General features: G+C 39.6%; 1 long non-coding RNA gene and 1 other non-coding gene across 2 annotated transcripts; both read right to left on the bottom strand.

Moving 5' to 3' along the window:
* Positions 1–26,911: 26,911 nt before the first annotated feature.
* On the bottom strand, positions 26,912–48,001 carry LOC130743318 (uncharacterized). Its single transcript, XR_009021437.1, has 5 exons — positions 47,697–48,001; positions 46,840–46,906; positions 46,161–46,253; positions 45,747–45,814; positions 26,912–27,158 (listed from the first exon to the last, which is right to left on the bottom strand). It is a non-coding gene; the product is annotated as an uncharacterized LOC130743318 (long non-coding RNA).
* On the bottom strand, positions 35,060–35,166 carry LOC130709726 (small nucleolar RNA R71). The gene has a single exon (XR_009010196.1). It is a non-coding gene; the product is annotated as a small nucleolar RNA R71 (small nucleolar RNA).
* Positions 48,002–60,948: the final 12,947 nt, after the last annotated feature.

A 60,948-nucleotide genomic window follows, 5' to 3' on the forward strand; every position in this document is an offset into this window, starting at 1 on the left:
GATTGGGCTCTTGACAAATCTGCCTTCATGTTGGGCCCAACCATCATTCTTAATTTGAAGGAAAAATCCTTGCAAAGCTTGATTCATTCCTTTAGGCTTGGACCTTGTAATTGGACATCCTATTCCTAGGAAAAGAGTCTATGAATGGGCTGGTCCGATCTCTATCATGATCTCTTTCATTACTCCCATAGCGCTAAAATCAAGGTTCGGGAACAAATGTTGGGCCTGGTCTTTGGCGAGGTAGAAGCCGCGCTCGCGATTGTCATAGGCAATGTCAGCAGCTTGTTCCCTCGCCTCAGCGGCTTTGGCTTTCTCCATCGCCAGCTCGCCCTCTAGCCCATAGATCTTCGCAAGATGGGAAGTAATCTCGGCATCTTTAGTGGCGAGGGCTTCCCCATGATCTTCGTTCGCCTTCTTGATCTCTTCGGACGTGGCTCGCATCACCGCCTCCATGTCAGACTTCGCCGAAGCCAAGGACTCAGCGGACTTTTTCTCTTGCTCCACCAGCGCCTTTTTCACTGATTCCAGCTCAGCGCGCAATGCTTCGAGCTCTGACTCCTTAGCAATCAGTGCCTCGTCCCTGGTGATCAAGTCCTTCTCAGCTTGGTCTTTTTCCTTTTTGCAAGCTTGGAGACTTGCATCGAGATCATCCGCTTCTTCCTTCATCAGCGCCAGTTGATCCTCCAGTTCGCCGATTTTAATTCCCGCCGTGCCAATCAACTTGTCGGCCTGGACTTTTTCTTTGCCCGCTTGATCTAGCAGTTTGTCGAAGCGTTTCTTCCAAGCGGCGGCGTCCTCCTGGTGCTTGGTGTTCTCAGTCCTCAACCGTTCAGTTTCAGCAGCGGCGGCGTTGAAATTGTCAAACGCATGGGCAAAAATACACCCAGCGCGTAGAAGACAAGCAAGGGTTTCCTCCTTGGTTTCATTAATACCCCGGCTCAAAACTTCTTTCTCTATGGCGTCACGGTTGAGGCCGGTAAGCAAGAACTCTGAAGGTTCAATGGCGTTGGGAAGCATGTTGTAGTAGCTGGAGGAGCCGCCCTCATTACCAAGAGCTTGCTCGATCCGGGTCGCTTCAAGGGTAGCGGCGGCATCAGGAGAAGGTCTCTCTTCGCGGCGAGGCGGGGAAGACGCGGAGCGCCCATCATCTGTCGGGGGCGGGCTAGGAGGTGCGTCTTGGCGAGGGGGAGACCTGGGGGTTTCATTTTCTTTTTCTTTCTCCCCAGCAAGAGCATCGGAGGACGCGGCAACTTTTGTGGCATTGACGGCGACAAGTTTCTCAACAGCTGAGGGTTGAGAAATGTTGGTGGCTGTGTCAGCGGCTGGTGACTGGTCAACAGAGGTTGTTGTGGCACCGGCGGAGGCGGCTGTGGCGCCTACAGTAGTGGACTTGGCGGCGGCTGCGGTGACCGCGCCCGCGGTAGCGGAATTGGGAGCTGGGATAGTGGCGGACTCGGTGGCCGTGGCGGCGGAGGCTTTAGCAACTTTTTTGCCTTTAGACGCAGCGGTAGTAGTGGGCTGAGCGCCGGGGTTGGAGGAGCCGGCGGCGGAGGAGACTTTGACCAATTTCCTCCTTTTGGGGGCTTGGGCGCCCTCAGCTTGGTTCTCAGCACCGCCCCGCTTTTTCCCATCGCCCTCGTTGTTGAACTTTGGAGAAAAACGGGCCATTCTCCTCTCACGAGCTTTCAAGAGCTCGGCGTTGGTGAAATTCATATCTTCTGCAACAATAAATAAGGAAAAAGGGGGGTCAGTAGCAACATAAGGGATAGGAAAGAAAATAGAAATGATAAAAGTAAACTATAAGTGACCTAGATATTTGGGTGTCCTTGAGAGGCGAGCACCCTCAAGGACTGTTGAGCAGTCAAGAACAGGAAGTGGGGCGAGGAGATTCAAAAGGGCTTTGTCGTTGGCAGACAAAGATTCTTCCGAGGGATCGGTAATCCCATTAGGCTTCTCCGTCCAGTAAAGGGGAAAAAGGGCAGTCCCGTCCCTAAGGGTGAAGGCCTCTAGATAGGCGGGGTGAACCGCCACGCGGAAGTATCTTCGGGCAAAAGAGGACTTGGCGTTGCTTTTATGAGGATTCAAGCATTTACGGCCAGCCCAGGCCTTTAAAGAAATCCACCCTTTATTTTTGATGGACTTGGGGTCAACATCGTAGAGGTAAAAGAAGTTGGTGGGAGATGGGGCGGTGCCAACAGCGGCGCACAAGATCTCAAAGCACCGGATGAAGGCCCTGGCATTGGGGTGAAGTTGGCAAGGAGCCGCGTTGATATCGCGGAGAACGGTCTGAATGAAGGGCGAAAAAGGAAGTCTGACTCCAAGTTCGCCGAACATATACTCATTGTAACACCCCGATTTCGGTGGCGTCACTTTAGTAACCAAAAAGAAACTTAATGCGGAAAACGTTAATATATATTTTTTTTTATAATAACTAAGACAAGACTGAATTAGATAAAACCCAATTGCGAAAAGCAATAAAACTAATATGCAATATATATGACAGCCCCCGCTGTAAATAGCTAGCCACGTCACGAGTAAACCTCCAGTGACGGGTAAGAAAGTGTAACGCCCGTAGGCAATATATATAAACCAAATGAAAAGGGTGAAGTGTCCGCAACACCATCCCTCAAAACTGAGAATGAGCTGGCCCATCGGCCTGAAACAAGATCTCATATGTCCAACCAACTCTCTGTGATTCCCGTAAAGAAACCACACAAAAAGCTATAGGTGGGAAACTAACCTGTCCCAAAGAAAACAAATGATGTTCAGAGCTAAGACTCTACTCCTACACTAATCCCATCTCGAGGAGCTCACACTAACACTAAAACCTACATGCTAGCATGATCGTCGTCCGAATCTGAATCCAGAACGACCTAGTCTATGTTCACTATCCGTCCCCCTCTCGCTACCGCGATGCGCTCCTGTTCCAACATCTCAACTCTAGTTCCCCCCGAAGGGTGAACTGTCATGATCTAGTCCGCCAAAGACATCTGACAAAGGGCGTTTGTCCGCCAAAGCACACACAGAAGACGCGAGGGTCAACTCCAAAGAATTACGTAAATAATAGCACCAATAGTTATAGATAAGAGAATAGCCACTTAGGCTTATAGCTAGGGATAACATCCTAGGGTAGCATATTCCATAATGAACTTAACAGCAATAATAACAATTAACATGTTCCAAATAGGATTAACAAATAACAATCACATTCGACAACTAAATTAGTATGCATGTTGCATGATATGCAATGCAGGTTAACCCAGTCAACCAATATGCATTCCGGAACGGATGGACATCAAACGGATCAATCCTAGCACCAGCAACGGTGGGACCATTCTGCCCGCGTGCCTCTTACACCAATCATAGGTATGGACATCAACCGAGTCAATCCTAGCACCAGCAACGGTGGGACCATTCTGCTCGCGTGCCTTTGGGATGGACATCAACCGGATCAATCCTAGCACCAGCAACGGTGGGACCATTCTGCCCGCGTGTCTCTTACACCAAACCAATGTAGCCAGATCAGCCGTAACCCGTAGGTCTGCCATTTCGGTCTGCTACAAGAGACGTCTACAGACGCTCTTACACGGAAATCCGGGTCTTATGACCATTTTGGAATCCGACGAGGTCCAGAGTACGTCCTGTGTTAATACCTCATTAATGTTGCATGAATGCAGGATGATTAGTCAAACAACGTCTCCGATCTCACACGACACGTCGCCACGTGTTCTAGCTACATTAAAGTCTCTAAAAGCTTACCCTAAGGTAAAGTCAATTCTGCGACAAAAGACACTTCTTCACAACAACACATAATCCACGATGATCTCCAATTCATCCGACTCATCTCAATCCGATGGTCACAACTGCTCAACGAGCACAGAGTATTACACTCTCGGAAACTAACGGTTTCCCGGACTTATCCCCAGGATAGCCCACAACACATAGCTACTCCAACAGCACAACAACAACAGCTGCTCCGACAGCACATAAGTATCAACATACTCAATACTTCTCAACTTCCTCAACACTTGGATCCGACGACACTTCTCGTTTTCCAAAAACTAAGATTTGCATCCTAAGCTTCCTTTCGAGTTTGTTATCATTATTTGAAGATTTAGAGGTTGTTTAATGTCTTATGAGTTTTCTTTACAAAATAATATCCTTTTAGTCTTATCGCAAAATCTTATAAGTTCTCGGGATCTCCTAATCCCCAACTGATACCAGAGAATGTCTCGATCCATGAAAACACCACCACAAGGTCCGAATCTCATTCGTCCTATCAAACTTTCTCAAAACTCTCAACATAAAATCGGCATGATCTACCCGCTATTCTCACTATACAGAATCTCAGATTTCATTGCAAAAGCATAATCACATCATCACAGTCAATCAACATGTCATATATAAACATATTAAGCAATAACCACATAGCACTTAGCATATAAGGCATGCACCACACATCCTAGATTACCCACATAGCACGTAGCATGTAAGTCAATCATAAAAAGCATTCAGTAGATGCATCATCTACATTGTCAGCCGAAGCCTCAGAAAACATTTTCCAATCACACACAATCCAGTGCATAAACAGTAAACAATGTCGAAAGTATCGACCCTAAGCATTAACTAGAGATTCAGTGAGATGCTCTCACCTGTAGATACTCCAGGACGATATCCTAACACTTGTTCACAATCAAAGGCTTGCTCCTCTGGGAATTCCTCAAAATCACCTTTAGAGCAAAACCACAGAAATACTATCAGAATCTATCGAAAACTAAGCTATCGATACTTACTAAGGTTACTCGAAGTAATCTATACTCTAAGGTACGATAATCTAGCGCGAAAGACAAGTTTTCGGAAAAGGAAATTTTCCTCCTCCTCCTCCTATAGGCTCGGCCACTTTTGGTAATTGTGGGACTCGATTTTTCTTCGATCAAACTTGGTTCCTATGCTATCATTAGCAGTAACTAAGGGTATTCTGAACTCGGAAAAATTATCGGATCAAAAACTGTCGCAGGGGTATTTTGGTCATGATTTTTAACTTAGGATTTTCAAAACTGAAATCCCAAAAACCAAATTTTGCAGGGACGTCACCAACGACGTTTATGACAACTAATCCTACTAGCACTAAGCTAAGGCGATAGTTTTCAGCCTAAAGGTTGAAGCTTTACTCCAAAAACTCCAAAAATGGGTATTTTAGGCTAAAATTGATTCCGGCGGAATTCCGGCGACATAACGGAAAATCTAATCCGGCAGAAGTGATCTTGGGCACATAAAGAAGAGGTTTAGAATCAGAAATGAAAGATTCGGGATAGTTTTGCAAAAACCCATAAACTATCAGCTCAGAAAAGTCTACAGAAAAGCTATGGAAAAAGCGATCAGAGGTAAGGATTAGCGACTATACCTCGAAACCTTGAAGCAGCAACTAACGGATCAACGATCAAGCAAGTAATGAAGAAAATTCTTCTTCCTTCTTCCTTGGTGAAGCTCGCGGCCTTGAGGAGAGAAAATGGAGGAGTTTTGTGTTTTTTTCTCACTTGTTTGCTATATATAGAAGATGGAAATTCGCAGGAAAATGAAAGTTTCACGAATCTGATTTTTCCGGCGTCATTCTCCGTGAATTCTAAGATATGTTTTGGCAAAAGAATTCCAAAACTAGAAAGATGTCTCCTTGTATTTTTGGCAACTAATGCATAGTCGGTGTAAAACTATTTTACCCGATAAGTTGCTTTTTGCATCGAATGTCGGAATGGAAAACTTCCTTCTGAAGAAAGATTGAAATCATCAAGAGAAATGGGTGTACGCGTGTAGAATATTCATTTGAAGCTCTGAATAGAAAAAGTCTTCATTGTCGAGAAATTCTAGGGTTTTGAAATACTAGGGTTTCGGTTTCGGCAAACTTCCGATGATTGGAATCGGACTTTCGTAGATCCTAGAGTTTCGCCCCGAAACGATTGTGATATATGGAAAAAGAGAAGTTCTAACATTTCTCTGAAGATTTTTGGAATTAACTTCCATCGTGCCTAAAAGTGAAAACTAGCTATATACTAGGGTTTTCTGACCTAGGTTTAAGCGTATAACGATCGTGCTATAACTTTTATCGTCTTCGATACGATTCTCAGACTTTTCCTGAACTTTCTCCTTCATAAATATACTTCATTTAAATAAACTTTTGTTCAGGTTTCCCTTCACATTACATCAACCCTAATCGTGAATAAGAAGTTTATTCACTTAGTATAAGTTTAAAAACTTGGGCCTTACATTACTACCCTCCAAAAAGAAAGTTTCGATCTCGAAACTTAAGGGTTAGTAAATAGTTCTGGATATTGTTCTTGAATCTTCTCCTTCAGCTCCCATGTCGCATCACCAGTGTCTTTGTTCCAAATGACCTTCACTAACTCGATCTCTTTCCCTCTCAACTGTTTTATCCTGGTGTCACCAATGCTAATTGGCGGTGTCTCGAAAGACAGATCATCCTTCAACTCAATGTCATCCAGCTCGATAACATGTGTCGGATCCGCAATATACTTCCTCAGTTGTGACACGTGGAATACATCATGAATGTTTGATAGAAATGGAGGTAGTGCAATCTGATAAGCGACTGGTCCAATTCGACGAGTGATCTGATACGGTCCAATGAACTTGGGCGTAAGCTTCTTTGACTTGATTGCTCGACCAACTCCCGTCGTCTGAGTAACTCTCAGAAATACATGGTCTCCTTCTTCGAATTCCAGAGTTCTGCGCCTCTGATCGGCATAACTCTTCTGTCTACTCTGAGAAGTCTTCATCTTCTCTCTGATCTGCTTGATCTTCTCAGTGGTCTGTTGCAGAAGTTCCGGTCCTACCAACAGATTTTCTCCGTTTTGGTACCAACACAAAGGTGTTCTACACTTGCGGCCATACAAAGCCTCATACGGTGCCATACCAATGCTCGTATGGAAACTGTTGTTGTATGTGAACTCAATCAATGGCAATAAGGCATCCCAACTGTCCTTGTTGTCTAACACGCAAGCGCGTAACAAATCCTCCAACGACTGAATAGTCGTCTCAGTCTGTCCATCAGTCTGCGGATGATAAGCAGAACTTAATCTCAGCCTCGTTCCCAAAGCCTCTTGAAGAGCTCCCCAAAAATGTGATGTAAACTTCGGGTCTCGATCGGATACAATACTTGTCGGTACTCCGTGAAGTCCTCTCAGTCTGTCCATCAGTCTGCGGATGATAAGCAGAACTTAATCTCAGCCTCGTTCCCAAAGCCTCTTGAAGAGCTCCCCAAAAATGTGATGTAAACTTCGGGTCTCGATCGGATACAATACTTGTCGGTACTCCGTGAAGTCGTACAATCTCCGCTATATATATCTCTGATAGTTTCTCCACGTTGTACGTAGTCCTCACCGGTACGAAATGAGCCGACTTTGTTAGTCGATCCACGATTACCCAAATAGAATCGTATCCCTTCTGAGTTCTTGGCAAAGCCACGACGAAATCCATTGATATGCTATCCCATTTCCATTCTGGCACATCCAAGCTTTGTAGCATACCTGAAGACTTCTGATGCTCCACCTTTGCCTTCTGACATGTCAGACATGCAGCTACATACTCAGCCACTTGTCTTTTCATTACTGGCCACCAAAAATTCACTTTCAAGTCCTGATACATCTTTTTCATTCCAGGATGAATGTTTAACTTGCTCTTGTGACCCTCATCCATAATCAATCTTCTCAAGTCTGGGTTGTTAGGTACACAAACCCTATCCTTGCACCGTAGGATGTTGTCACTTCCTACCTTGAATTCTGGGTCTTTACCTTGATTTACCAAATTCCTTTTCCCGAGCAGAAACTCATCTTGTAACTGTTGGTCTCGGATTTCTTCCATCAATCCATTTGTGATCCTGATCATTCCGAACTTCAGTTCCCCTTCGGACAAGCTCACATCCAAGCTCAAATCTCTAAATTGTTCCAGCAGTTTCAGCTCCTTCACCATCATCGACTAGATGTGCATCTTCCTGCTCAAGGCATCAGCAACTACGTTCGCCTTTCCAGGATGATATTGTAGAGTGAACTCGTAATCTTTGAGAAATTCCATCCACCGACGTTGCCTCATGTTCAGCTCCTTCTGCTCAAACAAGTACTTCAAGCTCTTATGATCACTGAATATGGTGAAATTGCATCCATATAAGTGATGTCTCCAAATCTTCAGCGCAAATACGATGGCAGCTAGCTCTAAGTCATGAGTTGGATAATTCTTTTCATGCACCTTCAGTTGTCTTGATGCATAAGCAACCACCTTCCGATGTTGCATCAGCACACATCCCAAACCTTGATGCGAAGCATCACAATAAACCTCATAAGGTTCCTCCGGTTGCGGTAAGACGAGTACAGGTGACGTCGTCAAACGTTCCTTCATCATCTGAAAACTAGTTTCGCACGCTTCAGTCCATGCAAAAGGTTGGTCCTTCCTCGTCAGTTGAGTCAAAGGTCCAACTATCTTCGCGAAATTCTCGATGAAACGGCGATAGTATCCCGCCAAACCGACAAAACTTCTGATCTCCGTCACTGTCTTCAGCCGTTCCCATGACAATACGGTCTCTACCTTTGCTGGGTCCACAGCTATTCCCTCCTTAGAGATCACATGGCCTAAGAATTTTACCTCTTCGAGCCAAAATTCGCACTTAGAAGGATTGGCGTACAACTCCTTCTCTCTCAGCACTTGTAAAACTTGACGCAAGTGCTCCTCATGGTCTTCAGCATTCTTTGAGTAGATCAGAATATCGTCGATAAACACCACGACGAATCGATCCAAAAATGTATGGAAAGTCATATTCATGTAAGCCATGAATATTGCCGGTGCATTTGTCACCCCAAATGGCATCACTAAGTACTCATAGTGTCCATAACGGGTTCTGAATGCCGTCTTCTGGATATCCTCGGTCTTGACTCTGATTTGATGATAACCCGACTTCAGATCGATCTTCGAGAATATTGTCGCTCCTCGCAGTTGATCCATCAAATCATCAATTCTAGGTAACGGATACCTATTCTTGACGGTTACTTTGTTCAGTTGTCGGTAGTCGACACATAATCTCGATTTCCCGTCCTTCTTCTTCACCAATAAGACTGGCGCTCCCCAAGGGGAAACACTTGGTCGAATGAATCCCTTCGACAAAAGATCTTCTAGTTGGGACTTCAATTCCACTAGCTCCGCAGGTGCCATACGATATGGTGCAATCGAAATCGGCCCTGTTCCCGGTATGATGTCTATAGCAAACTCAAGGTCGCGTACAGGCGGCAATCCAGGTACATCGCCAGGAAAAGCATCTGTGAATTCTTTCACCACTGGAATACTATCAACTCCCGGATTCCCTTTACTCTCCAAGCTCAGCAGAACGGAATACTCTTGAGATCCCTCGTTCAAAGAGACGCTAATGTGGTTAGCAGATAGATACTCGGAAAGATCCGAATCAGGAAATACCACTCTCTTTCGGTTGCAGTCCAAAAGACAATGATAGATGGACAACTAAACCATTCCTAGGATAACATCTAGGTTCTGTTAAGTCAATCAAACAGTTAGTACTCATCATGAGATAGCATCTTACATGCTATACAATATGATTAAGCACTAACTTCAATCAATTCTATGCGAAAAATCGCTTGCAGACAATCAATTTTCACTCTTTGCAGAGTCACACAACCTAGCACAGAAGACCTATTCCCCAACAACTCCCGAAAGACTCGACCGTGCTCTGATACCACAATGTAACACCCCGATTTCGGTGGCGTCACTTTAGTAACCAAAAAGAAACTTAATGCGGAAAACGTGAATATATTTTTTTTTTGATAATAACTAAGACAAGACTGAATTAGATAAAACCCAATTGCGAAAAGCAATAAAACTAATATGCAATATATATGACAGCCCCCGCTGTAAATAGCTAGCCACGTCACGAGTAAACCTCCAGTGACGGGTAAGAAAGTGTAACGCCCGTAGGCAATATATATAAACCAAATGAAAAGGGTGAAGTGTCCGCAACACCATCCCTCAAAACTGAGAATGAGCTGGCCCATCGGCCTGAAACAAGATCTCCTATGTCCAACCAACTCTCTGTGATTCCCGTAAAGAAACCACACAAAAAGCTATAGGTGGGAAACTACCCTGTCCCAAAGAAAACAAATGATGTTCAGAGCTAAGACTCTACTCCTACACTAATCCCATCTCGAGGAGCTCACACTAACACTAAAACCTACATGCTAGCATGATCGTCGTCCGAATCTGAATCCAGAACGACCTAGTCTATGTTCACCATCCGTCCTCCTCTCGCTACCGCGATGCGCTCCTGTTCCAGCATCTCAACTCTAGTTCCCCCCGAAGGGTGAACCGTCATGATCTAGTCCGCCAAAGACATCTGACAAAGGGCGTTTGTCCGCCAAAGCACACACAGAAGACGCGAGGGTCAACTCCAAAGAATTACGTAAATAATAGCACCAATAGTTATAGATAAGAGAATAGCCACTTAGGCTTATAGCTAGGGATAACATCCTAGGGTAGCATATTCCATAATGAACTTAACAGCAATAATAACAATTAACATGTTCCAAATAGGATTAACAAATAACAATCACATTCGACAACTAAATTAGTATGCATGTTGCATGATATGCAATGCAGGTTAACCCAGTCAACCAATATGCATTCCGGAACGGATGGACATCAAACGGATCAATCCTAGCACCAGCAACGGTGGGACCATTCTGCCCGCGTGCCTCTTACACCAAACATAGGTATGGACATCCACCGAGTCAATCCTAGCACCAGCAACGGTGAGACCATTCTGCTCGCGTGCCTCTGGGATGGACATCAACCGGATCAATCCTAGCACCAGCAACGGTGGGACCATTCTGCCCGCGTGTCTCTTACACCAAACCAAAGTAGCCAGATCAGCCGTAACCCGTAGGTCTGCCATTTCGGTCTGCTACAAGAGACGTCTACAGACGCTCTTACACGGAAATCCGGGTCTTATGACCATTTTGGAATCCGACGAGGTCCAGAGTACGTCCTGTGTTAATACCTCATTAATGTTGCATGAATGCAGGATGATTAGTCAAACAACGTCTCCGATCTCACTCGACACGTCGCCACGTGTTCTAGCTACATTAAAGTCTCTAAAAGCTTACCCTAAGGTAAAGTCGATTCTGCGACAAAAGACACTTCTTCACAACAACACATAATCCACGATGATCTCCAAATCATCCGACTCATCTCAATCCGATGGTCACAACTGCTCAACGAGCACAGAGTATTACACTCTCGGAAACTAACGGTTTCCCGGACTTATCCCCAGGATAGCCCAACAACACATAGCTGCTCCAACAGCACAACAACAACAGCTGCTCCGACAGCACATTAGCATCAACATACTCAATACTTCTCAACTTCCTCAACACTTGGATCCGACGACACTTCTCGTTTTCCAAAAACTAAGATTTGAATCCTAAGCTTCCTTTCGAGTTTGTTATCATTATTTGAAGATTTAGAGGTTGTTTAATGTCTTATGAGTTTTCTTTACAAAATAATATCCTTTTAGTCTTATCGCAAAATCTTATAAGTTCTCGGGATCTCCTAATCCCCAACTAAAACCAGAGAATGTCTCGATCCATGAAAACACCACCACAAGGTCCGAATCTCATTCGTCCTATCAAACTTTCTCAAAACTCTCAACATAAAATCGGCATGACCTGCCCGCTATTCTCACTATACAGAATCTCAGATTTCATTGCAAAAGCATAATCACATCATCACAGTCAATCAACATGTCATATATAAACATATTAAGCAATAACCACATAGCACTTAGCATATAAGGCATGCACCACACATCCTAGATTACCCACATAGCACGTAGCATGTAAGTCAATCATCAAAAACATTCAGTAGATGCATCATCTACATTGTCAGCCGAAGCCTCAGAAAACATTTTCCAATCACACACAATCCAGTGCATAAACAGTAAACAATGTCGAAAGTATCGACCATAAGCATTAACTAGAGATTCAGTGAGATGCCCTCACCTGTAGATTCTCCAGGACGATCTCCTAACACTTGTTCACAATCAAAGGCTTGCTCCTCTGGGAATTCCTCAAAATCACCTTTAGAGCAAAACCACAGAAATACTATCAGAATCTATCGAAAACTAAGCTATCGATACTTACTAAGGTTACTCGAAGTAATCTATACTCTAAGGTACGATAATCTAGCGCGAAAGACAAGTTTTCGGAAAAGGAAATTTTCCTCCTCCTCCTCCTATAGGCTCGGCCACTTTTGGTAATTGTGGGACTCGATTTTTCTTCGATCAAACTTGGTTCCTATGCTATCATTAGCAGTAACTAAGGGTATTCTGAACTCGGAAAAATTATCGGATCAAAAACTGTTGTAGGGGTATTTTGGTCATGATTTTTAACTTAGGATTTTCAAAACTGAAATCCCAAAAACCAAATTTTGCAGGGACGTCACCAACGACGTTTATGACAACTAATCCTACTAGCACTAAGCTAAGGCGATAGTTTTCAGCCTAAAGGTTGAAGCTTTACTCCAAAAACTCCAAAAATGGGTATTTTAGGCTAAAATTGATTCCGGCGGAATTCCGGCGACATAACGGAAAATCTAATCCGACAGAAGTGATCTTGGGCACATAAAGAAGAGGTTTAGAATCAGAAATGAAAGATTCGGGATAGTTTTGCAAAAACCCATAAACTATCAGCTCAGAAAAGTCTATAGAAAAGCTATGGAAAAAGCGATCAGAGGTAAGGATTAGCGACTATACCTCGAAACCTTGAAGCAGCAACTAACGGATCAACAATCAAGCAAGTAATGAAGAAAATTCTTCTTCCTTCTTCCTTGGTGAAGCTCGCGGCCTTGAGGAGAGAAAATGGAGGAGTTTTGTGTTTTTTTCTCACTTGTTTGCTATATATAGAAGATGGAAATTCGCGGGAAAATGAAAGTTTCGCGAATCTGATTTTTCCGGCGTCATTCTCTGTGAATTCTAAGATATGTTTTGGCAAAAGAATTCCAAAACTAAAAAGATGTCTCCTTGTATTTTTGGCAACTAATGCATAGTCGGTGTAAAACTATTTTACCCGATAAGTTGCTTTTTGCATCGAATGTCGGAATGGAAAACTTCCTTCTGAAGAAAGATTGAAATCATCAAGAGAAATGGGTGTACGCGTGTAGAATATTCATTTGAAGCTCTGAATAGAAAAAGTCTTCATTGTCGAGAAATTCTAGGGTTTTGAAATACCAGGGTTTCGGTTTCGGCAAACTTCCGATGATTGGAATTGGACGTTCGTAGATCCTAGAGTTTCGCCCCGAAACGATTGTGATATATGGAAAAAGAGAAGTTCTAACATTTCTCTGAAGATTTTTGGAATTAACTTCCATCGTGCCTAAAAGTGAAAACTAGCTATATACTAGGGTTTTCTGACCTAGGTTTAAGCGTATAACGATCGTGCTATAACTTTTATCGTCTTCGATATGATTCTCAGACTTTTCCTGAACTTTCTCCTTCATAAATATACTTCATATAAATAAACTTTTGTTCAGGTTTCCCTTCACATTACATCAACCCTAATCGTGAATAAGAAGTTTATTCACTTAGTATAAGTTTAAAAACTTGGGCCTTACACTCATAGGTAAAAAAGAAATGAGATCCCTTTACGTCGCCGTCGGCCCTGTGAAGCCAGGGGCGGTCTTCAGCACTGCAGGGCCAAATCCGGAGTTTGGCGTTTATTTCGTCATCATCAGATAAACCGCCGAGGCTACTTACGAATTCCACGATAGTCTCCCTATCCTGGAAAACGGAAGGTTGGTCAATGGCCTCGTGTGAGTGCGCTATTTGGACTGGAAGGGGCAGGGTTGTGAAAGTTTTTAATCGGTATTGAGGGACCTCCAGGACCTCTAAACGGAGGCCGCCGGCTGCGGTAGAGTCAGGATCACTCCCAGAAGAAGAGGAGGTGTGATTAGGGGAGTTAGGGTTTGAGGCCATCTTCTATAATCAAATGAGGAAAAGGGGAAAAAGATGAGTAGAGATATGATGCAGAGATAAGGGAAGGAGGACTCACCGGAGAAGGATGTGAAGAGTGGGTAGCGGAAAGGGTGATAGGCAACGGCGCCGGAGCGGAAGTGGGAAGAAGGAGCTTGGTAGGCAATAAGGGAGGTAAAAAGCGGTCTCGGAAATGAATGATTGTAGGGAAAAAGGGTTTTTATAGGCAGGGGGAGAAGTTGGAAAGGTGACGCGTGTTGGACACGTGTGGAAGATTGGAAGTCATGATGGTTTTTGGGGAAGTGGAATGCGTGTGATGGGGGTTACTGCGCACGATGGGACAGTTATGAAAAGTGAAGTGACGGTTCCGGAGAAAGAGGAAAACAAATGTAACTGACGCGTCACGTGGAGCAGTTAGGGATTTGAAAGGTTTTTAAAATAAGAGGAAGCGCGAAAGGCCTCGCCACCATAGAAACCAAACGCCATCGCCTGACAAGTAATACCAGCATTAAAGTTTAGTCACTCGCCAGGGACATTGCCAGCCAACATTTGGGTGATCAGTACATGATCAATGCCTGCCACCTTTCTCGCCGGCGAACGATTGCTCACCTACTCCAACCAATCGCCAGTACGGAGCGGTCGTTCTCGCCGCTTGTGGACTTGTGGACTTGCCGGTTTGGGTTGTTCGCCAAGATCAAAAATGCTTGTTTCTTTTTGCTTACGTCATGTTGGCAACGTAGTTTACTTATTTTTTCTCAAGCCATGTTGGCAGCTTAGATCCCAGTGTACTATAGGATACATGTAAAGGCATTTAAAAGACAAACTTAGCTCTCATACTTCGAGCTCGGTGTCTTGTGGACTAGTGGACTGGGCGAGCCCCTAGAGGGGCAACGCCCAGTGTGTAGCCCGCCCCGAGGCGAGGGCCTGGCCTTAAGTTGGGCCTCAGCTTCGTAGGCCCAATCGGCCCAATAGGTAGTGCCCAAACTCTATAAATAGGAGGTAGTTACCAATTGTAGAGGACTTTGGCCCATTTGACAAAATAACATATGAAATTCAGCATTCTCATTCTCATTCTCTCTAGCACAATTTTTCACTCTCTAGGTACTATCCCTATCCTCAATGTTCATTCCCATAACACAAATCTTGGTCTTAGAAAAATCAGTTATTACGTGAACTTGAAAAAGGTTCTTTACATTGAGATCAACCTCCAGCTTCGTTTGTTTTCCTTTTCTTTTGAGAAAATTGAGTAGGAAGAGATTTCTCAGATTGATCAGGAGCTGAATAATGATATAAATTAGATTCAGGACACTTGAACTAAAGAGCAAAATAAACTTAACGAAATCCACCGGTGAAACACTAACCGACAGTTCTAGATTGATTCCTTGAATAGGCCACATGAGCATTAGGCAAAGAAGATGGTGCCAAATTTTTTATATTGGATAAAGGCCTTCTTTTTAAGATAGAAGAAGACACAGATGGATTGATGGATCCAAGGGTTGCTGTAAAAAATTAAAAATATTGTAATACAGATAGATAGAACATGGCAAATGGAATGACAACGATAGTAGAGGAATAAAAATTGCTTTCAATAAAAAAACAGAGGGAGAAAAAAGGTTCTTACAGTTATTTTTGTTGGGAGTTGACTCCTTTCTATTGCTCCTTATCAATCTCCTCCTACCTCCAGCCTCTTTTGAACTTGGCACCGGAGTTAATCGGGGAGAATCCATGTATCAATTACTCAGAAGATAAAGGAACACTTGACAAAAAAAAAGGGATATAACACTGAGCAGAAGTTTAAAGAGCCTTTATAGAAGAAATCTTTAGGCATAGGGCAAACTCAGAAAGAGACATGAGAAGTGATGAAAACGTTTCAGATATCAAAAGGTGGAAAAACAACACATTAATGAGATGTTTCGTATTTCAATAGGGATTAATTTTTTTTTTTTGAAAAACAAATACTTAGTTTGGAAATAATAAATTATATTTCTAATTCTTTTGGGATATTTTTCAAAAAAAACTTAAATAAATGCATATTTGATTTAAATATAAAAACTATTTAAAAACTTAATTTGAAGTTGTCACTCTAATTTAAAATGCTCTATCGTTTTCCTCGTGCGCTGCACACAACATCTTCTACACAGCAAACACATTATTTCCCATAATTTTCATAACCTTCACTTGCAACAATTCCCCTAAAAGCAACTGAATTTTTTCACTTTACACCCTTCAACAACAACTTGCAGAGCAACAAAAAGACCACTTGTAATTTATGTAATTTAGTTTGCACCCAATATTCAAATAAATTTTTCACTTTACACCCAATTTTTTCCGTGAAAGTTTTTTAGTTTTATCTTTTAATTTATGATACTTTTTACATATTTTATTTTAAAATCATTCCTTGTGAAACAACGCTTTACATTTTTCTATCCTAGCAAAATACCACTTCTTTATGCTTCTCAATTGACATAGTATTCTTATTAAAGGGCTTGTGGGGGAAAATGAAAACATAGGCTCACCATAAGAGTTTTTTTTTTTTTTGGAAAAACCAAATTATATATTAATAATGGAAGAGGCAAAGAGCCTGAGGTACCATAAAAGTTTTTTTACCCTTAAATTAAACATAAATAAATATAGTCTATATATGCTAATATTTTCTACTCCGACGTATGACATACTTTTACCATCAAATTTTAATTATTTTATATATATATATATATATATATATACTCATAAATTGAATTTAATACTTTAATTCTATTTCCATTTAAATGTGATGATTTTCTATGAAGAATAAATAATGTAGTCAATATCAATTGTTTATTGTCCTACCTATTTATGTTTTTCAACCAAATCCCACTTTCGTGAGAATTTAGAGCGAATTTAATGTGTGAATTTAGTGCTAGGGTGCACATTGCAACAATATTGTTAAAATTTATTTTCTCTATCTCTTATATTGGTATTTGTTACTTAAAAAAAATGTATATATTGAGTATGACTAAGTTCACATAGTGTATCTAGGCAGTAGTTATGTAACTATCTATCTATCTATCTATCTATAATATATATAAAAGCAAAGTTTTGCAGCCTTAAGGGTAAAAATGTAATTCAAAAGATCATTGAACATAAATTAGGATTTCTCCATGGACAACTTAGTAAATCTCAATATAATTAGTTGGAGATCAAATCTTGCCGTCCGTAGCGTTCAATCTCAGCCATAGGATTTATTTTTCTTTTTCAGTTCAAAACTCCCAGCACGTTTGGTTTTCCATTTCACAACTCCCTTTTCAGTTTTCATTTTTCCACCCTTTTTATGGCGTTCTTCCGTTTTCGTTCTCCCAAGAGTCACGCTCATTGATATTGTAAACCCACCATTTTCGCTCTCCCCCTCTGCGTATCAGAGCAATGATATTGAAAAGTGAAAACCCCCATCGAAGTGAGCTCTAGCGAAACCGAGAAAAATCGTGGGAGAGGAGAGGGCGAGATCGCGAGGGAGAGAGAAAGAGATCGAAAATGGTGACCGGAGCAGAGGGAAAATCGTGAGAGGAACTGGGTGGAGCTCGATGCCGAGAAGATGGTGGCATCCCTGAAGCCCCATTGCCTCTCCCATTAATCAGTTTTTGAATATGTTCCGTTCACGGATCAATTCGTGCACGAGGGGCTCAGCAAGGAGAGGTACGGAGCAGGTGTGATGGATCTGGAGCATTACATGAACAGTCCCATCCCTGTAACCTAGAGGAAAGATGGGACCAAAATTCGTGCACCGAATCAGTCACGAATTGTGAATGAGGAAGAACCAATGCTCATGTTGTTGCAGGAATGGAACCTTTTCGGTTCAATGTTGTGTTCATCTTACATTGCTACGAAGCTGAAGCTAATGCTTGCGAGGATGTGTTTCTGAATCAAGTTTCATTGCAGCAAGCTGAATCTCAGCTCCTCTAATGTGATGATTTCTCCGTCGTTTTATTTGTGAGGCAGTGTGCCTATGATGAATCAATGAGGCTTGAAGAGCTCGAGGGCGATCTTCAGGTAACTGACTTTGATTGAACCTGTTTTATCTGGATTTTCATAGGATTATTTTGTGTTTCAGTTCTTCTCTATGGGGTTTCAAAATCTAATCAATTTTTGTTCATGCTCATGATTTGACAGGTAATTTTCCCATTTTTCCTCATGTCATTTCAATTTGTTACTGCCATTGATATATAAATAACGTAGTTGTGGTGGTTTTCCATCTCCCTTGCTTTTGAATATTCGGTTGATTTTAGAGGTGAGGTAGTGTACTACTTCTTTTTGTCCAGTCTGACAGGGTTTGTAGCTTCTCTTCTACTTTGAGTGATGCAGGCCTCCCATTTGAAACACAAATGAAATACTTGATTTTGCTGGCATTAGCCTACCATTTGATCTATTGTTGTTGTAATTGGAAACTCTTCTTTGCTGTTACTTTAACTCTTATTTGATGTTACTTTACTATGAGCATATAGTTAGCAGAACGACCATGATTCCTTGAGATAACTATTTTGATGCCCACTAGGAAGGGAGAGATATCATGTGGTATTGCTTTCCCAGTCTGATTACTTTTACCATTTTCCATGTATATTCAGTTCTGGCTGCATGGATGTCTTTGCCTTACTTTTTACATGGGAGCAAGGTAGTGTTAGTGGTCCTTGCTTTTTCCCCAGCTTTCTTATGGTTTGGGTGTTTTGTCATTTCTTAGTTCTCCATTTTTTCAGGTTTTACGTGCTTCTTAGCCTGATGAAGCAATGACACATTGGAGAGAATCGCAGAATACACCTCGGAACTTAAGTAGTGAAGGCAGGCGAGGTGAGTTACTCTACAGACAGTGGTTACTTGCTTGAATTGATTTCAAAGTTCAATAAAAAAGAACTGTAATTTGGTGTCAGCATCTTTCTTCATTCGATTATCCACACCCATTACTTTTAGTGAACTATTTAGCTTAGAATCGGTCTTTAGTGGCTGAGTTATCATCATATCTCATAGTTTTATAACATTTTAAAATGAGTGTTTAGCAGTGGAAGCTCATCTACATGTGACATCTGTGTTGAATTTTGACTACAATACTTCCTTCTCCCTGATTAGTTCTTATTTTTTGTCTGCCATGTTCATACTTTATATGCCATAATGTCTTGTTAGTTGTGTTATAATTTAGCTTTTATATTTGGCTATTTTTTCTCTCACTGTCAATCATTCTTGCTGTTGTGCTCCACCTAAATAATTGGTGTAGAATGAGAGGCAAATTGTATACATATTTTGGCAGCTTGGAGGGAAATTTAATAGATTTTATATAAGCATTCGTAATATTATTTCTCTGCGTTTTTTTCATTCTCTCTATGCTGCACATCAGTGACATCACCTTTTTTCATCGACTCAAATCTCGAACGTGTGTGTTTTTATCTTGGAGCCACTTCATCTATCTAATGTTTGTTCTTCCTTTCCGTTTTACATCCAGCGTCGTTTCGCAGCCCTAGGGTGGAAATTAAAGTTCTGCTTCTGAGAGACTGAATTTGAGGAACTTTGTGGTAAGCTACAAAACCTTTGCCATCCCTCTTCTCCAATTAATGCTGATCTGATCCTTCTTCATGTGGTTATAGTAAGATTTGACATGTTCTTCATCCCAAACTCATTTCAATTTATTTATTTATTTTTTGGTCATTTGAACTGATTCCGCAGGCTACCTTCTGTCTTCACACTGCGGCATCTTCTTCCCTTTTCTCGGAATCTCACCGGTCATGTTCTATTATGTTCCAAAGGTAAGCACTTGCACCACTTTTCTATTTGCTTTCCCTTTAAAGGAGTACTTTTTTCTTCATTTTTTTGCAGTTTCAAATCTTCGATTTGGTTACAAACATGCTGTACTTCTTGATAATCCATAATTTAGTTCAGCCTTCATTTTGAACTTTTTGAGTATCTCTTTCCCTCGTGAAAACTTTATTTTCTATCTTTTAACTGATCTGCATCCCTTTTCTACTTGGCAAATAAAAAGAATTATAGGTTCTTCTTTTTGTTTCCCCAATTTTATTGCTTCAATTTCTACCATTACTACATGATTTTTATGTGCAGGTTTATTGGCTTTCTTACACGATTTGTTGAGTGTGTCTATAAAAAAAGTAGTTTCATGTATTGTTATTTCTAATAATTAGCAGCTTTGGGCTTATGGATCTTTCACTCTGCAGTGATGAATTGATGCTGGCCAAATTGAAAAGTAATGAGCTCCAAATGCCGGATCCAGATTTTCAGGTAATATTTTTGTCTCAAAATTTTGCCTACTGAGGGAATGCTTGCATTCTTTAGTTTCGTGTATACAATAGAAGGAAGATCACACAGATTGAATGTAAAGCTGGCAATGTGACTGAAGTTATATTATTTAGGGGAAAAGCTAACTACAAAAGGGAATAGTCCTTCCACTGTAGACTGGCATGAGAAAGGCCCTTTTAGTTACCCAAGGAATGCTGAAAACTGGCTGATTTATGTTAGATATTTAGAGCACTGAAAAGTAATAGGTGTTAAATTTGTGTTTTGCGTAAGAAAGACAATGTTGAAGTGTTTCCACAAATTCTTTATATCCATGTGATCAAGTTCATATTGAAATAATGTCATAGTGGTTAATTTGTTAAAAAAATAATTAGCATTACTATTCAGTTTTAAGTGAAAATATGTCCGAAATGACTTGATCATTTAATCTGTACAGGGTCATAAAAATGGCTAGGTGCACTGCCATTTTCAATCTTAATTTTTTCCTCTCCCTTTTGATGTTAAAACCCATTTTCTTTTTATTTAGGAAGGATGACTTGCTACATCAAAATAGTTAGTGAGCAGTTTTTTAGCTCTTTATCATGTGCTGAAGTTATATAGCATTTACTGTGATTCTGAAAGTGAAGCCTACATGTCTATCTCTTTACCACTTTAAATTTCAATTTTTTTTGTGCTGCTGATGATTCTGTTATTGACTCTTCAACTTTTCTTTTCTCTCTATCTCTTTAAATTTCAATTATTTTCCTCATCTCTTTCCAGTTTCCTTGAGTACAAAACTCTTTGGTCAACTGGCCTCTTATTCCCTTATTCCCAAGTCTGTAGAACCATTGACCACATTTTGATTTGCTTATAAGTGAACTGGTGGGATCCTGGTGGTGTAGACAAATAAGTGAACTACAATCCAAAATTGAGGAGCTGGGTGACAAAGTGGAGGAATTCAATCAGTCCAAGTTCCTGCTTAAGATGATACATCAGGAGAAGTCTCTGGACAAAATCGAGCATCTCGATGATAGTTTGCAGTTTCTTCATTCAAGAGGTTTGACTTCTATGTCCTTTTCTTTTCCAGTTAAGTTTTAGCTTATAAGAAACGTTACTTGGATTGATTATGTCCAAATTTTGAAACTAAACATACACTAAGAAGCCATAGTTTAGTACCAGTTGTGACTATTTAGTTGGATGATTTTTCAGTTGGAGGGTTTAGTATATAATTTAGTGGTTACATATTAGTGCTTAGCAGCCATGGAATTTGAGTGAGACATGGAAGTGGATAATAAATAAACGTCAATTACCAAATTAAATTGTCTTCACTAATTGTATAATAGTTATAGAATTTGAATCCTTTAACTTGAAATTTAAATACAACTTCAAATTCCGTTACATTTGAATAACATCAGTTACCAAATTAAATTTGTCTTCAATAAATATATAGCAGTTAAAGAATTAGAATAAAGTGCCTTGAATAAATTTAAAACTACCATAGAATTTGATTGATGAATTCATCAGTTATGCAATTTAATTGTATTAAATAATTATGTAGCAGTTATAGAACTTGGACTATTTAACATGGAATTTACATACAACTTTAAAGTGGATAATAATGATAAAAAATTAACCAAAATATTAAGCTAAGCTTTATCTTGAATTTAATGGTCTAATGATAGAGAGATAGATGTGCATCACTAACGCATTTGATGTCATGTGGTCAAGTGGTATGATTTCAGATGAAACATACAAGCTTTTGAACCTGCTATGTGATTCTTAGTCACTCATGCACCCATCACACTCATGTGAAAATATTACTGAAATTGCTCATAAAGAACTTGGCAATATAGATCCATACATCATCTTTACTCCTGCTTGCCATGCTAATGTTAGCCAGTCAAGTCAAGTCAGCCAGTGAAAAGAAAGCATGTGAGTGGACACTTCTTGCCATACAGCATTGAATTTAATTTCTTATGGTCTTAAGGAGCACATTATTGCTGACTGTTGATGATTTTCTTATGTCTCATGGTGCAGTATATGTATATATATTTTCCAAAACATATGGTACTGTGAGTGAATGCTATAAATAGCCTATATTTGTTTCCTGTTGAAGCCAATGTTCTGTATCAAACTTCCTATATATCCTATTTGTGTCTGACTATGTTTATCATAAGACATTCGTTAGTTTTTTGGTTTAAATTCGGACATAAAAATCACGAAATTAAACCCAAAAATATAGATTGTGACATATTTCAAATGATAAGAATTTTTCGGCATGCTACAATGTGTCTGAATTTTGAGATATTTATAGTGCATATCTTTATTGATTTGTCATGTCATGTAACAGAGATTTGGTAGACTCGGTGCTGGGTATGATCCTTGCACAGCGGAGCACTCCACTATTACTATATACTTCAATCTACCTGAGGTCCAAAGGATTCTTCATGTTAGTCCAAATCATAAGCCTGCTAAATGGAAGGCCTGCAGGTAATGCTCAATATAGAAACGCTTGAAAGTATAGCTATTGCGATACATTCTTAATTCATTGCTGGAAAAGGTCAAACAACAAAAGTTTTGAAACTAAAATTTCGAGAATCCTTGCAACTAAATCATTTGATAATTGGTAGCATATTTAGAGATTGTAGTCACAACATTATAAAGTGAATTATTGTACTTCCTTCTATTTCTCTCCATGTTTGCATATGTTTCATTTCCTTCACCAAATTTGCAGAGATTAGAATCCACTTATTCATTACAGTGTAGTGAATAAGAATTCTTGATGAACCACTCTTAACAATTTTTGTTGGCTTGGCTGATTCTGGCAGGAGGAATATTCTAATGCTTTGGAAGTGATTTATCCATTAATATGGGCTATATGGAAGCGAGGCTGTAGGAAGGTGTTTCAGAACAAACACTGGAGGTGGCTCGGTCCAATATTTTTAGGCCGAATAGATTTGATTTTATATGGAGGGATTATCATGGTGAAGTACCTTGCTGCAATTCCTTATTCAACGCAAATGTGGGCTATCTGTTTAACGCTCTGGAGTAAAATATTATCCAGTTTAGTTTAAAAAATAAGTGTCCATGCATACATTAATTTTACCAAAGAATAATAATGTTTAAAATATAAACTTAAGTAATATGTTTCACAAGGATGTGTTAATAATTATTGAAATAAATTTAATAATACATTTCAAATATTTTCTTTACATTTATTGAAATCAACACCTTGACAACTATAATAATTTAATTTTTTTCTAAAATTTAAATTATAATTAATCCTTGACCGTGCAACGCACAAGTCAAATAAAATAAATGCAACATTTAGGGAAGCAAAGAAAAAAATACAAAAAATATATAATTATTACGCTTCTTCAACATAAAAACAAACACATTCATCGCAAAAAAAACTTTTTACGTAGTTTTAAAATTAATTTTATTTTTAAATTCTTAAACTTTCTTTACATGTTTTGAAAATTTTCACACAAAAAACTAAAAAGAATATCCATGTAGTGCACGGGTCCCAATCATTAAAGAAGGTGGGGTTATATTTTTCAAAAACAAGTGTTTTCACATGACCAATTATATGTACTATTCTCTAGAGTCGCGCACCGTAAAAGATTAAAAATCTTCATTTATGATAGTGATGACAATAATTCTTATAGTACTTCAAATGTAATTCGCAAATAAGTCTTTCATAATATCATATGAAGAAGATCTTTTTATAGGAAATGTGCAACAATACACTCTCAGTTTTATTCTCGATGTAATTATTCCAATTATAAGAAAAATATTGGGTAGCTATTTTTAGCACATACATATTACTTCAACTCCCTGTAATAAACTATTTAATAAATATAAAAAAATAGCAACTCAAATATAATAAAAACAATTACAAAAATAAAAGATAAAAACAAAATAGCAACTCATGAAAACAAAAACAAACATTAGCACAAAAAACATACACATTCATGATTTTAAATATCTAAAATAAAATAATTTATTTCAATCCATAAAATTTCTTTAAAAAAGATATATTTTAAAAAAATACACACACAAAACAAAAATGAATAACCCCCGTGCATCGCACGGGTAAAAGTACTAGTTCATCCATAAAAGATAAAGCACACAACAATTGTTTTTAAGAAATTCACAGACAACACATAAATTAAGCATAAAACCTTTTATCTTATATATTTTTATTATTAAAACATATACTAAAAGGTTAGAGAAAATAGAAAAGTTATTATATTAACTGATACGACAAAAAAAGAAGTCAAGACTTCAATAAAAAGCATGTCAGACTAATATTGGATGAAATTACATTAAAATGCATCATTGGTGTCATTTACATCTAATAACGGTAAGCTAGAAGCTCCATCAACGCTAAGGACAATGCATCTTCTTATCCATAGCCAAATGAAACATACTTGAGGGCGTGTGTACTTAGCCTTTAAAATTAAACTACACTTGCCATAATTCATTTCACTTGGCAATTCCATCAAACCTTGGCCATGCTTCTTCTTTTCCTTCCCCATGTTATGTGTTGAATTGTCTTCCTAGAAATCCCCCTTAATCATTAACTCCTGACCCTGCACAGAAAGTTTTTCAATTCCCACTGAAGTGAAACACTATAAAGGCTCCAATATTCTAGAACCCATTTGCATAGCCAATAGCTATAGTAGAAAGAAAATCTACTTTATTATATTGTGGCAAAAAAAATTCTAATAATACATTATCTAAGCTAACGACATCAGAAAACTTAAACAAAGATTCATCCTAACACTGCATGGCTTATGCTACTTGTATAAAAGATTTAAAGAAGCTCTTATTGGGAAAAAACATTTTTCCATAACTCATGTACCAAAAAACTTAGTCAATACAACTTGTTGAAAATGCTTTAACATAACCCTAGCACATACCTGCAACAATACATATTAAGGCAATGAACAGAGACACAAAGAAACCCATTACATAAGAACATTGATAAAAAAAATATGACCGTAAAATCCATGAAAATCTCCAATCATTTTCATAGAGCTTGGAAAAGTTACCTACTAAAAAAACCCAAATCAAAAGAGATGATATGAAAAAGCTAGTAATTAGAATGGTGGGAGAAACGAACTAAACCATGACAGGCGGTCAGTTACCTTGGAATCCAAGAAAACCATCTCCGTGGAGAAGGGCAGTTTAGATCCGCTGAAGCTAGGACTGACCCAGAGGCGGATTACTTTAACAACGCTATTCTAGGTGTCTTTGGAAGGGTTAACAGTTATGACGTCATCAACTCTGATAGCCATGGCAGAAAAGAGACAATTTGGAAGGCAAGGAGGATCAGGAAATAATGAAGCAAGAGTTGATACAGCAAGCTACATACCTAATGGACCTTAAATAGGAAAAAAGAGAGGGGGGAATGGCTCCATGTCTAAATTGAATTCAGGAGTCATCTCCATTAATGGTGGTTGATGTTTTCGATAACTCATCTCTAGTGGAGAGAGAGAGAGAGTTATGGATGAAAGCAGTTGAAAGGGGGAAAATATGAGTTTCTCTGGGCGGTTGCACATAGAAAGAGTGGGGAAAACCCAACGTTTTTTCGGCTCCATTAAATGGCAATTGAACCACACGCTTATCAAACAGACTGGGTAGAGAATTAGAAGGACTCAATCAATTACTCTCTTCGTTCCTATTTATCTGTCCACTTTGAGAAAAATAATTTGTTCATATTTAACTCTCTATTTAGTATTTCAAGAGAGCATTAAATGATGTTTTTACAACTAATACCAATATCAGAACAATAAATGAGGAGAGATAAAACACAGTTTAAAGGGTATAATAGTAAAAGGTTGATCAACTTTTCTAACATTCAACAAAATTAATTACACTCTTAATCCATGTGCCACCACCTAAAGTGGACAGATAAAAAGGAACGGAGGGAGTAGATTTTTTCGGTTGGAAAAAGAGTAGGAGATGAAACAGCAAAGGAAAACAGATAGAGGAGAACACCAGGTCAGGATAATTAATATTGGGTGAGAAGTTGTTGGTTTTAATTTAAATTAAAATTTGAAAATTCAAAAGGAGTGATTAAAGTGCTTTTCGGTTAGAGCACATGAGGTGGGGTTTAATGTGTGCCATTTAAATAGAAGGGAGATGAAGGAAACTTATGATTTGCATTAATGGTTAATTCTATTGTGGCATCAATTAGCATTTGGAGAGAGGAAAATAAAGGTTTAGATATATTAAGGAGAAAAAATAATAGGAGAAAGGGGAAGAATAGGAGTATAGAATTGCTAAGTAAATATATTGGAGAGAGAAAATGAATGAAATGAGAATTAATTGCACATAGAAAACAAGCAGCATTAAACACTCAGAATAAATAATTGAGGAGACCGAGTGAATGGGGGAGGAAAAAATGAAGTGGGTCGGGTAAGAGGGAGAAGGAAGAATAAATGAATAAATTTGAATAAAATAATACAAAGGAAACAGGTGGCATTTTGTGGTTCAAAGGTAGGGGAATAAAATATTCCTATTTATTCTAGAAGTGCCACCTCATTGTAATCACATCTTAGAAAGTTACTGCTTTAATATATACTAGTGTTTTTACTCGTGCGCTGCACGACGAAAATCGATTCTGAATTTCTTACGTTATTAACAGCATCGTTTCGACAATGAATATAAAAACTTAAGATTTGAACTACAACATATATGTTTTGTTGAACAGAAAATTCAATTGAACCAAACTGAAGCAAACAATTTAAATAATATCTCAATTGAATCCGACAAAAGACCAATATTACAGCAATATAATTCAGCAATAAGAAGGCTCAATTACAGTATCCCAGTTGTTGCTTGTTCTCCCTCATTGAATTAAAATCCATTGTACCTACAACAATTTGGAAAATGATTAATAAAGATAAAGAAAAAAACAGGATGCTAATTACGATGCGTAAGATACAAAGAATTCTAAAATCTAAGTTATCAAATCTAACCATTCATATGTTCTGAAATACTTCTTTGTCATCCACAATAAGTATCTTCAACCTTTTTCTAGATTTAACTCTCGATAGGGTTACATATAGTCGACCGTGCGTGAAAACAGGTCTAGGAAGATATAATCTAACATGGGATAAAGATTGGACTGGGCTCTTATTTATAGTCATAGCAAAACACACAGTTATAGGGAACTGCCTTCTTGAGAATTTGAATGGAAGGTCAGTGTCAGACAGAGCGGTAGCAACAATAATATACGACGTCAAATCAGTAACCATCAATCTAGTGTCATTACCCAATCCAGCAGACTGGTCTAAATTCAGAATCAGCATGATAGGAACCCCAATTTTTTATACAATTTGGTGGTTTAGAATACGAAAACATTTAACATCATTTAGGAATTCATAAGTGAACCATTCTGCATCTATATCAGTGTTCCGTGCTAGAACATAGAGAGGGAAGGTAGAACCCAAAGTGTGAGGAAAGTGATGTGAATGCTTAGAGAGAGAAACTCTAACCGCTTAGAAAGAGAAAATATAACTGAATTTCAATGCTATTATTTCTCAAATGAGCTAAGAGTCCTTAACAATTGGTATTCCCTTCCTATTTATAGAGGTGGAGTTGGGCTTTGGCGCCTCTATCCTATCCAAACGGGCCAATGGGGCCTCGGTAAGGGAGGCCCAAGGTCATGGCGCGTCCCCCGCCCAAGGTCAGGTCTCCTGGGTGAGGGACCCTGGGGTCTCGCCCAGTCCACAAGTCCACAAGACACCGAGCTCGAAGCATGAGAGCTAAGTGTGTTTTTAAGTAAGAAATAAGGCGAGATCTCTTAAGGAAACTGACTAAAACTTAAAAACTTAAAATCTAGAAGTGAAAAACAATGGTCAACATGGCCTGATAAATAGAGCCTTTTGCAATCAACACTTTTGGACCTCCAGCCGCGCCCTCTTCTTCCGGGCGACCCAAATCCACAAGCAGGCTTGTGGCGACGGCTTTTAGTTTGCCCGCCTCAGCATAGTTATGCACGTGCCTTGAATCGTGACACTCTGTCGCGTGTTGTGTTCATCCCACGCGTCGAGCCTTGAAGTGACGCCAGGGTCAATGAATCCACAGAATCTCAACCGCTACCTTTGACGTGTCCCTTCCAGTCACGTCACAACTTTGACAATTTGAATTTCAATCAACCGGCAGCAACCGTTGCAGCTTTCACTCAATGCGGCATCCCCATTTTTCATGTCCCTTCCAGTCACGTCCCCTGAGGCAATCATTCCACCTTTGTCATGATGGGGCACGATTTCCCAACCGTTTCTTATCCTAACTCTTAAATTCAACTTCTTTCTCTCACTTGCCCCCTTTGAAACCCTCCATAGCCTTGCAAAGTTACCCAAGCTATTACCCCAGCATCTTCTCCTCTTCCGTCTCAGTTCCTTTCTGCAAAAGATGACTCTCAACGCCGCACCAAAGGACCCTCTCGACTCCAGAGCCCCTCAAACATCCCGCGCCCCGGCCATTCCTCCCCCGGCCGGGGGACTTCCCCTTAAAGAAAATGAGAAAAATGCCTTCTAGCACCAAGTCCTTTCCACCCTCCCTCCGTCTGCCACCCGGGAACCCACTCTGAAAGCTATCTGCCAACCCTCTAAGTTGTCCATCGACAAATCCATCGCCGAGTTGGCCCGCCGGGTCGGAGGGTTATGCCACGAAAAGTCCCTCGAAGATGTCCTTATCACCAGCCGGGGCTTGAGCATCTGTCGCCCTTGGAAGTGCCGCACACTCGAACAAGGCGCGGAAGAGCCCCACTTCTTCTATGTTTATGAGTACTTCTTTCTTGATCTGGGGATCAAACTACCCTTCTCCCCTTTCCTTTGCCAACTTCATCTGAACGCCTGGGCTTTCATTCGATGCTACGAGATTCTGTGTAACGCCGTCAACCTTGAAGCCAAAACCTCCCATTTCTTCTATTTCTATGGCGCGGAGCCAAGATCCTTGGAAGCCGAGACTCCCGGGTGGGTCTCCCTGAAGTCCCGAACGGGTCGGCAGCGTCTCCAACCTTATAAGAGCAATATCAAGATGGGGCCCAAGCGCCGATATTTTCGCATAATCGTGCACCCCTCCTACCCTGAAGCTTTCACACGCTGGGATGGGACTACTTCCCGCGACGTTCCTCTGCCACCCGACGCATCACTGAATAATGAAGATAAAGCCATCCTCAACTTCCTCGCCGGGTTCCCCATCCTTGAATGCTCCCAACTGCTCGAAGCCGCTCGTGAAAGCACACTCCACACCCTCCTAGAAGGAATTGACTTTACTTTGGCCGCGCTACAGCGCGCCTTAACTGCTGATTCGCTCGAGTTTCTTCCTGTTTTCAATACTCAGGTGAGCAAGAGGAAACGTGTCGTCGCCGATTCTAACGCCGAGACTGTCGTTCTTCAGTCGAAGAAGGTCAAAAGATCTTCTTCCATTGACCCTGCTCCAGGTGTCGCTGGGTCTGATGAGGCTACACCGGGTGTCGTCCCATTGCCCACAACTGACGTTCCCAGATCCCATGATGATGCCGCTCCGCCTTCCCCCCGAAGAGGTCCCAGAAATCCAAAAAGGTTAACCCAAATCCAGAGGGAAAATCTGGGGTCGAGACTTCCTTGCCTCGGAAGTTGAAAAAGAAGAAAAAGAAGGGTAAGAAACCTCCAGCTGGCGAAGCATCTGCCCCACACCTGGCGGGCGATGAGACTTCGAAACTCTTGGTCAACAACCTCTTGAAGATTCTCCCCAAATAGTTCCTTCCTCTGGTCAAGTCAGAGTGGACCCAACTGGAGTATCTTTCGCCCAACCGGTGAGCCCTCAGGACGGAGGTGCAAACCCCCAAGCGTCGCCAGTCCTTTGGCCCCCAGTCCAGAAATCAACCATGCTACTACTGGCGACCAAACGGGATCTTCACCAAGCCAACAACCTTCCACCATCGACTTCATGTTGTCCAACGCCTTTCTCGGCAATATGAGAGCAGCTGAGATTCCTGACCTTGACATTAAAGCGCAGGAAGCCCTCAACCACCTCTTGCGGGCGGGGTGTCTCTTCGCCCAACTATCCCAAAACTCAGCTTCTTCCACAGAAAAGGAGAAACTTCAACAAGATGCTAAATGTTACCGCGCAGCCACGCAGGAGGCTCATGATGAATGGGACAAGTTACTGACCTAGGTGGTAGCTCAAACGAGGAAACTGACTAACGTAGGCGTTGATATGAGCTACCACGAGGAAGACCTGGCTGCTTGCAAGGAACGGACGGATGATTTGGAGTTGGATTGTCAATCAATGCCGGCAGGGCCGCTTGCATTGTCCAAGGAAAGGAGATCGCGTTCCTTCAAAGCGAGTTAGGTGCGACGAACGAGGCCCTGGCTGATGTGAGGTCACAACTTGAGGTAGAAAACCAGGCCCTCGCGGATATGGACTCCAAAATCAAAACCTCTCAAGCCCGGTTGGTGGCTGACGTTGCTGCTGAGGTCGTGGAAGAACGTGGCCGCGGCTTCTTTCTCGCCAAGGCTCAGGTTCAACATCTCTACCCAGGAATTAACCTTGATGGAATGGGAGATTTCAAGAAGATTACCTCGCATGGGCTCGTTGGCCTTGACGATCCTCCGGGCTTCATCGCCGAGCGTTTCGCCGCTGCTGAAATTGAGAGGGAGAAATTGTCAATGTAAAAATAGCTATTTTTTTTTTTTGATTCTCTTTATCATCTTTTGTAATTGATTAATGTTCTTATATTTTCCTTAGTTTGAATTCATCTCGCGTTGCGCTCGCCCGTCGCCATTTAGGTACCTTTTTAGGAATTTTCGCCTTGCGCTCGTGTAGCGATTTTGAAGGTGTGCCGAAGAAACTAGGACTTTTGCTGATTTTGAGGCTTTTATTCACACCAATATTTCCCGTAAGAGCAGGTGTGGCCTTGGCGGTTTCATCCCGCCAAGGGCTTACACTGTTGGGGGCCCAATGGCCATATGGGTTTACCTAGACTTATGCCTAGTTTATTTTCTCGTCCATATTTCGGGGAGGCCTCGTATTCCCAGATTTCGGGGAGACTAAGGGGATAAGGACCCACCCTATTTTGGGGATAAGTCGCTTTCCCGCACACATCGCCAACGAGAGGTCAGCGCTTCGCGTCAGACTTTCCCGGAGCAATCCCCAGACATCAAGTTCGTGTTGGGATTGCCACCTTCGGGGAATTTTTCCCACCGAGCGAACGTGACATGTTAGTTGAGCTGCTATTTGGATAGCACCGGTTCGCGCCTGACTTTCCCGGAGCAATCCCCAGACATCAAGGTCGTGTTGGGATTGCCACCTTCGGAGAATTTTTCCCACCGGGCGACCGCATCTTTTGAATTAGGAGTATTCCTGGTGAATATCCTTTTTGTATTTCATCTGTAAAATATTTTTTGTACATTAAGGGATGCCTCATTAAAAAACTCCCGAGATGGAGAAAAAGAGTGCATCTTTATTTTTGTCCTATTCCTCCCAATGTTGTTCCTTAGCTGTATCCTCGCCCCGGTCGCCAAACTCCCAAATCAAAGTATTATGCCCAGCAACTCGCCTTTAGTGTCTGACGTACTCGCCACCCACTCCCTCTCGTCGCGGAATTTCCTTTCTTGCCAGCTTGCCTCTAATTCACTTTCTCGTTCATTCCACTTGGCTTTTTTGTTCCCGAAGGTCAATGTTCTGTCCGATTTCCCTTGCTATGCCTTAGCCTTTCGCTTGTTCTTGTTGCGGTACGTCAGGCCTCTCTTCCCCGCCTTTTGCTTTTCCTGGGTCCGCCCGAGCAATTCCTTTCCCTTTTGCTCGTAACCTTGGCGCTGAAAAACCTCTGAGTCCATTTCCTAGCTTATCGCCGCTTTCCCTTCCTGCTCGTTCGGTCCCTTGCTCGAAAGAGCTTGTGTCCTGAACCGCGGAAGTTCCCATAGTGTCGCATCTTTCGGACTCCAGCTGAAGAGGTCGAAATTATCCTCTACCAACTTCTCCAACCGCCGCTCCTGACCTGGCGTGAGCCTAGGCTCTATTGCCAGCACTCCCCTACTAAACTTATACCTTTCCAAGTCATCAATAATCCCAGCCCAACGTTCCTCTTCCCGGGTATCTATGAATTGCTCATTTCGGCGTGTCTTACCTTCTTGCTTAACCCGGCTCTGACTGTCCCGTTGCCTCTTTACCTTCCTGTCGAGAATCTGTTCTGTCTCCTGTTTCCTCCTGCTCAACCTGTCTTGTTTGCCTTCCAGAATCTCTACCTCGTGGCACTGGTGTCCCTCGCAAGCTCCTTTTTTGCCATACATGCTGAGGCAGTTGTTGTAACATTCTCTAGCTCGCCTTTGGTCGACTGCAATCTTTCCCACTCGTCCGCACATCAGCGGATACTTAACCGTCAGATGAGCCGTGGAGATTACCGCACAAAGACGGTTAAGTGTATTCCTTCCTATAATGACGTTGTATGAAGCTACGACCTGTATCACGAGGTATCTCACACGAAGGAGCTTGGCATTCTCATCGATCCCAAAGATAGTGTCCAAATCTATATATCCCCGCACCCAAACTTGCTCGCCTGAAAACCCCACCAGAGTTCCTGTATAAGGCATTAAATCTTTGTCCATTAATCTCAGCTGATCGAATGCATCTCCATAAATGATATCAGCAGAGCTGTCTTGGTCCAGAAGGACTCGGAGGACATTGAAACTGTTGATCCTGATCATGACGACAATAGGATCATCCTTGTGCGTTTTAACCCCCTCAAAGTCTGTCGTTGAAATTACTATGTCGGGATGCTAGAACCCAAAAGGAGTCTCGTATTGTTGCACCGACGTCACCGCCCTAGCGTGTCTTCTCCTTGTTGAGGCTGTTACACCACTGATGACCCCAGTTTAGTAGTGTTTTTAGGGTCATTTCGTTGTGGGTTTTGAGTCTTTTTAGAGTCTCATGTAGTGTTTCATGCATTCTCATGCACTTTTATCTTTATTAGTCCTTTTGCATTGCTTTGGTAATTTCATAGTTGTATAAGGTCTTCAATGGTATTTTAGTAGAGTTTAGGGGTCTAGTTTAATTCCTAGTTCATTTTATACTTTTGTGCAATTTAACCTTTGAGTTTCTTGGTTTTGTTACTAGTCTTTCTATGCAAGTAATCAGGTTGTAACAGCTGAAGGAAGAAGCCCAAGGGGTTTAAAGGCTTGATGGAGGCATTAAAGTGTGTTAAAGTTGAAGTTTAAGAGGTTTTCAGGCGAGCTGGGGCGCTCAAGCGCTCCGCATGGGCGCCTGAGCGCCAGGATGGCAGATACTTTTTGTGCTAGGATTTGGTGCTGGCGCTGGAGCGCCCGGCACACAAAAAACTCGCCTATTTTGCCTATAAATAGGATTTTTGTCATTTCTCTTGGGACCTTTTGTCATTTTATCATATTTCAATATGTTAGAAGAGAGGGTTTGAGTTCTAGAGCTTGAGGAGCTTCCTCCAAGTCCTATGATCCAGGTTTTGTCTTTCTTTTCTTGTATGGATTTCATAGCCATGTTTGGCTAAAACCCCTTTTGTTTTGGGTTCATTGTAAGACTTTGAATGTTTTAGCTTTTAATTCCTTTCCTATTCGTAATATTCTGTGTAAACTCTTGAATCTCACTTCTATGCTTAATCTTTCAAGCTTGAATGCATGCTAGCTTCTTACTTTTCTATAATCATAACGATAGTTTGTTATAGAATTGGGACTTGTTGTGAGATTACTCCTTCTATACTTGCTGCTAGGAATAGAGGAAGAGTTGGGGTTGGTTGGCCTGAATTGTATGCTTATTGCTTCTATCAAATGTTTAGGTTATCAAGGAATTGAACCTATCTTTTGGTTAGAAAGGGTTTTCTTTACGAGGCATTGATAGATGACTATCTAGGCTAGAACTTCATGGAGAGACTCAGGATTTATTGGATAGGAAGGTTTGCTAAAACTGAATTGGTTGAACAAGAACCCAAGGCAATCTCATTTCTGAATTTCGATCACTTTACTACTTGTTCATTTATCTGTTACATAATCAAAGAAACAACCAATCTTAAAAACTGAATTTTATTCGCTTTTTAACCTTGAACTTGACTCTTAAACTGAATTCACATTCCAATTCCCTATGGTTCGATAAATTAAAACCCGGAGATATCTGTGCACTTGCAGATTGACCAACAAGTTTTTGGCGCCGTTGTCGGGGAATTGTTTGTGTTTTTCTGTTTAAGTTTTTAGTTTGTGGTTTTATATTTTGTTTTTATCTTTGTCTAGAATTGGTGCTACTAATCTTTCTCTATTTGAGTGTCACACTTTCAGGTTACTCTCACGAGAGTTACCGTCATGGGTGGTCATATGACGGAGGAGGAGATGCAAGCCCATATCGAGGCAAGAATCCAAGAGGGGATCACCCTGCGACTATGTGAACAAGAAGTTGAGAATGCCAACCGGTCTCTTCGGAAACTCACTTCGGCTACCATGAGTTATGACTATCCCGGGAGCATTGTCTTTCCCGAGGGAGTGGGAAACTTTAAGTTGAGACCAACATTCATCAACTTGGTGAGCCAAAACCAATATGGTTGAGGTACTTTGGAAGATCCACACGCTCACATGGAGAGGTTCATCCGGAATTGCAACACTTACCGGGTGAACAATGTTCCGGTGGATGCAATTCGCGTTTCCATTTTCTTTGAAGGACACAGCTGAGGAATGGCTGAATTCACAGCCTCAAGGGAGCTTCACTACTTGGGAAGACTTGGCAGGAAAATTCACAACAAGGTTCTTCCTAAGAGCCCTTTTGAGGAAATTGAAAAAAGACATCATGAATTTTGTGCAAACCGCTGAAGAGAATCTCTATGAAGCTTGGGAGCGCTTCAAGAAGCTCTTGAGGAAATGTCCTCAACACAATCTCACCCAAGCTGAATTGGTTGCAACATTTTATGATGGTCTACAATACTCTTGGAGGTTTGGCCTAGATGCGGCTTTAAATGGCGAGTTCGATGCTCTTCCCCCACAAGCGGGGTATGACTTAATAGAAAAGATGGCAGCGAGAGCCATGAACTCTGAAAATGATCGTCAAACCCGAAGGAGTAAGCTTGAAGTGGAAGCTTACGACAAGCTCTTGGCCTCCAACAAACAACTCTCCGAACGAATTGCGGAGATTCAAAATCACATAAAGGCGACCAATTTGGTCGGTGCTACAGTAGCCAAAGTGGAGTGTGTGGCTTTTGGAGGGCCCAATGTTAGTGAATTTTGCACCATTACTAGTCAGGGTTTCCGAGGTCAAAGCTCTGGACTTTCTCAACAAGTCCAAGAGCAAGTTGGTGAAAATGATGGTGGCAAGAAGAGCTTAGAGGAGCTATTGGAGAGTTGCATCAACCGCATGAACAACAACCATAAGAACCAAGAGGCGGCTATCAAGAACTTGGAGAACCAACTTGGCCAGCTAGCCAAGCAAATGGCCGAGATACCTCAAGGTAAGTCTTCTCCCGATTCTTTAATTTTGTCTAAACAAAAGAATTTTGCTGTTGTTACCACTAGGAGTGGGAGAGTGTTACACGAGTCAAAAAAACAAGATGAGGGAGAGAAAAATGAGAAAGTACAGGAAGAATATGAGGGTACTACGGAGAAGAGAGTGAGTGAACCTGTGAAAGCTAGAGTTGTGAGCACTCCTTCTTCTGAACTTAGTAAGATTCCATTCCCCAAGGCTTTGGAATTTTTTAAGAAACTCCACATCAATATTCCTTTTTCTGAAGCCTTGGAGCAAATGCCTATCTATGCTAAGTTCATGAAGGACATTTTAAGTAAGAGAAGGAAGTTGAGTGAGGTTGATGAAACTATCATGATGACCAAGGAGTGTAGTGTCATTTTGCAAAGAAAAATGCCTAAGAAGAGAAGGGATCCTGGGAGTTTTACTATCCTAGTGGAGATTGAGGGGTTGACTGTTGTTGAAGCCTTGTGTGATTTGGGAGCGAGCATCAACTTGATGCCGCTTAGCATGTTTAGAAGGCTGAACTTAGAAGAGGTCACCCCGACCATGCTCTCCTTACAAATGGCGGACCGATCCTTAAAAACACCTTATGGGATCATTGAAGATGTGATGGTTAAGGTTGATAAGTACGTGTTTCCGGTTGATTTTGTGGTGCTGGACATGGAGGAGGATGCGAGGATTCCTCTCATTCTTGGCCGACCTTCTTAGCCACTGGCAGGGCTAAGATCGATGTTGATAAGGGTCAGCTCATTCTTAGAGTAGGTGAGGACAAGGTAAGATTTTCGGTTTTCAATCCTAATTTGCAAACTAACCTTAATGATGGTTTTGTTTGTGATATGATCAAAAGCTTGTCCAGGTCTTCAAAGGAGACCCCCAAGTTAAGTGAAAAAGATGTTGAGATTAATCAAGCTCTCATCAAGCTTGTTAGTGAAAACAAGTATGGGGGGTCTCAAGAGGAGAATTTCCAAGACCACATGGCCCGATTCACTCAAGCTAGTCACATTGTAAATATGGAAGGTGTGACTAGTGATGAGTTCATGATTAAGCTCTTCCCTCACTCCTTGAAGGGGGGAGCAAGGATTTGGTACGATGGTTTAGATGATACCCTCTCTTGGGAGGAGTTGTTCCAAAAGTTTTGTGCAAGGTTCCTACCTTGTACATGTGGAGAAAAGATTGATGGTAAGGAATTTCCTTCCTAACACCAAAGGAAGGAGAGTCCACCTAGGACTATAACTTAGGGCTGCTTGGGAGACAACCCAAGTCATGTTTTACTTTGCTTGTTTGTTTGTTGCATTTTGCAGGGAATGAGAGCCTAAATTTTAGAGTAGGAGGTGTATCTAAGGCCTCCATAATAATTGGTAAAGGAGGTCGACTCTTTCCCTTAGTTTAGCTCATGAATTTTTTGCATATTTTTCCTTTGTAGCCTTCATTTTCTTTTTGGTCATGCATTGTTTAGTTAGAGTCGTTTTTTGGGTCTTTACTTCCCTATACTCACATGTTTTTGCCCTTAGTTATGCTCTCTAGCTTGTGCTGGTTTTAGAAAATGTTTTTGCGAATACTTGGGTTTTCTTTTGGGGATGAGTGATTGCATGCTTTGGGGAAGAGAGGAGGAGACTTCGGTCTTCCGAGTGTTTCTTAAGGATAGAGTGGGTGTGAGTCCAATAAGGGTCTGTCTTTGACCCTTCACCATAAAATTTCCCTGGAGGATCCTGACTCACTCATACTTCTTGGATCTGTATTGATTTCACTCTTTGTATGCTTTGTGATACTTGCACAATTCTTGAGACATGTAGGTTTTTGAGCTTCAGAGTTTGTTGGCTTGAACATTTGTCCCTAGTTGTCCCTTTTGAGCCTATTGAAGATTTATTTGTTAGCTAAATGATTGGGATGGATGATAGGTTGGATTTTGGGGAGTGATGGTCCTTAAATTGTTTTGGACCTAAATAAAGTTTGAAATTGTCTCTTGCCCCATGTGAAAAAAGAAAAAGAAAAAAAGACTCCTAATCAAGTTGGAGTTGCAAAAAGGAAAAAATAGAAGAAAAGAAAGTTGAAAAAGAGGAGTCAAGAGACTTGTGCAAAAAAAATGTTTGTTGTTGAAAGCTCTAGGGGGGTACTAATAGGACCACACTCAATTTGTTTTGAAGCCTAGTCTTCCTTAGGGACCAACCACCTTGTACTTCACCAAGCCACACATTTCACCTCTTGCGAAGTCTCTTTGAATTTGTGCATGTTTGATCATTGTTGCTTTTGAGTGAATGAAATCCAGAACCCATGAACTGCTTGTGTGCTCAGTGCATTAAATGTATATCTCATCCTAGGAATTTTAGATCTATATGTTTCTCATAATGGACTCTACACTCTTCTTTGTCTGAAAGCGGCATGAAGTGGATTGTTGTGTCTTTCTTTTGGAACCAGTTGTAGTTTCAATATCCCCCGGTCTTTGTGATAAGTATTCTGTTGAGAGCACTTGTTTTGGGAGCATTACTTGCGCTTGAGGGCAAGCGAGTTGTTCTTTACGCTCGAGGGCGAGCTGTCGTTGAGTATAGTGGTGTGATGACCCCAGTTTAGTAGTGTTTTTAGGGTCATTTCGCTGTGGGTTTTGAGTCTTTTTAGAGTCTCGTGTAGTGTTTCATACATTCTCATGCATTTTTATCTTTATTAGTCCTTTTGCATTGCTTTGGTAATTTCATAGTTGTATAAGGTCTTCAATGGTATTTTAGTAGAGTTTAGGGGTCTAGTTTAATTCCTAGTTCATTTTATACTTTTGTGCAATTTAACCTTTGAGTTTCTTGGTTTTGTTCCTAGTCTTTCTATGCAAGTAATCAGGTTATAACAGCTGAAGGAAGAAGCCCAAGGGGTTTAAAGGCTTGATGGAGGCACTAAAGTGTGTTAAAGTTGAAGTTTAAGAGGTTTACAGGCGAGCTGGGGCGCTCAAGCGCTCCGCATGGGCGCCTGAGCGCCAGGATGATGGCAGATACTTTTTGTGCCAGGATTTGGTGCTGGCGCTTGAGCGCCAGGCACACAGAAAACTCGCCCATTTTGCCTATAAATAGGATTTTTGTCATTTCTCTTGGGACCTTTTGTCATTTTATCATATTTCAATAAGTTAGAAGAGAGGGTTTGAGTTCTAGAGCTTGAGGAGCTACCTCCAAGTCCTATGATCCAGGTTTTGTCTTTCTTTTCTTGTATGGATTCCATAGCCATGTTTGGCTAAAACCCCTTTTGTTTTGCGTTCTTTGTAAGACTTTGGATGTTTTAGCTTTTAATTCCTTTCCTATTCGTAATATTCTGTGTAAACCCTTGAATCTCACTTCTATGCTTAATCTTTCAAGCTTGAATGCATGCTAGCTTCTTACTTTTCTATAATCATAACGATAGTTTGTTATGGAATTGGGACTTGTTGTGAGATTACTCCTTCTATACTTGCTGCTAGGAATAGAGGAAGAGTTGGGGTTGGTTGGTCTGAATTGTATACTTATTGCTTCTATCAAATGTTTAGGTTATCAAGGAATTGAACCTATCTTTTGGTTAGAAAGGGTTTTCTTTACGAGGCATCGATAGATGACTATCTAGGCTAGAACTTCAAGGAGAGACTCAGGATTTATTGGATAGGAAGGTTTGCTAAAACTGAATTGGTTGAACAATAACCCAAGGCAATCTCATTTCTGAATTTCGATCACTTTACTACTTGTTCATTTATCTGTTACATAATCAAAGAAACAACCAATCTTAAAAACTGAATTTTATTCGCTTTTTAACCTTGAACTTGACTCTTAAACTGAATTCACATTCCAATTCCCTGTGGTTCGATAAATTAAAACCCGGAGATATCTGTGCACTTGCAGATTGACCAACAACCACCCCCGCTGAAACCTCCTGCAATTGTATTTATCGTGCCAACCGGTGGCTCAAGATCCTTATTAAAGGTTTCCTCCGCTCCTTTCTTCTGTGCGGCCAGCGTCTCCTTTTTGTCAGTATTCGGCGTGTGGCGACGATCCTCCCGCCGACGATCGTCTTGCTGGCGAGACCCCCTGTACCTGTTCCCCTGTTGTCGCTCTTCATTCCACCGATCGCCACGTTCATTCAACTGTGACCGCCCCGCTCGAATGAGTCTCTCGATCTCATTCTTCAGACTAAAGCAATCCTTCGTGTCATGTCCTGCTGAGCGGTGATATTCACACCACTTGGTCTTGTCTGTCGTTGTCCGCGCGGGTCAGCCCCTCTTTCGCCCTCTTCAACTGCGTGCGCCGCCTTAACTTCACGCAGCAGCTCTGTCAGGTGGGCGTTCAAACTTTTCCCTGCCTCCTCCCGGCGACGTGGGTCAGCCTGATGCTAGGGCCAGCGCCGCTCAAAATTTTCCTTTTTGGGATACAAAGATTCCTTCGGCGCCCTTTCCCCTGTTCGAACCTTCCTGTCCCGCCTTCTGCTTCCCTCTACTTTCTCCTTGCTCGGCTTATCTTCTGGTGACACATCCCTCTGGTCGCCATCCTTCTCTACCTTCGCGCGTCTCCGCTTAAAATCTTCATCCGATCTACACGGATTATTATAACTCAAATATTTGGTTTCCTATCTAGGAATCATAGACAGCATAAAGTTGTTAACCTCTTCAACACTTTCAAGAGTAGGTGCAAGGAGTGCTCTTTGTTCAAAATATCCATGGTTTTCCAAATTAGCAACAACATCGGGATAAGCAAAATTTACTAATTCAAGTAAAGGATTATCAGACTCCCTTGCCAGAGGGAATCTTTATATTAGAATCATCATCATCGATTGGCTTAACCATTCCATCCCCTACTTGAAGAAGCCAATCAACAAATTCTTTGATTTCCATAGATGAAGAAGAGAAAGCAGCATGTTGTAATCTCATGTTGATAGTTAACTTCATTACCTTACAATACTTCCATAGGTAGGATGAATTCACAGCAGAAAGAATGATGTTAGATCAACTTCATTTCAAAATGACTGGAAGAATCTGCCTGAAGTCTCCCCCCCCACAACAACTACTTTTCCTCCAAAAGATTTATCATGGCCAAAAGTTGTTTGTGTCTTCATAATTGTAAGATCAAGTTTTGATCGAGTAGTACAACTCTATGTTTTGATGATTACAAGTTAACATTTTAGTATGAACAATTATGGTACTCTAACGTGTTTTTCTGAGTGTGCTATTTACAGGCTCTGACCTCTATTTTATCTCACACAAATCAGAAGCACTATGCATAAAGAGTGACTCAAGCAACGCTTTCGCAACATCTATGTTCACTCTGAACAGTAGAAACGCTTCAGAAGATCTGAAGTCATACAAGCTCTGATATGGACTCAGTCACTTGAAGATCTGAAGATCCAGACGCTGTGACAACCTAGACACTCTGAAGGTTCAGATGTTCTGATGGTGTAGAAGACTCTGAAGATCCAGAAGCTAAAAAGTGGAAACTCTGATGTCCAGAAGCAAGATGACTCTGAAGACCATGTACTTCCCTCTGAGTTCAGAATCAGAAGATACAACGGTCAGAGGATCTCTGCTTCCCTCTGACTCTGATCAACGAGCATCACAAGTTCCAACATGAAGCATTCCCCTGATCAGAAGTCTACTACGTTTAAAGGTCAAGTCACTATCCAAGTACAAAAGCAAATGTATTATCCTAACGACCTACCTAACATTCTCAGCCACAGCAGAAGCTGGAATTTCCAGAACTTCCCTCCAACGGTAGCATTCCCATGCAGCATTCAAACCCTAATCCTTGGAGTATAAATAGAGGCTGAAGATTGAAAGATGTTGTTGGAAGAATCTCACACGCGCAAGCTATATTCAAACCTTCTAAGCATTCTTTCATCTGAATTCATTGTGTTTACTATTAGCTTTTCAGAAGCAAATTCTTTGTAATCATTCTTTCTTAAACAGTTGTTTAGTTACCTTTAGGAGATCAAGTTTGATCGGATCCTAGAGAAGACTAAGAGAGTGAATCTTAGTGTGAGCTAAATCAGTGTATTGTTAGTCACTTGTAGGTTTCAAGTGCAGTTGTAACATTTACCTGATTAGTGGATTGCCTTCATTCTAAGAAGGAAGAAATCACCTTAACGGGTGGACTGGATTAACTTGAGGGATTTATCAAGTGAACCAGGATAAAATCCTTGTGTGTTTTTCTATCTCTTACCTTAAGCACTTTGTTCTCGAAAGATTTGTTGAAATCTTTAAGGTGGAAGTTTTATTCTGAAAACGTTATTCAAACCCCCCTTTCTACCGTTTTTCATACCTTCAATAATGTCATTTAAAGTTCTGTCTAGAGCTTCAAAACAATTGTTCAACATGGGGCGTCATCCCAAATAATAAGACTCGCTTTATGAACCATCTCAGCTTTAGGAGAACCTTGTCAGACATTAAATGTAGATATTTCGTGGATTGAAATAGGAATAGAAAATCTAGAGTGAGCAGTTCTACCTCCAAGTAATAATAATGAACCTTGTCTAGAACCTAGTGTTTTTGCCCCGTGCGCTGCATGGTGAAGTTTACTATTATATTTGACACATCAATAAAAATTTTGATTATAAACAATTTAAGATACTAAAAATGAAAAAACAATCATAATAAAGATATAGATATTCAAAAAACATAAATTCGGACACTTATAGTGTTATATACTCATAAACCGATTTAAACAATATAAATATTATGAAAAAAAAAAGAATTAGTTAGTCAAAATCTTCAGTTCTGCACATGGGTCGTATAAATGATTCTTTGCCTGGAAGATGTAAATACATATATTTCAATCTATTACGTTTGAGACTTACAAAGTGAAACCAAAATACACACACATATATATATATATATAATTTCTCCTAACATTATTTAAAAAATATTAACAATGCACTTAAATTATTTATAAATAAAATTTCAATGCAAACCAAAAAAATTTGAAAATGAACTTTTATACTAAAATCAACGATTTGGGCATGTACCAATACAACGATTCAAAACAAAACTGATATACTAAAATCAATATTTGCAAATATTTTAGCTGCTAGAATTAAGAGACTAAAAAAGATGAGCATTCAACAAAACAAAACCACAACGAATATCACACAACCCGCAAAATTTCACTCAACTTTAATATATATATATATATATATATATATATATTTACATTCAGATTAGTTAAAATTGTATATACTTATTCATAAAATAATTTAATTTAATGTTATATTTTTATTTAACATTAGTTATAATCTAATATTTTTATCAATGCTTGTTTACCAATTTAAACAAACAATAAAAATAATAACATATTATTACTGTAATTTATTAGGAAATTATTTCTAATTTTATGTTAGCTAAAAAAAAATTATAGCTTTGAAGTGCAAATTTCTTCTAAAAACTTAATGTAGTCGATTGTAAAATGTTCATTCTCGTGCTTTGTATTTTTATTACATAATTTTGTATCCTAAGTTACATATAATCATTTTAAAATTTTTAATACCCGCACAACATTGTTTCACTCGTTATAATTTTTTTTAATTGCTTTACTAATGAATTTAGAAAAGCTGAAGAGGGATTGAGACAGTGAAGAGAGACAGAGAGCAAGAGAGGGTTAAGGGGAAAGAGAGGGTTGTGCGGAAGGATATGTGAGGAGTTTCAACTCAGAATGAGAATCCGATAAAAGCTTGTTTGAAGGATTGAAACTTAAAAGTGGTGCAGATTCCCAATGAATGTTATGCATGATTGAAGCATTAATGGTCTGCACATGGTAAATAAAAATATTTTGAATTTTAAATTCTAAATTTCTAAAATGAGAAGATGAAAATAACAAACTGAGCAGATTAAAAATTTATAAAACGAAGGGGAGAAAATTGTAAATCAAAATGATATTAACTTTATAATTTTAAATTTTCCTAACCTACTCAAATGTAAAATATTCATGAATTTTATTTTTCAACCAACCAAATTAGTGAAGTTATAGATATATAGATTCCGTGAGAGATTTTTAGCACACCTCATATAAAACACATATATTAATGTTTTCAATTCCCGTACGACATATTTTTATAATTTTATATTTTACTCTTATAATTATTTTAAAAAATATGAAAAAATACCAAAGAATTTTAAATTATATTTTTCTATTAATTAACATAAAATAATTTTCATGTGAAATTCTTATCTAGTCCTCCACCAAGTCCCACTGGAATTTTCACAACAAACTTGATATCCACAAACAGAATCAATTATATGGATTTGAACTTAAAGTTGAAACAACTAATATTCAAAATAAAGTTTATAATTTATTACTTCTCCTCAATAGTTGTGGTTTCAGAATAGAACTCCTAATTAACCAAGTGGGTTGGTGTAGTGGTTCAGCACTTCATCCTTTAAGCAAGTAGTTGAGGGTTTGAATCCCAACTCTTGCGAATAGAAAAACTCCTTGGACAACCCCCTACCGCTTAGTGCGCTGACCGTGGGACAATGATTGGTCTCACGGCTGTCGGCTGTGGGGATACCTTGGTCAAGACCAAAAAAAAAAAAAAAAGAATAGAACTCCTAATTCAAGTGACTTAGGCCTTTGGATAACCTCAATGGTCAGTGTCATGCCTTGACAACTTTTCCATAATCCTTCTCCCTCCCCATATACCATTCTAGCCATCATTTTTTAACCAAAACCTATAGTGTTGACCTCAAATAAGCCAATACTATTTATTAGCAGAGCTGGGGATACTAAACTCATCTTATCCGTACTATCATCCTTTTGAGAATCAACAACAACTTGTACAGAACAATCTAGAAAAAGTCAGGCAATGACGACAATTAAAATTAACTTAGAAAACTTGATGGAGAAGTTGGGTTAGTCAGGAAAAATCAAAAACTCTTCAATGTAAGTGCCTCAATCAAGAAAACCAATATTAAAATAAGAAAAAAAAATCCCTACTTCATTTAATTGGATATACTTCATTTCATATTGGCAATTTTCTGCTATGTGTCTCTATGCCTTCTTCATAATCATCTTCTATTTCAAAAAGAGTAGAGAACCTAAAAATAAAGAAGAAAGTGACACTATCTTTACATCACAGCCAATTACAATGCTATAGTAATGTCATTCAATTTGAATATGGATTTCAAATTCAAAGTAAAGAAAAGAGAGAAACAGGGACTACAAAGATATGAAAAGCAAACCTACCACTATTCTTCCAAATAGATATATCCCTCTTCAGCATGACAGCAACACAAAAAGACACCCTATAAGAAATCTACCACTATTCTTCCAATACGATAATTTAATTTTCAATTAGCTCTACTCCTTTCATCTATCACCAATATTACAAAGTGATAATCGTGCCATTTGGACAGTAAGGTAATTGTAGCATTAATCATTATAATTGGTTGTTTTCATAAATGGGGGGATACAGCTTGGCGTCCTTTAAAAGAATAAAAAAACAAAAACTTGGCGTTCAAAAAAGCATGAAGTTCCTAGGAAGCATAGAGGTAAACAAAATATGTTGGTTCTTATAACCTCTTCTAGATATATACTTCATTTCATATTGACAATCTCTGTCAGCACCAAATTTTAACATATAGTTAAAATGAACTAAAATCATTCTCTGACTATTGGCCTATTGGTGCACATGATCCTAAAGGAATCATGTATCCATTTTTCCCAAATAAACGGGAACATGGTACCGTGTAAATTGGTAGTATAGTTCCTACAATTTTGGTAATCTTTGAGAGCATCATGTGCGAACCTCATAACATTTCCCAGGCAAGTGACTCATTCACAACTTGTATAAAACAGAACCAATAATGGAAAGCATTGAAGCAATAAAATAATGAAATAGAAACAACTTGACATAGTGTTTTGAAATGATACACAATTTTCATCATCTTCCTTATAATATGTGCAGTTGAAAAAATAAATCAATTACTTGCACCAATAATGTATAGATGTTTAGTCAAGAAGCAAAAAGAAGAAATAATAGAACAAAAAGTGCAGATAACAGGGGCAGGTTCAAGACAAACCTCGCAGAATAATGGTGAACCATGCACACCCAAGAGGCTCAGAATCCAATATCCAAAATAATCAACAACTGAAATAGGAAGCCAAAATCAAATATTTTTACTACCTAATCAGCTCAGAACACACGCAAAAATGAAAACAAAAAACTGAAATATATTATGTGTTAAGAAAAACATTATAGGAAATAGAAGCCAAGTTTATTCATCAACATGAACTAATTTGTATTCAAAGGAGCTGGAGAAATCATAACAAAACCTAATGCATAACAGGTTTCACATAAGTATTTCAATTTTCAAGAACCATAAACCTAATGCATAACAGGTTTCACATATGTATTTCAATTTTCAAGAACCATAAACCTAAAACCAAAATTTAAAATGGAAATTGAAACAGTTTCTATTTTTATGTTGGCTTACCTCTCCAATCAACTTATTCCTCATAACCCTTCTCAAAAACTGGCAGCTTCAAGGTCACCCCTAGAAAGCTCCGGGCGAGCATGAAGAAGTTACCTGGTAAAAATCCCAAATCAATAATGATGATAAGAAAAAGCTAGTAACATAATCGGTTGGAGACACGACCTAAACCATGACAGGTGTCGGTTAAAAACGACCTAACCATTCAAGACAAATTTTGAGAAACAATGCATGAGCAAATGAGCTCATTTCAACAAATACTGATTCATAATAGCAAAAAAACTTAGGAGACGGTAGCAAGGAGCCCAGAAAATCAAATGAGCAGAAGACAAATTTTTTAGAAACAATGCATGAGTAAATGAGCTCATTTCAACAAATAGTGATTTATCAGAGCAAGAAAACTAAAGAGACAACAGCAAGTAGTTAGGCTAATAGGCACAAAATAATAAAAAGTTAAATAAATAGAAGTTAAAAAACAACCTTAGCATTACGCTAAGCAACATCATATGGAACATAAGTCATAGAGGAAACACAGCTAGGAAAATGAAAGAAGGAAACACATGAAAGAATGGCGCTTTCCAATAACATAGTAAGAAATATAAGTTAGAGAGGAATATGAATCAGAAAAGAAATGGTAAAAATTCGAAAGCAAGAAATTTGCATGGAAAAAGAAAGTTTTTACCTTGAAAGACTCATTACATTTTCTGAAAACAATGCTCGGAAGATACTTGAGCCAAACAGAAAATCCCCTGAAACCAAATAGAAAGAGATAATAAGGTATAATGAGAAATACCACAAATTGTGCTCAATCTTCAATGATACCCATTCAGGCAATCACCACCCCATCCTTCATAGATATCACCACCAGATAAGCACTCTACAATGAGTGAATTTTGTAAGAATCAAATAAGACGGAAGAGCAAATATTTTATGCACTTAATTTTAGCATTATAACTGAAATAGCTCTAAGAAACTCATTTCAAATCAAAATCATGAGAAAGCTACAATAGCAATTGAAACTTCAAAATTAACTTCCTTAAATAACTTTCAATTTCTTCGAATTCGAGTCAGCCAGTGCTGGAATCAATTTTCCAATTACCAAAGAAAAGAAATACCAAATGGATAAAGGGAAAAACGTTGAGGGAAAAAGGGGCTATGATTATTTACACGACATGGGTAAAAGGGGCTAAGTTTAAACCAATTGCTTGGGATTGCCACAAATTTTAGAAAAAGGGAAATAAAACAATAAAAAACACAATTGGTATTAGGGGTTTGAATTGACTATCTATAAAACCAGTAATTGGTCACAATCCATCCATATAAAAAAACACAACTTGATTCTTGTTTCAGTAGGGAACTGGGAAGAAAACATTGACGAAATAACAGAGCCAAGGTGAAGAGGACGATTCAGACCTAGCCGATGAAAATTAGAGATGGAAGGCAGTGGAGAAGATACCTGAAAATTATAAAGCTGAAAACACTAAATCATGATGAAAACAATAATTGTTAATCAATTAAGCCCTAAATAAAGGAAGATACCTGAGCCATAAATCATGATCGAGAGTATGGTGGAGAATGAAGATAATCTGAACATTGAAATTAAGCCCAAGAGTGAATGATTGCCTCGAGAGTGAAGGATGTAGCTCTGGATGGTGGAACCGAAAGTTCGAACATTTGTGAGAGAAGAAAGAAGGATTCAGTGCAAGGGGTAGGAGAATTTGAGGGGAACTTCCAAGCAGTGATCGGAGGCAAATCGTGGATTTTGTGTAGCTGGCAAGAGAGGTTGTTGCGGAGGGAGCCATGGATTGTTCAAAGAAAGGTCATATGATCTTTTTCTGATAAACATATCTGTTTAAAATGGTTAAATGGGTTTAGGCTATGTTTGGATTGATGGAACATAATGGAGCGGAACGGAATGGAACATAATGGAGCGGAATGGAATGGGATGGAGTGGAATAAAATTCACTTACCATTGTTTGGATATTTTATAATGGAGTGGAATAAATTTACCACTCCATTGTTTGCATAATGGATGGAATGAAATGAAATATAATTTATTTATTCCTATTTTACCCTTAATTGCAATTTAAATATCATTGATTTTACCCCTTTCTAATATCAGTTTTTGTGTATCAGTTCAGTTCAATTGGAAGTAGTGTCAAGAAAACAAACAAATATAGTATAAGGGGTGAGATTAAAAGCAGAAAATGACAACAGATTTTGAAACGAGAAGAAAAAAAGGAAGAATGGAACATAACCAACCATGAAAATATTAGCGTTAGAGAAGAGGGTTTATTGAGATAATATTGTGAGTGAACCAGTTATTTGTGAATGAGAGCAGAAGGTCCATTGCAACTCGATCGGGATCCAACATAAAGGAGAATCTTTCAAAAAATCATAAAGGAGAAGCAAAAGGATAAAAACGTGTAGTTGAGGAGCAGTTGCAAGTTGCAGAGGGGTAATATAGTATTTTAATAATTTTATTAGGTGATCAGTTTTTGTTCCATTCCTTTCCACCTAAATTGGGAGGGAACAAATTTAATGGAAAACAATGGAACATGATGGATCTTGAACCATCACTTACCATTGGGTTCCAATCTATTTTAACCAACACAAACAATGGACCATTCCCTCCCTCCTTCCCATTCCACTCCACTCCATCCCCTCCCCCCAATCCAAACAGACCCTTAGGGATATAATATAGTTATAGATAGAGGCACAAACTTTTGAATTTGAAATTCAAAATTGTAATGAATTGTTCTGTGTGAAATCATCCATAGTCTTAAAGAGCATTCCCCGGGTGAATAGTCACTTTCGTCCCTATTGTTTCACGCGTCGGGCATATTAGTCCTCATTCTATGGAAATGTCGTTCGTAGTCCCTGATGTTGCAAATCGTCGATCACGTTAGTCCCTGCCTCTCCTCCCGTTAGTGAACGTTAACGGGAATAATGATTTGGCACGTTAAGTGCCTTAGTGGACTTGCCACGTGGATTGGAATGTTAGGGGGAAACTTAGAAGCTTCAATTTAGTCCATGTGAGCCTTATATGAGAAGAAGAAGAAGAAGAACCCTAGAACAGACACAAAATCCCCAAATCGAAAAAACCTTCAATCCTACCTCGTTGCTTCTTCCAATCCCCAAATTAGTATTTTGTTTTCAATTTGAATGCGGAACTGGGTTGAAATTAGAATTTTGTTTTCAACTTGGGTTTCTAATTCAAGTTCTTCTTTACTGTGTTGATTTTTGTCATGCGGGTAATATGTTGCTTTCAGTTCATGCACTTTCCTCTATTTCATATTCTGCTTCCTATCGCTATGTCGGATTCATGCATTTGAAATTTGAATTACTTCACTGATTGTTTTTCTTCTTATTTTGGTAATTACGGTAGTCTGGATGCAATTCTGTTGAATTCTAGATTAGGGAAAATATTTAATTATTGGCAAATTTTCACTCTATGGGCTTCTAATTTCCACTCATGCACTAAATCATTGGGAAAAAAGATTGTTTGTTTCCCTTTGTCTCAAAGGAGTTGGAGTCTTTTTGTTTTTTGAGAACTTGGAGGTGTAGAGATTATATCCTGCAGTTTTATATATCGTCACCATGATTGCCACATAAACTATACTGCCCACTAGAAAATTGAAGATCAAGTTCTCCACCAAAAGGATAGAATTTATGTCTCCTCAGAAGGGTATGAATTTTATGAGTTTGGTTGAAGAAGATGGAAGGAGGAGGTTGAAGATGCATTAGAGGAAAGAAGATTTGGGTTGCTTTTTTAAGTGAGAAGATGAAGATTTTTGTTTAGTCTTTTAGATGGAGATGTTTATGAAATTGATTTTTTCTGGGCAAGATGATGAGGAAGAAGTTGATGACGGAGAGATTGAAGCTTTTATGATTTAGGGATTTTGGTTAGGGACTAAATTTAAGTTTTTTCAAAAAATTTCTAGATATTTAAATCCATGTGGAAAGTCCACACGGGCCCATAACGTGCCAAATCACCCTCCCCGTTAACGTTTACTAACGGGAGCCACGCCAGGGACTAACTTGCTTGACGTTTTGCAACATCAGGGACTACGGGCAACATTTCCATAGAATAGGGACTAATATGCCCGACGCTTGTAACTTTAGGGACGAAAGTGACCCTTCACCCAGCATTCCCCTTTTCAAAACGCAGCTGTTGCATCATTTGTTTCATTTCAAGCAAAATCATATAAACAACAACAAAAGAGAAGAACTTTAGACACCCAAGTAAAAAAGGAAACCAAATTAACCATAACCAAAAACCAGAACGGTCTAGACTACACTTCATTAAAAAAAGAGTTCCAGGACTTGAGAAAAAAATTCAATCCCAACTTACGATAAATTAAGTACAGGATAAAAATTAAGCACTGTTGGAATAAAAAGAAGAAGAATTGAATCCTAGGATAAAAAATGAAGAACACGTTTAGTTGCTCATATATTAACAGAAGTTCAGTTAGATGCCACAACCTGAATCAAATTTGTTAGACGACTTGTAAAGAGGAGTTTCAACACAATTGTAAATTCCTCTCTCTTAGAACTTGTTATCTTCTCTGGTAACCTTCAATCTGCCAAACACAAAGAAGAAGAAATAATCCCAAATGATCCTTTGTAGAACAACAAAAAGAAAAGGTTTAAATTTATGATTTGAAACAATATTCATGTGTTATTTATAGTTGAATCCTCATGAATCCAATCAAAAAATGAGATAGAATCTATAAAATGTAACTCAGATTTTTAAATCATGTCTAGGGAATATAGATTATGAATGTCATTGGATTGATTTTCAAGGCAATGCTTAGCACATGATTATTATATAAAATTAATCAAATTTGAAATTCTCTATTTTTTAGTGGTTAAATTGAACGACATCCATTTTTAATTTATATTCAACAATGTCAAATTAGGAGGCAGGGAGTTTGAAAGGTATAGGACGTTTAAAAAAATGTAAACAGAAAGGAATTAAGGAGCTTTTCAAATGGAAAATAAAGATGTTTAAATCTAATTGGTTATGATTGTGGTGGTTTTAACTATAGCTAAAATCATGGTTGAAATTGTTTATTAGAACAAATTTGATTGGTCAATAAATTGGTGGTGGGACACAAATTTTAAGTAGTCATTAATATAATAAATATATCTGAATTAAATAAATCAAAATATAAATAAAGTAGGTGGGCTATTACATGACTACCCTCAACTAAATTCCAATTTTCAAATGTGCCACTTTGAAGTTAGTGGGAGAGAGAAGAGAGATGAATGAATGAATAAAAGTGAATAAAATAATTCAAAAGGGACATGTGGCATGTTTGGTTAAAACTTAAAAGTATGAGAAATAAAATATTGGAATTTAATCTGGAGCTAAGGTTTTAGATCATGGCATCTTGGAAAGTTACTGCTTTAATATATAGATGTTAAGCCAATCAATGGAGGCTTAAGAATTTGAAATTTTTTCTGATAATAAGGAAGTATGGTTCATATATATAAACGTAAAGAAATAATGTGAGAAAGGGAATAAAAAAAAGAGAAAATGAATAAAATTAAAGTTAAATGCACATAGAAAATAGATAGAATTAATTCCTTAATGGGGCGGGATAAATAAAAATAGGGAGTGGAGAAATCCAATCAACGGAGGCTAAATAATTAGAAAATTTTCAAATAATAATGAAGAAGGGACTAGATACATAAACGGTTTTTCAATAATATGAGAAAAGGGAGGAAAAAGAGAGAGAAAAGGAATGGAAATTAATGTTAATTGCACATAGAAATTTGACCACCATTAAACCCTCAGTATAATGATATGATGAGACCGATATAATGGAGGAGAGAAAATATGATGGAGATAGTGGGAGAAGAGAGAGAATGAAGGATGGAGGAATATATCTGAATATAATAATCCAAATGGGACACATGTCGAGTTGTGGTGCAAAGGGAAGGGAATAAAATATTGCAAAATATTCAGGAGCTGAGGTTTTTTATAATGGCATGCTCGGAATTTTACTGCTTTAATATATATATATATAGATTAAGATCAATTTGCAAAAAATGTGTGAGACCCAAGTTTTTAAGCTTAGAATAAAATTCATACTCACGATTAGGTTCGATGTAACGTGAAGGAAAAACTGAACAAGTGTTCATCAAATGGAATAAATTTATGAAGGATAAAGTTCAGGAAAAGGCTAAGGACAACATTAGAATCGATATAAATTATAGCGCAAGTAATATTCGCTTATGCTTAGGACAAGTGCATTAGTAAAAGACTAATTTACCCTTAAGAACACTATAGAAACTAATTCTAAAAATCTTCAGAGAAATGTTAGAACTTCTCTTAATCCTTTCCATGACAAGCGTTTCGATACGAAACCCTGGAATGTACGAATGTCCGATTCCAATTCTCGAAGGTTTGCCGAAACTAAATCCCTGATAGCTCAAGAAACTTAAAATAAACTGTCGATGAAGACTTTTTCTATTCGGAGCTTCAAACAAAGATTGCACATGTACGTACCGATTTCTTTCGATGTTTCTAATCTTTCTTCAGAAAGAAGTTTTCTCATCCGACATCAACTGCAAAAAGTAGTTTTTCGGGTAAAATAGATTTACACCGGCTTTGGATCGTTTGCTTTAATTCCAAGAAACCTGTTTCGAGTTCTGGAATTCTGTCGCCAGAACCTATCTTAGAATTCACAGAGGAATGCACAGGAAAAATCGGAATCGCGAAATTTTCATTTTCCCGCGTTTTCCACTTCCTATAAATAGGTGAAGAATAAAAAATTCTTCACCATTCAAGCACCAAACCCGCGGCCAAGGAGGAGAGAAAGGGAGGAGAGCTTTTCGCTGATTCTTGCCTGATCGTCGCTCTATTCGTTGCTACGCGTAGACCTCGAGGCACTGATGCTATTCCTTACCTCTGATCGTAAATTATGTCGCTTTTCTCTATGTCTTTCTGTGCTCAAAGTTTTGAGTTTTTTGTAAAAATGTCCAAATAACTTGATTTCTCTGTCAAAACCTATTCTCTACTAACCCAAGAGCACGATTATCCAGTTGTTATTCGCCGAATCTCGCCGAATCGTCGCAGAGCTTCAATTCTGTGAAAATACCCATTTTCTGACCAAAGCTTCGTTCTTTGGATTAAAAACTCTCGACTGAGCTTAGTGCCACTAGGATTAGTTGTCATAAATGTCGTTAGCGACAACCCCATCAAATTTGTTTTTCGAAATTCTGACTTTGAGTTTCCGAGCTAAAAATCTTGACCAAAATACCCCTAGTGGCATTTCGAATTCTAAAATTTTTCTGAGAGTTTCCCTGGCCTAGATATCACCTAAGAATACCTAGGAATTGAATTAGATCGAAGAAAAAGTTCGGAAAACCCTATTTTGATAGTGGCCGAAACTTATTTGCTATGGTATCGTGTCCAAAAATAATTTTTGGGTCTGTATGACCTGAGTTATAGTGTAGCCCTTTCAATTGTCAAAATTTTGGCGTCGGTTTCGTGTCATTCCGAGTTCGGTAGCTCGAGTTATGTACGTTTTAGCGAATAAAGTGTTTTTGTACAAAACTTGAATTGAGTCAAAACTCATCCATTCGGGGAAAGTCTTCCATTCGTGCCTAAATGTTGTACTCTGAAGCTTCTTGAGCTTTGTCTAAACGTTAGTTAGTATTGGTTCGATTGTACCGGCTTACTTTGATTGATTTTTGCTTTGTTTGCTCTAAAGTTCGTTTGTGGAAACCTTGGGCTTGACTGAGCAAGCTTGTGAGCGTGACTTACACCGTGATTCTGGAGGAACTAGAGGTGAGGGCAACTTACCTTGCTAGCTAATGTTTTAGGCGTCGATCAATTCGACTTAATTTATTGTTTATGCACTTGATTGTTGATTGACTGGGAAATGTTTTCTGGAGGCTTCGGCCGAGTGAACTAATTGAGATGTGTGTCTCCATTTTCTGAGGCTTCGGCTGACATTGTCGATTGGGATTTACTTATCGTTTTGATTGTTGTTGATTGATTCACATGCTATGTGCTATATGGTTAATCATAGGATGTGTTGATATATGTGTTTATGATTTGACTGTTGTTATGTTTGAATATTGAACCGAGTTATATGCCATTATTTCTGCTGAGTTTATGATGTTTTGCATATGCTCTATTGAATTGTACTGATTTGAGATAGTACTTGATTATATGATTTTGGAGTGTGGGGAAAACGTGATGTTATGCCCTGCTAATGACGAGGTTTGGGAAATGTTAGGCAGGCTCTGACCGGAGGTCTAAGCCATAGTCATTTTAGGATCGAGGCCTTCCCGGGGAATTACTTGGGTTTATTGGGATCTTTTTACTTACAGAGTTTTGGAACAAAAGAGAAACGAAACATGACTTCATAAATGAAATTCATAATGCATTAACCAAAGATAGAACATCTTCAAATAGTAATAACAATTTCTTGGAAAAGACTTAGGATCTGAAATAAGTTTGAAAACGGGAAGTGTCGGCGATCCTAGCGTTGTGACTGGGACAGTCACTGAGTGCGGATGACACTCCTGGCTCCTTGAGCATTTGGTTCAGTCTTCAAGAGGATGAGCTATTGTGACGAGAAGTCACTGAATGCGAGCAGCATTCTCTCTAATCGTTGATCAGTTGTTTGGCCATCGAGATGGTGAGCCAGGGTAACTTGAAAAGTCACTGAGTGCGAGATGCATTTTTTTGCTCGTTGAGCAGTTTGGTTGGCCATCGAGACGGTGAGCCAAAGTGACTAGGAAAGTTACCAAGTGCGACTAGCAATTCCTTGTTTACCTTAAGGTATTGTAGAGACAATGTAGTCTAGCTAGACACGCGTACCTTGGTGAGGACGTTTCGTTGTTTGGCTAACCATATTTCATTCATGCATACATTTCTTGGAAAGTTTGCTGCTTTCCGAAGGACGATCTCAGATCGGACTTCATCGGAGCGAGATGCTTCATTGAAGCGAGATGCTTCACAGGAGCGTGCTGCTTCACAGGAGCGAGATGCTTCATAAAAGCGAGATGCTTGGCTCGTCCCATCCATCGAGATGGTGACATTTTATCCGGATCATCTTTTGAGCATGACATTGCATTGGCACGCCATGCACCTAACTATATTTGTTGATGCGTTGTGTAACATCCTGATCTGACGACTGGCCTCACGGTAACAACACGAGTCTTTTCAGCGCGCTTTGTCCTCACTCGCGCGCTTCCTGGGAAAACTTCCCAGGAGGTCACCCATCATAATATTTCTCCAAGGCTAGCACACTTAACCATGGAGTTCTTATGAGTTGGGCTCCCGAAAAGAAGTTGCAACTTGTTGTTATGAGTAGTACCAATCAAATCTCTTATGCCCCCCTCAACTGTATAGTCCAACCTTATACAGTCTCGGAATACCTCTTGTTCGGGTGTGAGATCGGTTCATTCATGTGCCCCTCCGCCTAGAAGCCTGCCAAGAGCCGCTCCTTGTCCGTGCCTCACTGCACCGGCGATCACTCCCGCCCTCGTCGGCCCCGGGCGTCACAGGCCCACCAACTTCCGCTTGGTTCGTCTCCGAACCACACCGTACTGGGAGAGGTCGGCTCTGATACTAATTGTAACATCCCGATCTGACGACTGGTCTCACGGTAACAACACGAGTCTTTTCAGCGCGCTTTGTCCTCACTCGCGTGCTTCCTGGGAAGTTTTCCCAGGAGGTCACCCATCATAATATTTCTCCAAGGCTAGCACACTTAACCATGGAGTTCTTATGAGTTGGGCTCCCGAAAAGAAGTTGCAACTTGTTGTTATGAGTAGTAACAATCAAATCTCTTATTGAAGGTATGAAAAACGGTAGAAAGGGGGGGTTTGAATAGCGTTTTCAGAATAAAACTTCCACCTTAAGATTTTGACAAATCTTTCGAGACACAAGTAAGGTGCTTAAGATAAGAGATTAGAAAAGCACACAAGGATTTTATCCTGGTTCACTTGATAAATCACTCAAGCTAATCCAGTCCACCCGTGAAGGTGATTTCTTCCTTCTTAGAATGAAGGCAATCCACTAATCAGAGAATTCTTACAACTGCACTTGAAACCTACAAGTGACTAACAATACACTGACTTAGCTCACACTAAGATTCACTCTCTTAGTCTTCTCTAGGATCCGATCAGCCTTGATCTCCTAAAGGTAAACTAAACAACTGTTTAAGAAATATTGTTTACAAAGAAATTGCTTCTTAAAAGCTTGTAGTAAACACAATGAATTCAATGAAGAAAGAATGCTTAGAAGATTTGAATATAGCTTGCGCGTGTAAGGTTCTTCCAACCACATCTTTCAATCTCCAGCCTCTATATATACTCCAAGGATTAGGGTTTGAAGATTGCATGGGAATGCTACCGTTGGAGGGCAGAACTGAGATTTCCAGCTTCTGTTGTGGCTGAGAATGTTAGGTTAGGTCATCAAGGTAGTACATTTGCTTTTGTACTTTGGATAGTGACTTGACCTTTAACCTTGTAGACTTCTGATCAGAGGAATGCTTTGTGTTGGAACTTGTGAAGCTTGTTGATCAGAGTCAGAGGGAAGCATGGATCCTCTGACAGTTGTATCTTCTGATTCTGAACTCAGAGGAGAACTACTTGGTCTTCAGAGCCATTTTGCTTCTGGACATCAGAGTTTCCACTTTTTCAGCTTCTGGATCTTCAGAATCTTCTACACCATCAGAACATCTGAACCTTCAGAGTGTCTGGGTTGTCAGAACGTCTGGATCTTCAGAACTTCAAGTGAGTTGAGTCCACGTCAGAGCTTGATTAACTTTAGATCTTCTGAAGCTTTTCTACTGTTCAGATTGAACATAGAGATTGCGAAAGCGTTGCTAGGGTCACTCTTTAATCAAAGTGCTTCTGATTTGTGTGAGATTGAGATAAGGTCAGAGCCTGTTAAGAGCACACTCAGAAAACACGTTAGAGTACCACAACTGTTCATACTACTTTGTTAACTTGTAATCATCAAAACATAGAATTGTACTACACGATCAAAACTTGATCTTACAATCTCCCCCTTTTTGATGATGACAAAACCTAGTATTTTGATGAACAATTCTTAAACAATAAACTGAATTCACTCAGAGTTTAGAGAAATAGAATTAGACTTATCCTGATATGAATGGTTTATTCTGCTCATTCTGAATCCAAGTCACAGCTTGATTCTGAGCTTAGCTCCCCCTGAATCTAAGACTTAATGAAAACGTTAGTAATATCTAGATTTTGAGCTAAATAATATAAGAGTTCAGAGTGAAAACGCATGACATAGATGAATTGAAATAATCAGAGCGCATAAGTATTCAGAGTCACGAGTAGGGTATCAGAGTCAACTAAAATCACATCAGAGGAAGTGAAATGTATTCCTTGTATTTGCCCAGTGACACATCTATGGTCATAAAGGTGGAACTCTTGAATTCTCCAAAAGAAAAAGAAATCACACTAACACAGCTTACACATCAAAAACTGGGTTATACTCCCCCTTTTTGTCATAAGCAAAAAGCTTGGGGTGTGAAAAACTTAGCTTGAAGTACAAGGTACTCCCCCTTAGAGAAGGTCTAAGTTTCAAAAAAAATGGAGAAATTAAATGATGAATGAAAAAGAGATAAGAGAATTAAGGAAAGGAATTAATGCGAGTGTAGAACGTTTTACCACCGGCCACGGGAGTAAAGAGAAGCTTCAGTTACCAAGGACTTATCCTCGGGAAACTGCAGTAGCAATAACTTCCGGAGAGGAGATTATGCTTATATAAAGCGATTAGGAACTAAGGAAGCTTCACAACAAGATCAATTCCAATAAAAAAAATGGCATCATACATGGTTGCATTAGAGGAGCTTAGGAAGAAGGCCTTTGAAGAAGATTTGGTCTTGAAGTTTAGGCATCCAGATGGTTCAAGAACCATACATGAGCTTACCACAACGCTACTAGAAGAGGATCTTAGTCCAAAGAAAGATCTGAAGAAGTTCCTCTGCTTTGTGGAGGAGATTCAGGAGCTGTGCCAGCTGGAGCTGAATCTGCTGGAAGAAAAAGAAGCAGTGGAGAAGAAACTGAAGACGATGGAAGAGAGTCTGGAGAAGGATGAGCTGAGCAACAGGCTCGGCAACATAGAATATACACTCGATCGTCTGGAGAGGGAAATGGTAGAGCAGCGGCAAGAAAGTAGGAGAATGAGGAAGAATCCTCCATTCTAGAGTTATGTAAATGTATGATGTAATATGTAATGATTATATATATATAAGAAAAAAAAATTCAAACATATGTTATGAAAGAAAATGCAAAAAGAAACATGAAATAAACAATCACTTAAGGAAATAAGTAGATATAACACATAGAAGCAAATATCTTAAAGTTATAAAAAAAACTAAAGGTTATCAATTAAAGAAAGAAAAACGAGAGAAATCCTAAAAATTAGGGCTTTTCAGAGCGACGCAGAAGTTCTTGAAGGGCTTCATTCATGTTGAACAGGAGAGTCTCATGAGTGTTGAGACGTTGTTCCAAAATATCAAGTCTAGAAGAACTTGGCTGAGTAGAAGTAGATGGAACATCCTGAGCAGAGTGAGGAGCTGGAGTTGACTGTGACGCAGCACTTGTGAGGCACTGGTGCAAGAATTTGACCTCTGAGAGCTTCAGCTTCAGCCTGTAGCCTTTCAGCCTCTTTTAGAGCTTCTAACTTAGCATTTTCAATTTGTTCAGCTTCTAGGCGTGCAGCTTCTTCTGCTTGTTCTTTCTTCTTTCTTGCTTCCTCAATAGCTTCAAGTAACTCAACCCTTAGCTGTTGTTCATGCAGAGCCAACCTTCTGTTGAAACGCTGCCTAGCAGCTTCAATCCTCTGATCCCTTTCAGCTGTGAGATGATGCATCATGATAGGTGTAACACCCCGATTTCGGTGGCGTCACTTTAGTAACCAAAAAGAAAGTTTAAGCGGAAAAACGTGAATTATATATATATATTTTTTTTTTTTTGATAATAGAACCAAAGACTGAAAGAAATAAACTCCCAACAAAAGATAATAGAACTAATGTATAATATAAATACAGCCCCCGCTGTAAGTAGCAAACCACGTCACGAGTAAACCTCCAGTGACGGAAAGTAGTTGAAAGTAACGCCCGTAGGCAAATGTAAAATCCAAAAGGAAGGTCAAGTGTTCGCAACACTATCCCTCAAGAATGAGAATAAGTTAGCCCAAACGGTCTGAAAGAATACCTCCTAAGTCCAACCAACTTTCTGTGATTCCCGTAAAGAAACCACACAAAAAGCTATAGGCGGGAAACTACCCTGTCCCCAAAGAAAATGATGACGGTCAGAGCTAAGACTCTACTCCTACACTAATCCTATCTCGAGGAGCTCACACCAGCACTCAAACCTACGTGCTAGCATGATCGCCGTCCGAATCTGAATCCAGAACGACCAAGTCTATGTACACCATCCGTCCTCCTCTCGCTACCGCGATGCGCTCCTATCCCGGCATCTCGAACCTAGTTCCCCCCCGAAGGGTGAACCATCGTGAATCAGTCCGCCATAGACATCTGACAAAGGGCGTTTGTCCGCCAAAGCACACACAGAAGACGCGAGGGTCAACTCCAAAGAATTATGTAAATAATACCACCAATAGATATAGATAAGAGAATAGCCACTTAGGCTTATAGCTAGGGATAACATCCTAGGGTTGTATATTTCACAATGAATATAAAAGACGAAACAATTAGCATGCATCAGATAAGATTAACAATTATCAATCACACTCAGCGATTCAATAAGTTATATCTAGAAAACTCGATAAGCAATATATCAACGAATATAGTTAAAGTGCATGATATGTCAATGCAACATCAAATTCTACGGTTCCGGAAGAAGTAGGCTGGGCACGATCGAGTCGGTCCTAACACTGGCATTATGTCGACCATAACCCTCGACTGTCACTTACCACCTTGACATAGCCGGATCAGTCCTAACCCTGCGGGTCGACTTTTCCCTCCGCTATGCCCGACAATCAACAGGTCGATCCTAACCTCACGGTCGATCATATCCCCCGTCGATGTCCGAATTACCCGAAGGTATAAACTGTACCCGAAGGTATAAACTGTACCCGAAGGCATAAACTGTACCCGAAGGCATAAACTGTACCCGAAGGTATAAACTGTACCCGAAGGCATAAACTGTACCCGAAGGCATAACTGTACCCGAAGGTATAAACTGTACCCGAAGGTATAAACTGTACCCAAAGGCATAAACTGTACCCGAAGGCATAACTGTACCCGAAGGCATAAAATGTACCCGAAGGCATAAATTGTACCCGAAGGCATAACTGTACCCGAAGGCATAAACTGTACCCGAAGGCATAAACTGTACCCGAAGGCATAAACTGTACCCGAAGGCATAAACTTAACTCATGATGATTCCTCGAATCATCCGACTCATCTCCATCCGATGGTCAAAAACTGCTCAGCGAGCAAAGAGTATCGACATACTCGAAAAACTATCAGTCTCCCGGCTTATCCCTCGGATAGCCCAACGACATCACTGCTCCCACAGCACAAGAGTATCAACATACTCAAAACTTCTCAACTTTCTCAACACTTGGATCCGACGACACTTCTCGTTTTCCAAAACTAAGATTTAATCCTAAGCTTGCATCCGAGATTGTTATCATTATTTAAAGGTTTAGAGGTTGTTTAATATCTTATGAATTTTCCTTGTAAAAATAGTTTCCTTTTAGTCTTATCGTATTTCCTACGAGTTTCAAAGATCCCATAATCCCAAGTAAATCCCA

The sequence above is a fragment of the Lotus japonicus genome, chromosome 3 (genome assembly GCF_012489685.1).
Source record: "Lotus japonicus ecotype B-129 chromosome 3, LjGifu_v1.2".
NCBI classification, from domain to species: Eukaryota; Viridiplantae; Streptophyta; class Magnoliopsida; order Fabales; family Fabaceae; genus Lotus; species Lotus japonicus.